We start from the raw sequence: 72089 nt of genomic DNA, 5'->3' as shown, positions 1-72089 counted from the left end.
GGACCTTGTAGGAGATTGGCATGCGTGATGTGAAAACAATTTCAAAACACGTGATACGGAATAAATCGCCTATATTACGTCCATGTATTTTACGGAACAAACAACAGTAGTTTAGTGTAATACACGTGTATCCAAGGTACCGATGCAAAACCAATCACAAGTCTTCACAATTTACTTCCCTCGAAATATGTATCTTTACTACTATTTCCATTATTAAACATTCAAAGTAAATTAATTAAGAACTATTATAAACTCTAAAAATTATATGTATATAAAATATGAACTAAAATAAACACTACCTACGCAAATAATTATGTACGGATTTACTCACAAATTAAATTCAAATCCTTGGATATTTCTGACAATCGATTCGCTAGGAACAGACAACACATATACTCTATATAAGTTTATTTTATTAGGTAATACATATAGTTTCGGTATAAAACACGTAGATACCTAAACTAACACGTGTAAAACCAGATTAACTTTGTAAATTTTGTGAAATGTCCTAGGTTCATGTATCTACGTACTTGAAATCGAGATTATTAAGATAACATTTGTTATGTCGAATAAAACTGAAAACATCATTTTATCGTAACATTTATATAACTATATAGTAATGTAAAGTCATGAAGATAAACTCATCACAGTCTGTGTAATGGTTGCCGACTGAAAATGCACACTTCAAGTCTTTCCTTAGTTAGTTATTTACGGTAAAGTTATAATATTACAGTATTACGTTATAATAATGGAAGGGGCTTACATATTCCCACTGAAAGAGGACCTATTGTCTATATTTATCCTACTGGTATTCTGCCACGCATGAAACGTTGTGAATAAATTTGTGTTATGTTATTACTAATAGTGATGTTGACTATTGCTAAATATATCTATTAATATTCACTGCAGAATCGCAGCAGAATACTGAAACCTATTTTTTTTTAAATCTAGATAGAATTTGCAGACTTGGCATTTAAAGCAATCAGTAGACTACTGCCTACGTTTCTGACAAACATTTGTACCTTTTTTTATAGAGAAAACATAATTTTCTTTGTTTGTAGATGTAAATATAATACTTTTAAATTTTTAAGTGTTTTATTTTCTCGATTTGAAAATATTTAACGATCTGTCTTAAAAAACTCAAAATGTTTGTATTTTATCAATTTATTATATAATAATTAAAACAAAGTCAACATCCCTATTACTGTAACATACAAAATAGTCACTATAAATTATAAAACAACAGTACCATCTCTATATATAAATGGTGAATAGCTACTATGACCATTTAATTTAAATATCACAAAAAGTACATAAAATACTTCGACATAATAAAAAATATTGATTATTTTTGAGATGAATTCTTGACATTAAGCTATCTGTATTACGTACTTTAAATTTACCGACGTAATTTTTTTAATCAAATTTATTTCTTTGCACTATCTTTCTTTCCAAATCGTTCACCTTCTTCTAATGTAGTCATTAATTCACAGCCTTTTGTTTCTGGCAGCAGGAATGTTATAAACCCTGCTGCTAGGGGGAAGATGGCAAATGCGAACGGTGGCATCCAATGTGCCACATCATCCATGGTTATCACAAAAGGAGCTATCATAGATCCAACGCGGGCAGCCATTGAACTAATACCGAGAGCTGCGTTTCTCACAACTGTTGGGAATAATTCTCCGCAATATAAATATACCACAACAAAAACAATAAAGCTAGACACTGTGCCAATACTAGCGCAAAGGACTGACCCTATGCCTTCGGGCATAAATATCAATATAATAAGGCAGCCGGCACAAACAAAATTGAAAATTATTACAATAGCTCTTCTACCCATTACTCTTAGTAACGGGATAGACACTAGGGTGCCCATCAATGTAAAACATGCGCTTGCGGCGACGTTCAGGAATATATTACCGCCTAACTGACCAACATATTGAGAGACACCATAAAAGCAATAACTGCAAGTCAACCAGTTGAAAGACATAGCCAAAATATTTTTTCTTAAATTTGGAGTTCGGAACAAATCCAATACGTTGCCTTTTTTTAACGCGCTCTTTTCTATAGATGCTTGGTACGCTTCCACGTCGGCTCGAACAGTATCGGTGGGTCGTTTATTTCTGTAAACAACAAACAGGTTTTTTAAAAAAATAAACTAAATAAACAATTTGTAGAATAAATGTACAAAAAACTTACATTTTCGCTACGCGTTCTAGAATCGCTATTGCCTCGTCACTTCTCTTCATAGCTATAAGCCATCTTGGCGTTTCTGGTAGTAAAAAGAAATAGGATAACAAAATTATTGTAGGTAAAGAAATTGACAGCTGGAAATGTACGTAATCTCGGAAGAAATAGGCAAAAACTGGCAGTAGTATATGGCCTAAATTAAAAGGCACTTGATAAACTGCCGATATGACATCTCTGTACTGGGTTCCGACGAATTCCATTATTACGACAAAACCGATAACCATCGTTCCGCCCACAGATAAGCCTATTATAAAACGTAGGATTGTAAAAGTCCAAAAATCGCCAACATAGGCTGCCCCTATGCCCAAACTAACTTGCATAACTACAGCGGCAATTAACGGGTTTCTTCTTCCAAATCTGCAAAATAAAAAGACAAATTATAAATATAAGTTTTAAAATTCTAATTACTGACATTTTAATGTCTCGCAAAAATAAGTTTTAGCCATAGGTACCTGTCGGAAGCCATTCCGAAGAGCACGCTGCCTATCAATGTACCCAACTGGAATAATGTTTGCGTAAAACTCGCAAGCCATTTTCTCTCACATATCAAATTCCACTCCATTACTATGGTGTCGGTAAATACCGATGTGTCATAAATTGGTTTGTCACACGGGCATGTCTCATTGCCTGTAGTTGCACAGGTATACGATACTTTAGGGGCCAAGAATATTATAGCCATTTGATGAAATGCCACGGGAAATTTTGTTAGAAATACAAGTAGACATAGGAACAGCTGATATTTCCCAAATGCTCCAGTAATCTTTTGGATAAAATCCACTGGCTGTGGTCGCGATGCCGACGCACCTGAACGGACAAAAAATATACATTTAATCAATTATTGTTGATAAAAATTAAGTCTCAGTACAATGAATATAATAGCAGAAAATAGATTTTTGATAGCACACTGACAGAAGCAATAATAATCTAGGTGGGATTGGAACCGAAGGCTGAGATAAAGGTCCGCAGATTAAAATCCACACACCTCTTAACTTTTCGAAGTTATCTGATTACATGTGCATTTTATATCACTTATATATAGCACCGCGGAAAAACCTTCATACCCAATAATTCTACATACAAAATTTCCAAATCATGTGAAGTTTGCCAATCTACACTAGGCCGACGCAGCGTTGTGCACTACGGTTAAATCCTCGCAGTAGAAGAAGAGGCCTCATCCCTAGCAGCGGGTTAATACATAAAACAAGGATCATATAAGTGGAAAATTATTGGCATATTGAGAGATAAATTCTAAAAGGTATCAATAAAATTATCTAAAGAAACCACGGAAACTTTAAATTTTCCACAACATTGCGTTCAATCATGGTGATGTTTAATAAATACTAATCGGAGGCGATGAAGCAGGAACCAACAGATCGAGTTAAAACCACATTTTATATAATATCTACTTAGTCTGGCCATAAATACTGTTACACTTAATTATAAAAAAATATTACATTTGAATTTCGAATCTGTCATTTTTATACGATTGTTCATTGTGTTTTCTCATTTTGGCGCCAATACATTGTAAAATATTTTGCGATATTAAAATGGTGTGGGGTGATAAAGAGAACCGAATCGCTGTGATAGCATTACACAAAGTAGGTATGGAGCCAAATGCAATTTTTAAAACTCTCCATACACTTGGTATTAGTAAAATGTTTGTGTACCGGGCTATTAATAGGTACAATGAGACCTCCTCTGTTTGTGACAGAAAAGATCTGGCCGTCCACGTAGTGTTCGTACGAAAAAGGTGGTCAAAGCAGTAAGGGAAAGAATTCGAAGAAATCCTGTCCGAAAGCAAAAGATTTTATCTCGGGAAATGAAGATAGCACCTAGAACCATGTCGCGTATTTTAAAAGATGACTTAGGACTTGCAGCCTATAAGAGACGCACTGGCCATTTCTTAACTGATAATTTAAAGAAGAATAGGGTGGTAAAATCGAAACAACTACTGAAGCGGTACGCAAAGGGAGGTCACAGAAAAATTTTGTTTACGGATGAGAAAATTTTTACAATTGAGCAACATTTTAACAAACAAAATGACCGTATTTATGCTCAAAGCTCTAAGGAAGCTTCCCAATTAGTCGACAGAGTGCAACGTGGACATTATCCGACTTCAGTGATGGTTTGGTGGGGTGTTAGCTATGAAGGAGTGACTGAGCCATATTTTTGTGAAAAAGGTATCAAAACATCGGCACAAGTGTATCAAGATACCATTCTTGAGAAGGTAGTTAAGCCCCTTAACATCACCATGTTCAATAACCAAGTATGGTCCTTCCAGCAAGACTCGGCGCCGGGTCATAAAGCTCGGTCCACGCAGTCTTGGTTGGAATCGAACGTTTCGGACTTCATCAGAGCTGAAGACTGGCCGTCGTCTAGTCCCGATCTTAATCCGCTGGATTATGATTTGTGGTCAGTTTTAGAGAGTACAGCTTGCTCTAAACGCCATGATAATTTGGAGTCCCTAAAACAATCTATACGATTGGCAGTGAAGAATTTTCCCATGGAAAGAGTGCGTGCTTCTATTGATAACTGGCCTCATCGTTTAAAGGACTGTATTGCAGCCAATGGAGACCACTTCGAATAAGCTTTTTATATTTTTAATTGTTTTATATTTATGTATTAAACTGACACACTGTAAAAGTAATAAATGTTATTTGCAGTTAACAATTTTCTTTTTTCTTTATTACAATATTTATGGCAAGACTAGGTATATACATTATAAACCCTTTGAGCCTCTTAAATAAGACGTTTATCATCTATTTTCATACTTTTTATAATATTTTAGAAGTTTGTTTAGGTATAATATTTCTTATAGCATAGTATGAAATCTATGATAATATGTAGGAACCCTTAATCTAAAATTAAGTACTGTACACAATACACATGTATTTTTTTTTATTAAACCGATTATATTACACTCCGAAATTTTTGATCCAATTTGATTTATATCAATGGGATCTGTATTATTATTTATATTGAATAAATATTACATTTCTAGCAAGACTAATTTAACACGATGATGGCCGTAAATAATATTTCCGTTTCAAAACATATCAAGGAATACTTTGCAATACGTAAACATAAAAGTTTATTCGAATGGAGTAAGCCAATGCACGTTTCTGTTTGTTTTTGTTAAAACCCTACGTAGTGGCCCACGTAAGTGAGTCGCGTTCTGGGATCAGCCTGTGTGTATCCAGTTCCAACAGGCCGGCATAATTGTGTCGACTGCCAAGGGGTACTCATCTCTCGTCAGTCGACATTCTATCAGACGCTATTCCACTTACCATCAGGTCAGTGGGGTCACTTTGCCGTGTACGGATAAAAAAAAATAGCACTGAATACAAAGTAGACCTTAATGCCAGTTAACTTGGTTTTTGATTTTACTATTTATTGCATATGGGGCATAGAACGTTTGGAGCGATGGGAAGGCCTTAGGTTAATGTCAATAGGGTTACGTATTGGGTGTAATATTCTGTTACAAATTCTCTTTCAGGGATAGGCCTAGCTCTGTCTTAGATATCAATAAAATTGTTTTCAATTATACTGAGTTAAAACGTATTTTAGTAATATATTGTGTAATAAATATTACATAAAAAAAAATTTGACAATATTACTTTGCCTATCATATCTATTAAATAAGTATGTTTTGCAATTTAAATTGCTCACGAATACTTTGAATGCTTAAGTATTGTCTAAATTAAAGTAATTTAAAAATTAATTTGTGTTGAAAACAACGTTTTTCGTATCATCTGGTTATAAGTGGTACTATTCCAGATAAGTTCGTTCATTAATGCTATTTATGTAACTGCTTACATCGAAAATAAATTATCAATTTTCCTCCGTATTTAAATATGGTAATGGATTATGCTAAAGAACCAGTCTACAAGTCAGATGATTTCATGAATAAATCGAGTGCCACAGAAAGTAACTGAATTATTGCCAAGGTAATTGAAGTATTCAATAACATTCCTTCCTATAGTCCCATGTCTATAGAATTTAGAAGATTGGGTAACTATAATACGAGCCCTGTTTACAGCGGTATTAAGCTGAATTTAAACTTTGTTTTTATATCAGCACGTCAAAGTGACCCCATTGGACTTGATGGTAAGTGGAGTGGGGGCCAATAGCATGTCGACTGACGAGAGATATTACCCCTCGACAGTCGACATAATTATGCCGGCCTGTTGGAACCGGATATGCACAGGCTGATCCCGGAATGCGACACACTTACGTGGGCCACTATGACGGGTTTTAACACCTTGCGTACATAGGTCGCTATCCAGACGGATATAAAATATATCCCACCACCAGCAAAGCTGTTATGAGCTGTACGCTACAATTAAATGGCCGGCAATTACTCAGGCTCTAAATAAGCTTAAAGGGTAATAACTCATTGGAACATTATCTGTTCTGATAATTGAAAATAACCGAGCCGTATAATATATCTAATAGCTACAATATTATATTTTATAAACGAATTATACGCAGTATTTTATAACCCTTGTATATTGACCTTATAAAATATTATTGTCTTTATTGTTAAACGTGACATTAATAAATGTGTTATTTTATGAATTGATAATATAATGTAGAAATGTTATTTTCGTGTTGCGGATAGGGCTGTGAATATTTAATAAAAGACACGAATGAAGGTTATCTGTGTAACTTCTGCTTGCGTCGCCGCTCGTAAATATCTCGATAAGTCGAAACTTTAGCATCACCCTAGAGGCAAATTACTGATTCCTGAGATGTTTTAAAAACCTGTATTACAAGTCAGTGAACTTCGAAGTTGATCGGGTGACAATACCCCGGCCCGTAAGTCAAAAACGGTACGTCGGTATTAAAGAATGGACCGCTCAAGATTTACAATAGTCGCTCTCAATATTGTATCTATAGTTTTGGTTTAATGGAGGAAGTAAATTGGACAAAGTTTACATTTTGCTGTGCCGAATTTTACTTAAATTGTTTAAATACTACTTAAGGAAGGGCTAGACTAGGTTACCAACCAATAAAAGACTTATCTAAAAAAGAAGTATTACCTCGATCGGACATCTAGGTGTCCTCAGTGATCTTTAAGTTAAATATTGGAAGTAAACTAAAGAGAACCACCCAGAACCTCAAATTATACCAATTATCCTCCAAACATTACGCTTAAACACCTGATTTCTATACATCCAAATACGTATATCAAATTTCACAAACAATAACCTTAAAAATCCATTGCAAGACAATGAAACAGAACAATTTGATGAACTAAGAGTATAATTGTTTTTAAACAGTTATTCATAATTCCGGAGTGCAAAGGGCACTCATTATCAGTTCCATTAACGATCTTAATTCAGAACAACATAACTCAAATTAGTATATTATTATGCGGGTGGCATATGACCTGCATAGCGTATTTCGCCGTCCATTGTTTGGACAATTGTCATTTGTCACCGGGATAATTTAAAGTAATTTGGTGAAGTCACCGCAACGGGCTAACGTTTGACGTAAATTTTCAATGTTGTTAATAGCTAACTGTATGGAGATTACGAGTATATAAAACAAACATATTATGTACTACGAGAGAATGTGTTATTATGTTTTCCACAATCACTTACTCCTAAGTATCTTTACTGTTATATTCCAAGTAAATGGCACAACAAAATAGTTAATAAATGAATATACTTAGGGAGCCCTATTCCGCCGATGGAGGCGAACCCGTCTTTATGGAATTGCGGGGCGTTGTAATCGAAGGATTGCTTAGATACAGGTCAATAGGCCATTTTTTATTCTTTAATATTGCTATCAAAGCTGACCTTCACTAAGTAACTGACTATATTAATTCTGGTCCGTAAACATTTTACATACAATCAGGATGAAACATATACCTGTGAAAAATTAAAAGTAGTGAGACCTGTAACGGTTATATTGTTTTATATGAAATAATTTTCACGCAATTTGTGAACATATAATGCACTTATTTTCTTATAATATGACCTCGATACTCGATTATTGCATCACAACTGTATGGCTTAATTGGTTACGCACTTGCAATTATCAAAAGACTATTATGCGTTTTATCCTTGCAGTCACTAGAATTGTTCTAAAAATCAATAGAGGAAGTTTTATTTATGAAGTACGACTAGAAACACTCTAATAAAAAAATGTTCGAAATTGTATAGTTTAGAATGACAGTCTATTTTATGCAGGGCTACGTGGAAAGAATATTTTTTATCCAAATACTCCCTATTTAATAAAGGTACCTATATTTTCAGCTATACATCATTTGCAAGATTCAGTAAACCATGATAATACCAACTGGCGTAAGCGGTCTTATATATAATAAACACTAAACACAGTTTTGTTAATACGCATCTAATGAAAAATCCGGTGTCATTGAAATTTACGTTGTGTCAAAACTTTGTTTTACTTATTTAATAAATATTTTAATTCTATGCAGTACGTAAGAAAGTCAAAACACCAACATAATTCATTAAAAATATATATCGTCGTTTTCTTTACGGGTTAACAAATTTCCTTTTCAAAGTTCATTTAGTAGACTGATAAAAAATTCGAGAACATATTTCTATATAGCCATATATGTACATAAGTATTCACTAGCACTATTCACCTAATTGGAGTCAGCTAAAACAATTAACATGATATTGCTTTAACCGGACGTTTTCAAGCTCTAATGAAATCGTAACACAAACCTACTTTATTTATATCGTCATTATTTTAATTCTATTAATAAAATTTATGTATATGAAAATATAAGTGGCGATAGCCTAGTTGGAAGTAGAACGGACTGAAGAGACGAACGTTTGCAATTTGAAAACCCGGGGGCGCGTACCTCTAACTTTTCTAAAGTTATGGTGTATGTATTATTGTTCGATTTAACAGTGAAGGAAAACATCGTGAGAAAAATTGAATACTTGAGAAGTTTTCCATAAAAATTATGCCAGCGTTAGGTCTGCATCGTAGACTTAAGGTGTAAACACTCTCAGTAGTAGAGGCGGTTCTTGCTGGCAGTAAGACAGTATATTATAATACGGAGCAGATATTATTATTACATGAAAATTGCTACAAGAAGCTATGTATTAATTATAATCAACATTAATCGCAAATCCTATATAAGTAGGTACTTTTTTAGTGTTTTGTGTTGTAAGAATTTAGATTATGAATTTGAGTTTAATAATGTGAACTGGTGCACGGATATTACTAATTTTGTATATACCAGTGGCGAAGGGTGACTTTTTTCGTAAGGGAACCCGACACTACTTATAGGTTACTAATAATATGCATAAATAAGGCCTGGAAATCGTTCTAACGACAATTAAATTTTATATACTTACTTAAATTAAGAAAGGGGAGCCGGCAGGAATCGGGTTATGTGGACCCTTCGCCACTGGTATATACACATTATAGAAAATATTATAATAGCATAGTATAATAGGGATTAAGAATATCACCTAACTTTAACAAGATGCACTTATGATTTGATTATTTCGTACACTAGAACCTACTCCATTGTATCCACTTTCGCAAAAGTATAAAGTAACACGGAAAATGCAATGTATGTATTAAACATAATTAAACAATAACTGAATCAACCTGAAGATTATCGTAATATTTAGACTGATTATATAACAGTTTTATTGTTAAGAACCAAACTGTCTAAATGAATTATAATGATGTTTATAATTATCTAAAACTGACGAAGACAGGCGTATCATAATATTAAAACACAAAGAACATATTTGTTCTGTCTGTGTCACGCGATATCTGTCACCAAAAAATGTCAGATTGATAACCCTGGACAGATTTTGGTATTTAAGACAACATCATCAAAAGTTGTTTAATATAACTCAGTGTAAACATATACTCCAATTATGATAATTATGATTAAGTAATTATTTGTTTACAGTGAAATAGTAAGAAACGAATTAAAGAAACGAGTAAAAGAAAATCCCGAATTTAATAGGTTTGACCTAATAAAAGTCGCAGAAGTAGTATTGTCACTGTTTGTGGATATTCGAAAGTTACAGGCCTCTCGGTCACCATTGCATCGGACGTCAGCGTAATTGATCTCTTCATTTGCGAAAGTGCGTAATACGTCTTTTATTAAGCGAAAGAACTTGACGCACACGCGGTCTAGTGACCGCAAAAACTATAATAGTATAATCTACTTATACTAAGTAAGTATATCTATACTAAAATTATAAATATTATTGAATATTTTAAAATAAAAACAATTATTTACGTAGTATTTTTCATCGGCTCTACATATATTACTACAAATATCTTGAGCAGTTTCTTATTATTTTTCCATCATATTAGTTAATATTAAAACGACAGTACCTATTATCTAGCGTGTTCGTGTCTTACAACATTATTGGAACTCCTCATTGCGGATTTCTACATGTAAAATAATATCTGAACCGATAGGTATTACACCTTGAGGCGGTCACGGACGCCCGTGGTTCCGGCCACCAAAAAAAAACGATGGTTTGTGGGTTAAGAGGGTGGCGTTCTATATTACAACTTATACTAGCCTATATGTGACATCTTATTTATAGTCTGATCGGGAAAAAAAAATGCTTTGGAAGCGCCACTTTTGCTAAAGCGCGGGCTACTTTAATAAGGCGAACATTTTTATTCCCCGGGTCAGAATATAAGAACAGCTACATTTTTAATTATTACTACTATTGTCTGATTCCAAATTGTATATTTTCTTACGTCATCCCAAGGGTGATAGTCTGACTTTAACTGTAGCATTGAAAGACACTCACGTGGACCATCATTACAATTATTAAAAAGATATGCATTACAATATATTCACCTGAATAAGTTATTAAGCGATAAAGCCACTTTATAGCAAATTTAATTTTTAAATTAACCGGTTCGAGGTCCTACGGGGATAGTGTGAATTTAACAAAGATACCAAGATTTTATGACTTCTCTACAGCATTGGCAATGATCGACGAATACAAGCAAGCACAAACGTGTGGATAGCCTAAAATCTGTAATAGTCCATGATAGGTGACAATCAAGCGGAATATCCATCGGCAGTTTTTCGGAGAAACATAAAAAAAATTCGACCATGACTGTGCCCATGCTCAGTGATCACACGATCGTCGAACTTTCAATTATAACTAGGTAATGGATAGGGTGGAAGCGTGATTTCTTCTGAAAAAATTATCAATAGAATTTTAGGACACCCCATTATTATTTACGCAGTAGTGCCTAAGGACTTATAATAAATAGAAATCATTATCTTTTCCAATCATCGTCAAAATACTCTTGATTCATCTTTCAATTACAAAAATCACGAAAAATAAACCGTTTTCGTGAGATAATATGGACAAAAATGTATATAAATTAAAAATCGTGTTCGAGTTTTAATAAACGAAATAATAAGCGGAGCACACTGAGTGTCCTGTTCTATAAAAAATAAGGCCTCTATATAAAGCAAATTACATTCACCTATTATAATAGATAGGTAGGTTTTTGAACATTTCGAACACTGCTTACCTATTAAGAATAAGGTAATAAAAGTGAACTAATACTTCTTATTTAATAACTAACTACAAAGTACCTGTTAAAAATTCAGGTGCTAACAACTAGTGGGCATATACTTTGGTGGTTACCTACCTACTTATTATTATAAAAGTAAGGACAAATATGGCTCTTATTTGCAACAACAAGTTACATTGTTAATTTGCCGAGAATGTTGTGTCAATGCTATCTGGATACAAAGCCCCAATACTTTTACATACATATTAGGGTCAATACTCTACGTAATAAAGTGAACACTTTCACCAATTGGGCTTACCCGGTTCGTCCTTTTGCATCTTTATAAATGATGAGTCTGTCGCGTTAATAACGAGCACGTATCACACGCGACCCAGCGGCATCAGCTGCCACTGACGCGATACCGTTTCACTTGAACGGCAACGGCTGACTGATGGCGCAGCTTCGTCCGTTTGCGTGCGCGCACCGTCACTTCGCAATATCGCTGCAGTTCAACAGATAGCAACATTTGAGACACCAGTGTAAATGCTCTATCAGACTTGCACGCCATGTTATGTTATAAAGGGGTGTTTTCGACAAACGATTGTTTATCAGTCATCACACATACGAGTGTTCCTACGTACGTAAAATACAAGGATTTGATAACTATTACATCACACTAACACTACAGTAACATGGAATTAATTGTTGTGATAAAACCAACTACGGCCGATTCCATATAACCTATCCCAACCGCTAACTGCGTGTTAATAGTAAGAATAAACTAATCAAAATAACTAATACGCACATCAATAAAACTTTATGAATGGTTCATTTTGCTACGTCATGGGCGGTGACAGTTAAGATCGTTTATAGAAATCAGCCATTAATAATGAGAAGAGAAATTATTTAAGAAAAGTAGAAGAAATTATAGATTGAGGCAAAAATTGAGGAAGGTATCGCTGCATATTGAAGTTATGACTAACAAAAGATGGATATATGACTCTATATAAATTTTAGTTTTACGTGTTACAGGAAAAACTATATTCAAAGGCAGAGAGAATAAAAAAATGAGTCAATTTAGGCGAAATACAACTTAGGTCCCTATAAATTTTAACGATACCTATGTTCGCAGGTTCAAAACTCAAGGACTTTTATTAAGTTCTGTGTGAATTCTATGTTAATTATCGCTTGTTTTAATGGCGAAGGAAAACATCGTGAGAGAAGCTGCATACCTGAAAAGTTTTCTATAACAATTTTGAGGGTACGACGAGTCTACCAATCCGAACTAGGGCACCCTGGTGGACTAAATCCTAATCCCTTCCAGTAGTAGAGAAGGCCCGTGCCCAGCAGTGGGATAAAAATACCGTATTTCTCGACAAAATTATAGAGAATCAGTAAAACCAACGTAACGCGGTGGCAGGAGCAAAAGAAGGTCCACTTTTTGAATTTGGGTTAATTTATTAGGGATTTCCGACAACCAAATGCAATGAATACGCTGTAATACAGCAATATAATAATATCTTATAATTTTATGTATGTAAAGTAATGATTGTTTTCATAGAGACACTGCTACGAACCGTAACTTCAAGACATGCAGCTCCTGAGTGGTGACGGAAGTTAATTGATTCATGTATCAGATCACAGAGCTAAAAACCGAGCAAATGAACAGAACTTTTATAGAATACCCCATAATTAACCTTTAGTATAAATACCATTGTCACTCAAATTAACTACTTATGTCCTTATACTACAAATTATATTAAGTAGATATAACGTGACTCTCCATTTGGATAGCGGCGTGTATGAATGTATGAATCCCTCCTAGCCGAATTTCCGTCACAGCGGCTAATCTCAACAGAGATTAGTCAGATTCGCAGATACATATATTATAGTGAACAAGTGAATGCGCAATACACAGTTGCACTCTCTGTTCCTTCACTCTCATAATCCGATGATAGGGCGGTGTGTATGATGTGGGTACGTTCGTGGTTTTTCCGATAGGTATTAGGAGGTTCTTCAAAAATATTTACCTACATTACGATATAAAATCAGTGACATTTAATTTCGAATAAGCTTAGAGAATTCTACATAGTACCCACACAGGCGAATTTGAATCTCCCTCTAAATGTAATCGCCACTGTTGAGTAGGTTTGTCAAAAATCTCCTCCTGTATAGTGTCTTTAATTTCCGATGGAACTAAGTGTGTAGTTTTTATGACTTATTTTGTTATTATGGAAACACATACAATAGCAGCCTTTGAGTATCGACATTTGATAACTATAAATGACGCCTCGATAAAATTGTCATGTATTTAGAGTACTTTATTTTTTAGAACAAAGTGATCGGGACGAATATTTTATTCATATTTTCCTTATAATAATAAGTCATTTACACGTGGTGGATATATATCTTAAAGCTTAAACGCATTTATGAAACATCAAACAATATAAATAAGTCACCTCTTCATTTAGTTGCAGCCCGGTAAAACGCAAGGATCCGGTTTCGATCCCTTATATATTGGATACTTAATATATTTTGAGGGACTTTCTTCGACCCATAATTTACCTACCCTTGAATAGATTGTCTGTGTGAAGGTGATAAAATTAACATGTATGACAAAATATGGATACATCGACTACACTATAACGTGTATTTATTAGAATTAAATTATAAAAACTACTTACCCAGGGACACAAATAATACAAAACACTAGAAGAATAGAAATCATCGTTGTCATTGGAAATGTCTAATAATTATGTCTAAATAATTTACTTCTTTTGCTTTCAAACTATAATTACTCCAAAGAGGAGTGCAAGATTGCAGAATTTTTAAAGAAAATACTTTTTAAAACTCGCGTGTTTTACATCCGTTTGCTATTCACGTATTTATAATTTACGTTCGATTTGGTGAACTCTGTGCGCAGACACCTCGTTTACTATTACATTATTGTATGGATATAAGGTCAGCGAAGTTTCGCTAGTTGTCCCTTAGGAGATGAAAGGCACGTATGTTATAGACATGAATCAATAAAAATGATTACATTAGGTCTGACATATCTTTACTATATAACAAAAATTTTGGTCTATTGCAGCACTGACCTCAGTGCACATATCGAGGAATAAAGCAGTCTAAAAGATATTTATAGCAATGTGGATATTAGGATCGATTTTCCGTAGGCTTTAGCATGTATGACCTATTAAACATTTTTTTTATATTCCCATATGTATACAACATGCAATGTCACTTCTCAATGCTCACTGGTCAGTGTCATGCGATATTCAAATTAGATCCTAATTATTCTGTTCGTGTCTCTAACACTCATAAAATAACCATTTTATCAGAATTACTTGCGTGATCCCCGTAACTACAGCTAGCAGACATACAACAATGGGCTGTCATGTCTGTGGAGATACCCATACTAGCGATTTTTGTTTTTTTGTTTTCGCGGAGAATGTGCCTTATGACTACCGCCCTGCCCGTCTCCTATTTCTCAGAAGACCCCGCGTAACCGAAGGACGCTCTCGGCGTCAACGGCAGCATGAGGCCTACCTTCCACGCCGCCGTCCAACCCGGGGGTCATCACAATGTACGAGATGTGCACAACGTACACTAAGGGCGGACGGCCCCCAGCCGCCCGCCGACGACCCCCCGGTACTAGCGATGCCGCCGTGCTGGCTAGATCGATTCAAGTACTAAAACCACTAACGTGTACCTATTGTCACTAGAAGAACGGATTTGCTCCGGGGGCGAGAAAACTGGAGAATCTCATAAATTTTGCGAAAAACTGTTGAGCCTTATTTATGGTGCTACAAATACGCATAGGGTCGGTATTAGTGGGTGCTATTGTGACCGTGTACATTATCACGGCAAGATAACATCTGAAAATGTTCAAGTATAGAAGTACTAAAAAAATGCCACTAATACGCAATACATACATCGAAGTACTGGTGGTAGGTTTCTCATATGTGAGAGTCCGCCTGGGAAGTTACCACCGCAATGTTTATTTCTGCTTATCTATCTACATCTTATCTTACTATATAACAATCTCCGAAGATTTTTGAAAATCGTACTAAAATTTTTGACGGTTAAAATCATCTCCGGTGCAAAACCCTAAATTCACTTCAGAATTAAAGAAATTAGACAAATTTGGGAATTGAAAAGCAAGATATTTAGTGGATACAGGCAAACACAGATTATATTTGCTATGCAGGTCTTTAGCGATAAAAGTGTCGGCCAAGGTCCACAAGATGCATTCATTGCCAACATACAACATAGTACGTTATCAATTCTTATCTAATTTCATCAAATGAAATAAAGAAGCCGTACAATTAAATAATTGAGCGCAAACGGTAATCTAAATTCCATACTGTTGAAGGTAATCTGTGCTGTTCACCAAACTTTAAAACATTAGACTATAAACATTAACAATCCCTTAAGTAGGTAGACCAAAAACTGCGTAGCACTTATCTTTCTTATTACCTACTCATAGACGACGGTATGTAAATTAAGTTAATAGGTAGATATTATTTAGCTACAGCACTAAATATTTATAAACTGAATTAACGATGATAACTATTGTTTGCCTAGTGCCTACTTATTTGGTGCGACCCATAGAAACATACTTTTAAAACTCGTAATCGTCATCCAAGTTATTTTAAAAATAAAATAGATACATCAACCTTAGTTTGAGAAAGTTATATAAGCATATTTATTAATGCCCTGAACAATTTTTTTTTTTTAACGGCTGGTCCCGCAGTCAACACCGAGAGGAACCTGCGAACGGTATACTGGTTCCTCCCGGCTTAACGACTGCGGGGGCCAAGGGAGTTTAGGAGGGGAAAGGAAGGGAATTGGGGAAGGAAGGAGGAATTGGGAAAGAAAGGATAAGGATGAGGACTGCACATCGGCGACCACTCAGAGCGGGTTATTGAGTTATCGCTCAGAGTGATCGCCAATGTGTCAGTGAATAAAGTGAATAGTGTGATTGATTGATTGATCAGTTCGGTTAATTATTGAATGAGTTCATGTTAAATTAATCATCATCTACAGATAATTAAAACGAAGCGTGGTCGCGTCGGGATTCTTGTCGAGAGCACGCTTCGTTTACCAATAGTTTCTTTATAAAGATATGGCATCTATGTACGTTATTAAAGTTCAAGATTTTTTTTTTTTTCCCCACTAGGTAATTAATTATTAGTTTAAGATATTAGTAAGATATTAATGTTACAGGGTTATAATGAGTTGCACAGTACTAAATTAACGTAGATCAAACAGTCATTGAATCATTGAATGAGTTCATGTTAAATGAATTTAGGTGAGACAATTAAAACGAAGCGTGGTCGCGTCGCGTCGGGATGCTTTCCGAGAGCACGCTTCGTTTACACTTAGAATCAGCTATAAATCTACAGAATACAGTGATTTCTTTATAAAGAGATGGCATCTATGTACATTATTAAAGGAGTACAATTTTTTTTTTTTTTTTTTGTGTGTGTACTACACAATAACATTTTCCCCCTATGATTAAAATAAAATGAAGATGGAAGGTAAATTAACTAGATTAAATTTAAAAATTAAAATTATGTGACAATATAATGTGCCAGCATTCGTTGTTCGTATTGTCTCGTGTTAATGGAATAATGATTGGTTTTAACGCTTTTGAGTTAGGAAATTAAAGTGATATAAAGTCATAGATAACGTTTACAAAATTAGCTCAAAATCTTAGTTTAAGGTGGAACGTGCACGCGAGGTGTAGTCGCAGGCACGTTCCATCCTATTATGCATTACACGATAACATTTTTATACATTTTTCCCTCAATAATAAATTATGCAGACAATTAAAAATGAAGTAACTAACTTAACTAGAAAGAGTCATAGATTACGCTTATGCTTGTCGGCGGGTGATAGTTTCCACTTTAATTTACAAGAAAATGTAACACTTTACTAATATAATGTAATATGCATTTTTTTTTTTTGAGTAATCTTTGGCGGTGTGTTATGTTTAATGTCGAGGTATTTAGCTATTTACAGTAATATAAAACATCGATATAAGAATATTAAGTTCTTTGGGAGCCCTGAACTATTTGCACGTGTTAATATCTAAGTTGCGGGTTGATATTTCCTACAAATCGAATTTGGGCCTGAATATCCGTTGCTAGTGACTGGTGATAATTAGTTTGACTTTAAAAATAAAATATTAATATGTTCACTAGATACATACTTAGCATCACGCCATGTCCCCTTTCCCGCGGTAGACAACTCTCATCATAGCCACATTTTGCCATATTATAAGGTACGTTAGATCCTAAAAAAATCCATAGCCCATCTAGTTGGGGGGATAATCCCAAAACCAGTTTACATAACCTGGGGGTCAAACCCTAGACCGCAGCGCGATAGTTGTACAGCTATACAACTACGTCACCGAGGCATTCACTATTAATTTTAAATCAGGTTAATTAATATTTTAAACTTGGTATTCTTATCTCAAATATTAATCGCAAGTTTATTAGTTTTTTTTTTCAATTTAGCTAGTCTTATTAGTAATAAATATCCATATAATTAAATTTACTCATTACCTACTAATTGAGTTTTAATTATTGGTATTCTCTTTTATTATTTAATGCATTTAGCGATACTAAAATAAAATATAATGCCACCATATAGCACTTCTGCTCTTGATTATGTTATTTATCAATCTGGATGTGATATTTTTCGAGCAATAAGGTCATCTATTGTCAATCAATGCAACTAATACTTAGACTTCGTTTGTATTGTATTCACACATTACACACATTCTCCAAACATTGTGCAAAAAGCTGTTACAAGCGACATTGTGATGTTTCTCCTAATAGGTGAGTTCATCTATTTCCGCGGCACCACAGGAACAAAATTATGAACGTAAAAATTGTTTCACTTTGCAGCGTGACCCTAAACTGAAATAGATTACAGTGATGAACAACTTTGTCGTTACTTTTATAATTTAAAAAATGGGTATTCACTGCATACTTCATACGATTGACTCGCGACTAGTTCGGTGCGTTGACTTTTATTTTGCATAACCTTTTGAACCAGTCACATTTGCAAAAATTTACTTACAGTCTTGACTCATTTATTGTTTTTTAAAATGTACGTCATCCAAAATCTGTATCAATACGCGCGAAAAAATAGGGTAGTGGGATATCTTCACTACGCCCTCACTCATACGCCTTGCAATATTTTATATGTGAATGGCTCATTTTAATTATGTTTTTATAATATCAATCATAGACAATTACCGTATGTCATCAAGGAAATAGAATAGAATAAATACGAACGATATATTTTTGTATTTTTATTGAATTTAATTTATACACATCTGTTTCAATTACTCAGCTATGTATATACATACAATTATTAAAATTCTATAATAATAATAAAATAGTTTTCATACCGCGAAACTGCCCCGCGAAAATAATTGTTTTCTAAATACTATATACAGAGTATCAGACGCTTCACTTGTACTCTGACCAGAAACAAATCCTACATAAAATAAAAATTATAAATTACCAACGGTTCGATTCATAAATTGACATAATACGCTATCAACGTAAAAGCTTGCACACGAATTAGTGCAATTTAAATACTCAAACAATAAAATCTAGTGTTTGCAGACGTTTAATAAAACATTTCATAGCTACACATGTCCACAATAACCGCCAAGTAAACCTAATATACTGGGTCTGTTTATCTAAAAATATAATTATCCAATTACAAATATTTACACCAAAAATAGGCTTTCGATAACTACCAAACTTATATTTATTTATGTCATGTGAGAACTTAAAATATACATCACGTAATTATTAAAACAACATATTAATAATAATTATTAATTATTTATCACTATAACAGATAACATTCAAATATCACATGATGAAACTTTTAACTTCATAACATTTGAAAATGGCAAATTAAATATCGTAAAACGTAGCTTTACAAATAAAATGTAATTTTACCAATCACTCTCAAGCAGTATAGGCGTCAGGAACAAATACTTGCTTTTAATATTTCATTACCTATTATATTCATTTAACAAAACCACAACACTCCACGTGTGCCCCCTAGTGAGTCTTAATAGCCGTTTTTAACGTTTACCATGTTAACGATCAAAATGAAGGATACATCGCAAAAATAAATTAACTCGAGAGCTTGAACAGTAGCTAGTATCGAAGTGGACTCTATTCAGAAACGAGAATAAGGGGAATATATAAACATTCATGTTCCACCCATCTCTTCCAATAAAGAATCCAGCTCGGAGGACCACGTAGTTATGAAATAATTCTGTAATACGAATTTATATTTAGTACGCAGCTTAAGTAAAATAATAATGATAAATAGGTGAGCGATAGGGTGCACGCAAAGGAATGGCTTATTATAACTAACATTTATTTTAACCAGTTTGAAGTAAGGTAATAAAAAGCCTCGAAAATCCTTAAAATTCCTGACTAAGATATGTGCATGAGCACCGTAAATCATGTATGTCAATTTTTTATCAAGAAATATATGAATAACATGCAGCGATGCCCGCAGACTAGGCACGACTTTATACTAGATACGTAAATATAATTTATCAGAATACTATAGTTAACCTTAAACACCACTGAAAACTCACATTCGAGCCAACGATGGGAATTTTGGCGCAGTACCAATACGACAACGACCAATGACTGATAATATAAGATAATCTGTCATCGGTCGCCATCGTTAAGCAGTAACAATAAATATAAATGTATGATGGAAGTGCTATTACCTCCCTTCAAAATATATAACTGCTCAGACTTTATGCAGGGAGTCAACAACTCGGTAATCACAGCTACTGTCATTGGTGTTTTCCGGATAAATCTATTTTTATTGCAGATATTAACTGGGATTTTAAGTACTCCTAATTGAAAGGCACTAAGACCCTAATCTACGATAAAATTTCTGTACACATGATTAATTTGGAAGTCAATAATAATAATGTACTTATTTTCTTTAATAGTTGACGAGCGACTAGCCTTTAATAGTATTTATGTACATTTACAAATATATATCGAAATACCTATATGGTACGGCAAGCTAGATTAATAACTTTTGAAATACTTGCAGGCTAAGATACCAAATGAGCACATATTACATTAAATGCAATTTCATGAATTTAAACACTTATATTTACAAAATATAATTACTAAAATATTACAGGAAATTTATTAAAATTTACAATTATTTTAATTTTATTGCGTATTGATTTTTCGGTGATTCGAAAACAAATTTGTTTGAGAATCAAACTGTTACAATGTAAAATTTATAACTTTAAAGAATGTGTCATAATAATATAAGCAATAGGTTACAAATTGTGATAAAAAACGTAAGCATTAATACAACAATTTTGCTATTGTCTTATAATACAAAGAAAGAATTTATTTGTGAGATTCGGAAATAAATAGACTTGCATTTGAGAAAGTAATGAATATGTTTTAAAATGCAATAAAATACTTAAAGTAACAAAAGAATGAGAAACTTGTAGTTTCAGACTCTAAGAGCAAATCCATAGCTAAACGTAATCGGCGTACCTAGGTACTATAATGTCTGCGATTTTTTATTTTTGATACAAGATTGCATATCTTCAGGGCAGGGCCTAGCTTCAAACCCATGTATTTCATCATCATGTCGGAGTTCAACAACAGAAGGGCTTTTCCGTCAATTTCCTGTAACATAAAATCATTATTGAAGATAGGGGATCGAAAGTACTCAGTAGTTAATACTACTTAAAAAAATTGATTGTATGGTTAAATATACTAATGAAATAGGCATAAGTTCCCTATGTTCTGGCAACAATCTGTGAAGGTATCATATTGTTTTGTTTCTTTCAAATTGTTCAGTAGCTATGCCACTACTCTGAGGTCTCACATTTAAATCCCAAATCAAAGTTTTCTGCGCAGTATCAGTCAGGCATTTGAAATTTGTACCTGAAATGACTTTAGCCTCACTCCTTGTAATGTCAGAGCATGGATCACATATGGTGAGAAATAGGTGTTCTGGTTGCACCTCTGCCTATTCCCGCGAAAATAAACACGTGTGTGCTTGTTTTGGTTTTAAGTGTTCCTTCAAACAGCAATTTGCAACATAATATATATTTATTAATTAAACATTTTTTTAGCTTTAATGTTTTCTAACAGACAAGTAGTCTTACGCATGCAAGTGCATGAGGTGAGAAAAATTGCTTGGCATGAGAAAACGTATGAACGTTACTGACGTGCTTGCGAAAGAGGTCGGCGTGCGCGGCGAGCGCGTGGTCGGCCGCGGCGATGAACCCGATGACGTCCTCCACCGACCAGTCGGCGGGCGGCGCGTGCGGCGCGGGCGGCGGCGGCGCGAGCGGCGCGCCCGCGGGCGTGGTGGACGACGCCGGCTCCGCGCGCTCCGGCGACACGCGCGCCACCTTGCCGCCCGCGCCGCCGCCCGCCGCGCCACCGCCTGCACCCGTAGCCCCACTCACGCCGCACACTACGCCGTTCGCGCTTGCTGTATCGCTCTCCTCCTATAACCAACATTTCATTATTGTTTTCTAATAACAAAACAATGTGGTATCATGATGATTGTGGTAGGTTGTCGGGTCGGGGGTTGTTTGGGGTCACCAATAGTAATCAGTTTATGTTGCTCGTAAGATTGCTCTCATGGTTACTCTTAAGGTTACGTAATGGTGGACACAAAAATGGATTGGGTTTGAGATTCAACTTGCAATAGAGAAAAAAAAAGTTTTTCTTAGTGCTTTCCTAATGCTTACTCTCCCAGAAGGAAAAAACTTCTACAGTGATTCGTTCAAGTGATCAGATTTCATACAGTGAAGTACATTGTGTACATTCAGTAAAGAAGGCCAGTACAATTTTGGCAATTGTCTGGAAATACAATGTTTCTCGGTGGTCAACAGTATGTTTGGAACACACAATGTTTACCATTATTTTGCCACACTATAATATAAATTACTACTTCACAAATAACAGTCATATTTAATTTCTAAAACACTTATATTCTGAAGTTTTCAATATACAACATACTGTCCTCAATGCTTCCTAAAAATAAGGTGAATAAAAAATTTCATATTCATCACATGCACATAAAGACCATAAATATGCCCATAAAAACATTAACTTTGATGCAATGTGACAATGTCATGTAAATAAATATTGTGTTTTGATAATAACTCACCACACTATTGGGCCTCTTGACAGCTGAAGTGACATTGTTGGAAGTGGATTCACCACACAGTGAGCAAGGCCGGCCTGCAGCCTCACCAGAATCTATCTCTATCATACCGACACAACAACCCACACAGGTGCACAATGATTTAAGCCAATTCTTGAGTTCATCATTAGTTAACTCTGATGGTATTTTCACTGAATAGGATTTGTTTGCTGCCATAACCTGTAAATAATAAAAGATAAGATACATTACCATTCATTATCAAAATTAGCTTGAAGCATACATTCTAAGGACTTTATAAAATAAGGTTGTCATAAGTGCATAATTTATAGAAAATTTCTTATATCTGCAAAGTAATTTTCACTATAAATACAAAACTAGATATCTAAAAAAAGGACATGAAATAGTTCCATTTTTGAATGCATTTTTTTTAAAGTATAGGATTAACCTAGCAAGTAGTAAAAAGATAAAACTATTAAGTCATATCATGAATGAGCCATAAATAATATGAGTCAAGAATATAATTTTACTAAGAACAGAAAGTTACCTGAATATTTGTTAATGCAGAATAGTTACTAGACGCAGTCAGGATTGCTCTGGTAAGCCTCTGTGGATCCGGGTGCACACTCAGTAATTCTCTGGCAAGATTTTCGGCCGCTCCAGAAGGTCCAGATCCTGTTACGCTACTAGGTAAGGAACTATTACCACCAAAACAACTGCTGCGGATACGTAGCTGTACTGTAGCAACAGGGGTGGTGGTGGGAGTACTATTCGAGTTTCCGGACCCAGTTGAACCTCCTTCCGGAAGAGCGGCATTTGGTATCCCACTGGGACGTAATTTAAATCTGATGAAAAATTATATAATTACAACACTCAAAATTACAGAATCATTCTATAATGGAAAAAAATAAGGGTCCATCTCCATCAAAGGCAAATAAATAACAAACACTATATGAAATAACTATAAGTGATTTATAATCCATTGAGAATTGTATGTTGGGACTACGATTCCTTGGGCTTGATATTCTTTTTAATATTAAAGTGGTTTGTTTTAACATATTTTCATTTTATTAAACATGCAGTTTTTTTTTTATTTTCAATTAGCTTTTCAAATATTTTACTTTCCAAATATTATAGTGTTAAATACAAAAAAAAAAAAAGAAATACCTTGATGGTGCCGTGGCACTTTTTTGACCAGGTGGTTGCAAAGGATGTCCAGCTCTAGCACACCATCCCACAGGAAAAATATCCCTAGAGTCATATCTACACCAGTAGTCAAAAGCACCCCGCCAGCCGTCAAATGTAACATGTATTTGGTCATTTTTAACAGCTCCAACAGTGGCACAACAAATTAACTGTGGATTTTTCTTGTCAACAGCCTCCAGCTTTTGACCGACAACAAACAAATTTGATTTGGGAGTAGGCGGTTCAGGTTGAAATACTTTAGCAGGTGCCATCTCAGCACCATTAAGGGTCTTCAGCAAGAACATGGGCCAACTGCTAGCGTTCATGCGAAATCCCAAGGGTGGCTGCAACATTCCATCGTTTTTTTCACAGTGACCTATAGGGTGAATGTCACCGGCATCTACCAGACGCCAGAAATCATTTTTATTGTCACTACCATCTAACCTAAGCCTTAGGCGCGGGCCTAACACACCCACGACCGTCGCAATGCATGTTGAGGTTAAATTACGTGGATCCAGAGCTTCCAGTTTCATTCCCACTTTAAAATCATTCACAGGTGGCATCGCTGCTTGTTTGAAACATTCTTGTGGTGCAGCTAAACTGTTTGTTTCCTTCATATATTCACTCCAATCAAAGGACTGATACAAATCATAATAGGAACCTGTAGAATTGTTGTTAGAATGATTTTCAACTCCGTTTGCGCCATTGCCAGACTGCGGTGATGTCGTTCTTTTTTCATTTTTCTTTTGATATTTGCTGAAACAATAGGTAGAACAGAAATTCTTGCTGCTTGAAGGTGCATTACCACGGATAACGTTGTCGCAATTGAGACACGCGCCTTTGCTGTAAGCTTGTCTGAATTCAGAGAGACACGTTTCGGAACAAAATTCTTTCTTTCCATTTTCAGTAGGTAAGACATATTTCAATGGAGTTTTACTCTCCGCACACCAAGTACAAGTACGTTTCGGTGGTCTTCCAGGTCCACGTATTTTGCCGGGAGCAGGTCCCGACGAACCGACAGTGTTGTTTGACATTGTTTTCGTAGGTAACTTTTAATTCATTATTGAGTACAGTTTAATGGTAAACTGAATATACAAATCACATTATATTTACGAATTATACTGATTGGTACTGTAATAAACACAATTTATATATTTTTGCGCAAATATAAACAACGTCAGAACGTATTTATGACGCGCAACCAACAGCCATATTAGTTTTTTATATACGTTCGGATACACAATTCACGACATAGATAGGTAATTTAAATTACTTAGTATAGAATATACTAAAGTGTAACGTAAAAAATACATTAATAATAGGTAATGTTCAAAAAAACAAGAAAATACACGAATAAACTAGTACATTAAAAAACGTTATATATAACTCATTGTATTGAAATTAATAATGAAAAAAAAAATGACTTTTTCCTTCTATAATTTACAAAACAAGTTAACACACTAAGTGCTGTGTAATAATGAAATACTAATAATTTTTTATTCATTATAATAAGAAAAAGATATAAACACGTAACATCAAACTACGTTTTGGTAGACTGAATACGTTATGACGCTTAGGCCTTAACTGAATTGTAATAAAAAAAACTTTGAAGTTTGCAGATTTTGAGGTTATAAATATAATACCGCTTTGGTTTCACTTTTCAGCATTCTGATACTGGAAAATCTATCGTACGGCTTGGATAGTATGTCTCAAATACTTACAAAGTTTATAAGTAATGCACAAGCGGCTGAAAAAAGACTAGCCGAGTTGCGGAGTATGGTTTGTAAACTATATAGAAAAAAAAATATTTACCACTTACCAGAATTAAGTTATATGCAAACTTTACAACACACACTACCTTTTTGCCATAATAAAGTATATTTATTCCATTTCAGTTTGAAGATGTTAAAAAAATAAAAGTAGAAGAAAAAATAAGAATTCTGACTGAAGAAAATAAGGTTCTTCGTTCTAAAATCGAAACAGCCAAAACTGAATTAATAAGACTAGAAGTGTCGCATGGAAAAAAACAATATCAAATACCCAATAAGGTTAGTGTCGTCCCTTCAGTAATAGCTGAAGTGCCGACACCGCCAAAGGTAGAAAACGAGCCTGTCGAAAAAAAAGAAAAAGATGGTGCGAAGAAGGCCAAACCAAAGGCTAGCGAATCAGCTGTTGAATCAATAGTGGACGTAAGAAAATTGGATTTACGAATTGGAAAGATTGTGGATGTAAACAAACATGCCGATGCAGATTCATTGTATGTTGAAAAAATTGATGTTGGTGAAACAAATCCTAGGACTATTGTGTCAGGACTTGTCAACCATGTACCTATTGAAGAAATGCAAGGCAGAATGGTTATGGTCCTATGTAACCTAAAACCAGTTAAGGTATGCATTCAAAAGTTTATATACATACTAGTGGCCTCTATAAACATTCTCCTACCACTGACTGCATATTATGTAAACTACTCATAAACTCATATCATTTTTCATTTAAATTAAGTGATTTCAGAATAGTGTATGAAAAAAAAATCATCCAAATAGTCAATGTTTCTAGTGTTTTCCCATTGATTTTTCAAAAACATCCTTTTATACAAACCTTGTTCTGAAAATTGGGATCACAGCTTGAGGGAATTTAGTCAAGCCAGTAAGCAGTTCTTTAGTGATACTCTTACATACATTTGGTGACTGATTTTTATTTGTATAGAAAATAAGCGTACCAGTTGTTTTATTATGTAGTTTATTTATATTTTAAACATATCTCCTGGCATTTTACCACAGCCATTGTTCCCAATAACATATTACACTTGAAATAGATGCAACACAATACAATATATTTTTTTAATGTGATAAAATGTATTATGGGTTTAAAAAAAGTTCCATACCAAGTTTAACTACAAAATATTTCAAATAATTTAGATGTTTTTTTTTTAAATCCTTATTTAAGGGTTCAATATTACTAGAAGTTATCAGAGTCCATATATTATATAAAGTGAATCTAATGACCTGCACCTAATGCTTGCTTGTCTTGCAACTGTACACATGATGGTTACCCTTTATGTGAAGTTTCTATTGTTGTGAGACCAACAAAACTTATCCAATCTGTTCACAGCACATAAAATTCACATTAATTAATTCATACCAGGAATTTGCAAGGTTCAAATACAATTACATTTTCCATATATCTACACATTCTTGTGTAAACCATAAATTTTATTATAACCAGCTTTTGCCTGTGGCTCCAACTGCATGCAATAGATTTTCCAGGATAAAAGTAGCCTATAACAGGAGTAATATAGCTTCCTATTAGTAAAAAAAAAAATGGTTTAGTAGTTCCCGAGATTAGCATATTCAAGCAAACAATCTGTTCAACTTTGTATATTAGCATAGATAACACTTTTTAAAATTGCCATGTTTATTCAATGAAAATGTTTTCAGATGAGAGGTGTAACATCAGAGGGGATGGTGATGTGTGCATCAACTCCTGATAAAGTAGAAGTGTTAATACCACCTGCAGGAGCTGTGCCAGGAGATCTTGTCTCCTGTGAGGGATACCCTCGCGAGCCAGAACCTATCATGAATCCTAAAAAGAAGATATTCGAGACATGTGCACCAGATCTCAAGACAAATGAGGAAAAAGTGGCATGCTACAAAAATAGTCCTTTAATTGTGCCGGATAAAGGACCTGTTGTTGCCTCCACTTTAAAAGGTGCCCCTGTTAAATAAACACTTTAGATGCATCAACTTATAAAATTATTTATTATTGTATAAATATTGATCTAAAACTTTCTGATACCTACATAAATATGTATTTAAATAGAAATGTGAAATAAAACTTCTTTTAAGCAATCTCAACAATTTTTATATTACATCTCTAATCAAATGGTTTTTATCTCTATACAACAACTTGTTGTTATCACCACTACATTATATAGAAAATGGATTCCTACTATTGATATAGAAAAATAGACAGATGTGAATATGTAACATTAACATTGAGAGCATAAAATGCAATTTATAACAATATAACTTTGTAACCTCTGCACAAACTTATACTTATGTCAATGAGTAAGTAGCTTTGTGATCTTAATATTTATGGTCCAGTTTGCATTGCTTATATAGTTCCGTGTGTATTGTGTATCTTGTACATTGTATCTTTTGGCTTTAGAATGAGTATGGGCTACATTAGAAGACTACAAAACACTGGATACTATTATGGAGCAATTCATTATAATTAATTAACAAGTGCATTGGCATATAGATTTTACTTAGTAACAGCTGTTTTCTTTAAGCACCTAGAGGGGGTACAATGTTTGATTTATTATTATAACAGGATTAATACATGCGAAAACATCCCTTCTCTATACATTATAAGACTTAAACTTTCAATCAATGTAGTGTTAGGTGCCTTAAAACATGCCCTAACAATATCTTCATTAGCTAAAATATTTTTACCCATGGACAGCAAAATGGACTTTGAAAAATTTGTATCATGAAGCTGACCAAACCGAGGGCAGGTCTTAATTAATAATATATTTTATGTTAAATTAAATCACCCATAAGCAATAATGTGGCCAGAGTATAGTTATTTTAGTTCAAAACTGTAAACCAGCAATGAAACCATAAATATTTCACTAAACATTCGGTTGCTCAAATCATTTTCAGACAACAGGTCATTACTAGTTGCTTTTTATAAATAAAATGAAGATAACATGAGTGATGAATGCTATCTTTACATACAATTATAAGCTTCTTAAAAGTATGGACGACCAGAAGTTGCAGAGAAAGACTTGAACAATATTATTTGAATGAATTCCATTAAAATGTCAATATTAATTATTGTTTGCAATCTAATTATATTATTGTGCCTCGATAGTGATCATGTTTGTACTTTTTAATCTCAATTTTTATATAATTTTTTCAACAAGAAGTATCAAGATTTAAATCTTTTGTCCATTTATTATTACTATTTAATTTCAACTGACGTATTATATACACCTCATGCATTACACTCAGATATGTCTATGTATTTGTAAAATGAATGACTAAAAATATATAATTATTGTTAATTACTACATCATTTCAAAATCTTAATATAGGTACAATTTTATTATATAATATGTCTATTCAGTTTTAAAATCAATTCCTTCAGTACATAAACTATAGTGAAGAAGTAGATTCACTGTTATAGAGGTAATTAAATATTATGCTAGATGGTTAGAAATATTATACTACAAGAGCTAAGTGAACTTACAATAATTTTCACAATTTTAATACCGTGAATATGGTCTCATTAAAACTGTTATCTTTGGTAAAGTACCAATGTAACAAAAAAAACTTAAGTTACTATAGTAACTGCCACAAGGCGTTTAAATGGATATAAGAATCCTTATACCCCATAAGGACATAATTTATCACTACAAGCTTATTAACTATAACTTTATTCTAATACTGAATAAAACAGTTAAAAAGAAATTAGAATGAATACTGAAAGTAGTTTAACAATCTCATTTTTAAGTCAAATAATCACATATTTATCATGTATGTCATATTACTATATATCGATTTTTATCGCAATATGTGGATAGTCGCGTCTTTCCAAAGGGATCAGAATAAACTAATAAATTTAGAAAAGTCATTGTGACATCCTGTAAAAGAATGGCACTAAAATATAAAGGAAAACAAAAAATAAACATAACTCAAGACTAATACATTTTTTCTAATCCTAACATAATGCATTTGCAAAGCAACATTTAAGTTTAAACAGCGGTTTAATGTTTATTTTAAGATTATTAAAAAATATATTAGTTTAGAAGTGGTAATCACCATAATTGAATTAATTTTGACGCTCTCCTTAGCGTTTTAGGCCTTATTGATATGGAAATAATAATACGACTTAGTAACAATCATTGTGACATATTATCACTGGATTCTCTACAATTACACTAATTTAATTTTAATTAAGCAGTGATTATGCTTAGGCGTTTGAAAATATATTAACGAGTCATCTAATCTTGTGCTTGATTACAATATCTCTCATTTTCTTAAGTAGCATTAACACTTATTAGAATAAAGCGATTTTTTTATGTTGGTCATCACTTCAACTGCCCCTTATCAGTTACCACGCAAATAGCCTGCAGCCTTGTTCGTGATACGTATGGTTAGATTTTGCGTACTGGCATGCTAGTAATGCTCCTAGCTTATTTTCGAATGGTGGCAGCTAAGTTAGATATTAATGAATAGTGCTGTTCTGACCAGCATTAACTTGCACTTAAGTTGGCATTCATTTGTTTAGAAATGTTAAGATGTGCTGTACGCTAGCGTGGTTACGTTTGGCCCACTTGTGCTTTAAATGACCTGTAAAATACAAGTCCTTTTAAATCACTCATGCCATCACAGACACATCTAAAGCGAACCTTAAACATACTGTAAATTAATTTTACATACCTAACATAAAATGGAGTGTATATTTGAAATATTCAATAGCGAAGTCATATATTTTATGTTTTGTCGCTTCATATATAGTCAAAAAAAGTTAACATAACGTTATGCAGTACTAGTGGTATAAAAAAAACTGAACCCGCTGCTGCTTTCAGAAAAAGATATGCACCGCATGTTGCACCTGAATCATTGCCGTTAATAATAAAAACAAATATTACCTATTGTGACAAGTTTAAGTCCATATTATGACTTAAAATGTCCTTTTCATTTTGTATTAGGTCTATATTATATTACTTAACAACAAGCTCAATAGATTTCTCAGGAAATTCAACATATCTCATTATTTCATTAGATGCTGCACCAAGCACCTTATTTCAAATCTTAATAGAAGCGTTATTAGTTATTTAACCGCGCATTTGTTACTAAAACCTTGTATACCTAATGTGGCCATTATACGTAAGTTTAACTTATAGTAAATGCGCTTTAAGTAAAACATAAATCATGATACATAAGTAATAATTAGTTTTAAAGGGAGTACCTTACATTTTCCTTATGATATATTTTAATTATTCTTAAGTATTATGTGTACCGTCTTATAAAAATATAAATAATATTTGATTAAGCGATAGACATAAAAGTAAAAGTATTTTAAGATGATATTAATATAAAGAGCATCTTAATGTTACAGATATTAAGGAGAGTGGGACATTGTATAAAAATAATATAATCTGTCGATAATATATACTTAGTACGTCTTACAATATAAAATAACTTATATTGCACATTCATAAACTGACAACATGGAAATAAGTAGATGTTATAGAAATCTAATGGCACAGACGTAAGAATGTAATAGGTGGGCAAGCAATAAATATTTAAAAAAATATAGTATTTGCTTAGAAATTTACATTTTTGTAGGAAGACTATTTTCACACATATAACTATGAGCCCTCATTTACATTATATAAAAATATTGGAATTAATATAATAACATAACTGAACACTAAATAAACAATATCAATTGTTTCAAATAAATAATAAATTGCATTTCAAAAATTAAAATATTGTGTTTTAATAGGCATGTTGATATTGTTGACTGCTTATTTATAAATGGTCGGAATAATAAATGCCTATCGATCACTTATAATCGATAACTCTCAGAACTCAAAACCTAATGAGGGCCTTTTAATTATTCATTCGACCGTAATACTCAAAAATATTGAACGTAAAGACGGAATGTCTTGATGATTCTGTTCTGACATTCTGTTTCTGACATCATCAACTACTACATAAAAGCACTTCCATCAAACACGACAGCATTACATCATCGTATTTAAAAGCATTCACTAAAAGCTTTAATGACGTTATACAAAATAGTTATGTCTAAAATAAAGACTTCATATTCTTTCGCAGTAGTAAAATACAATATGTCGATATTCTTATAATTGAAAAGGTTTGTTCGTATACCTGGCGGTTTAGAGTTGCGTCGGTGGGAATCGTCTTTGGGGCTTGTTGCGGCGCTGTGCCAATGTCGACTGCGACACCGGGCCCAACACTTGCGGGGTCAGCGGGGACGATGTTAAAGCCTTTAAAATATCATATTAATAACATATTTAGTATATGAGATACTATATATATCGCCATTTTCAATGCAAGATCCCAATCGCTTTGTTCAATCCGCCGCAGAAATGGACCAATCAGAACAACGTTTTTTTTTTACATGTTTACAAATTACATTTTGATTGGTTCATTCCCGGGATCGGATTGAAGATTAAGATTAGGATCGTAAACAGCCTTTAATGCTTTATATATACACTTTAAAAGGCAAAATATTTTATGTATGTCCGACTGTTGTATGTGTAGTAAAAATGACATTGATTAAACAATTTCATCATTCTTGTTTTTCTCGGGCTAGGATTGGAGTATGCGTTTGGCGTAGATATCGTTTTTTAGTCGTAGGTCCTCAAATTTATTTCGCTCACTTTGAGAATCAATTACTCTTTAGCATCTTTAAGTTAAAATAATCAATTTGCCTCAGTAATGAAAGTCCCCAGCGACCACAAGTGTGCGTTTGAGGAACCCAAATTGAATAGTACCTGGAAGGTGAGATCGACGGCGCGTCTCAGGTCGGCGGGAGGCGGCGGCGGGTCGGCGTCGTGTTGCGGGGCGGCGGCGGCGGCGGCGGGGGGGGGGGCTCGGGCGCCGTGAGCCAGGGCTCGGCCACCAGCTCGGCGGCGCGCGGGCGCAGCGCGGGCTCGAGCTGCAGCATGCGCCGCACGCAGGCGCGCGCGCCCGCCGACACGCCGCGCCACACGCCGCTCGACAGCTCCACCTGGCGCACGCTCATACATACTGACGCGCATCAACTCCCTACATTTACTGATAATAATAGCCCTGTGTTTTATACTGTCCCACTGTTAGGCATGGGCCTTCTCTACTAAGTAAGTTTCAGATCTTAGTCCTCCACACTGGCCTAGTACTGGTTAGCAGACCTCACACATCTTCGATTTTTTTTCTTACATGACTTTACTGCATTCAATAGTGGTTTTTTTTCACATCCCGAGAAATATTATCAAATTACTAAGAAGATTATAAAGATAAACTGCTTACATAGGATATCAAAGTATATATAAAATTTGAAACATCTTAATATGTCAGAATTTATGTGACGTAAAACCCAACAATAATATTCAAATGGCACAAACATTTTATATAAACCACATAATTTAGATTAGACACCTAATTCTATCTTATTTAAATTTATCATACGACGCCTGATTAAATTTAATAGCAAAGTTATAATTAATAAAAAAAATGGTGGTGGTCTGGCCTTGACACTATTAAACTAACCATTGCAATTCACTATTATATATATTGTTATATTATAGCAAGGATATTTTACAATAACAACCTACCTTTCCAGATTCAATTCTAGCTAAAATTGCTTCAGGCGTGTCGTCACCTGTGGACGCGAATGGAGTTCTACCAGATAGCATTATGTATGCTAATACACCTGCAAAAGGTAACGAATCTTTAAATAATGAATAGCCGGAAAATAACTTGAGCACACTACCGCATGGCGAGATTTTTGACACATAGTGTGCTCAAGTTGTTTGTCAGCTGTTATAGCAAATGAAATGTTATCATTGTAAGTGTCATAATTTATTGAAGGTCTTAATAATCAGTAATTTTAAAATTATATATATTCCACACCCTAAAAAAGAAAAAATATCTAGTAGTTCCAATATCTATTGTGTTATGTGGAATATATTTTTTTTGTCTATCCGTACCTAAACTCCATATATCACAGGCGGCGTCATATCCTGCCCGTTTCAGCACCTCGGGCGCCACAAAGTTGGCAGTGTAGCACGGAGTCATCAGCAACCCGTTTTCTGCGCGGAGTTGTTTCGCCAGACCAAAGTCTACTAAACGAATATCTTCGGGCCGCTTTTCAGCCGTGGCGAATAAAATGTTTGACGGCTTTATGTCCCTGTAATAAGGTTTAATTTGCTTAATTTGGAGAAATCATTAGTAATATGGGCTCTGATGGCTCTCTTGCTACATACTCAAAACATAAATAGGTCTATTATATTAGAAATACTACATCAATGTATATTATCTAAAACTGACGCGTACAACAGTCATATGTTGTGTGTGTCTATGAATAAACCTATGTCAGTACTGGTGGTAGGTCTCTCATATGTGAGAGTCTGCCTGGGTAGGTACCACCGCAATGTCTATTTCTGCCACCAAGCAGCAGTGTGTAGTCGCTGTTGTGTTCCGGTTTGATGGACATTGTAGCCAGTGTAACTACTGGACATAAGACTTAACACCTCACGTCTCAGTATGGCGAGCGCAGTGGAATACCAAACAATATTTTATAATTCAAGGTGTTGGATGGTGTTTCTATTGTTTATGGGCGGTCATATCGCTTACCATCGGGCGAACGGAAAGCTCGTCCCGTCATTCAAAGCAATAAAAAAGTTGCCATTTTTTTATCTTGGTTTTAATTTAGGGGTTTTTATCTTAAGAGTGATGACAACCCCTTCATAATTTGTTACAATGTAAAAACATAATTTAATAAAATAGCAGCCTTAACATTAGATTGGTACTAATAAATAAGTTGATTCACTGCTGAACAATTGTTAATGAATTACAAAATTTTCTAGCGATCTCTGATTTCGGCTTAGGTAAAATACTTTGAATCAGACCTCACAGTCGCCATGACAACGCAATCAACATAAAAAATACAGTACGATGTTTTGTTTTCATCTATACATCAGTTCCTTCAGATATAACAATATGAAAAAGAAATTAACATATCATATAAAATTGTATGGATGTGAGTACTGTGAATGTGTCAGTTTTATGTAACCGACCTAAATTCTGCGAGATCTACTATACAATAAATTATGAATAATTTGCTGACGTTATTTAAATGTTAATAAATACAGTTAATTTATATTTTATGTTTATGACTATTCGTCACTTTATTAAGGCGATACCTCAAGGTCCATTTTCATACATTTTGTTTCGGCTTTAATCTGGGTAACTAAACAAGTATTGGCAAGTAAAGAATTTAAATTCACGTCTAGTTAGTGATTAGTTCTCGCAGTTGAAAGAAAATGTTTATAATTATTAATCATATTTCGGCCCTTTAAAATTTAATGCGAGAACTAATCACTAACTAGACGTGAATTTAAATTCTTTACTTGCCAATACTTGTTTAGTTACCCAGATTAAAGCCGAAACAAAATGTATGAAAATGGACCTTGAGGTATCGCCTTAAACCCTTAATGACCATTGATAGGACTAAAAATAACGTGAACTATGTGAATTACTTTTTTTGTGTGACTAGTGGATGGGACATGCGAACTTAGCGAGGCGAAAGTCATCTTGGCATAGGCTAGCGGCTATTAGCACGCAAAATGTTACTCTAATACTACTGTAATAAAAGTAAATATAGTAAAAAAAAACTTTTATGCTGCATTTCTCCACAATAAGTGGTTAATGGCTGGTGCAGACTTTAAATCTAGCATTAAATAATTTACTAAATAAACGTCAACCTACTAATCAAGCAGCATTGATATCTAGTTGATTTACTCAGGAGATAGTGCGGACGAGTTATTTCTGAACTACAAACCTAGTAACAATTGAAGGGTAAAATTAAAACTGTAATTAAATATGTTGAACTATTTGCGACGCGATAGTAAAAGATACCTGTAGAGATCTATGGCTTCGCGAGCACAGTAATAAAATAACATGATTCTAATGCAACATGCGCCGGGCCTCCCTCGATTAAATTTAATTAAAAATAATCAGAGTAATCCGAATCAAATTATAGAGACCAAGCGTAAACGACACGTCGCATGCGAGGGAGCCATTAGCGGCGGACACGAACCTGTGCACGACGGTGTGCGTGTGCAGGTAGTGCACGGCGTGCAGGACGTTGCGCAGGATGGGCGCGGCCTCGTGCTCGGGCAGGCAGCGGCGCTGCGTGATGTGCTCCAGCAGCTCGCCGCCGCGGCACAGCTCCGTCACCGCCAGCATGCGCCCGCCCTCCGCGTACACGCCGCGCAGCGTGATGATGTGCGGGTGCTGACTGTACCTGACGGACCAACGTTTACCTTACTGCATATACATAATACCTACTTGACAAAACTTATATATGCGAAAGGTGAGAACTGTTTCTAACGCATTTATTTCCGTCCCATAATTGTCAACAAAACCGTAAACATATCACTCAATAATCAAAAATACTTCCTTGAGCCTAGAGCCTTTTTTGCGTTCATTCCGTATTGCATGCTAGATATATAACACATAACACGGTTGATATTATTCTATTCGAGTGCCTTTTATTGTTGAAGGTTGGCTGTCAGCTTCTTGTGATCTTCATTGGCCAGGCGGAACTGGTGTTTAACGTGCATATTACCACGGTTGAATATTATGATTCCATTTCACATAGTAAATATTATGTAAATGAAAAAGATATTTCTTACTTTTGGTAATGATAATCTGAGATACGTCGTCTATAGTGATATTAATATGTTTCATGAAATTGTTTTGAATTACCTGAGTAGAATTTCAATTTCTTCACGCGGATCATACTGCAACTTGTCCATGATTTTAACAGCATACTGTACTCTAGACGTCTTGTGTTCGCACAGACGAACTACTGAAAAGGATCCCGTCCCCAATTCCCCCATCAATCTGCAAAGATTTATAAAACTAGATAAATTCGAACTGAACCCCGTATTTTTATAACATAAGCGGCCGGCGAGTATGTGAGCCATTTATAACCATCCACAATATTAGAAAAATCAATTATGTGTTGCCGCCCTTATTCTGGTTAAAATAAAAAATACCACCCAGATTCCAACTAAAGATGATTTTAAACCTATATACAAAGGTAATTAAATCCAAAAGAATATAATTTGACCAAGCAATCCACTAACCTGTATTCGTCGAAGAAATTGTTTCTATTAACGAAGCCAGACCAAAAGTCTTCAGTGGACGTTTTGTTATTCTGCGCAACATGATTTTGATTTTGAGTTTGGTTTGTGACGGTTTTGTTATCATCTTCTTGGAGCAAACACGGTGCGACGAAACTGAAACCCCTGCAACAAAACGATGTACGAGTATAATTAAATTAATTCCAGTTAATGTATCATTTCGCTACCGGCGCTCCTCTCAAGAGAACATGAGCAAGGATATAATTCCAGTTCAAACAATATGGACTCTACCACGATAAACTTCTTATACGACGTATTGTTATACAATATTCTATAAAAATACGAAGTAAGTATACTTAGATAAATATGTAGTACCTTTTCTAAATATAAACCTGTTTGAATTTATTCATCTCTTCAAATATAATAAGCATTATTGAAAAGAGGGCAAAGCGTATTTATGTTTAGTTTTTTCCTTCGCCGAAACTAATATAATACTGTACGGGTTTTGGTGTCTGTACAAGGATTTACGTTTGGTTCGTAAATGTACAAGACTAAAGTCCGGGTAAAATATGGTTTATTTACTCTAAATAGGGTATTTTAGTGTATGTGAGAAAAAATCCAAAAATACGTAAATAAGATAGTTTAATCAAAAAGTCATCGGAAAATAGTAATATATAATAAATTGTAAATTCAATTCAAAGTTTTGACTTTTTTTTATCTGTTTTACAAATATGCGAAACAGGTGCCGCCATGATATGACGTCATCAAGGCAGTAAACTGCTTGAAGTGGCAATACGCGTTCACTATTTTTAAATTATCTATATATATAAAAATGAATTGCTGTTCGTTAGTCTCGCTAAAACTCGAGAACGGCTGAACGGATTTATCTTATCTTGGTCTTGAATTATTCGTGGAGGTCTAGGGAAGGTTTAAAAGGTGAGAAAAATTCGAATAATTGCCGGGAAAATCCTCAAAACAGCATTTTTCTATTTCCCATACAAACGTTTTCTAAATAAAATGGAGAGTCAATTTGTAATTTATTACCGCTGCATAAAGTTCAAATTCGCGTGCGCGTTGGAGGATCTAATATCGCGTTCTGAAACTCAACAAAAGTGAAAGTGAATCGCGAATGCGACAAAATTGCATAGTCTCAAAATACATAGTACATAAATAGTGGTCGGCTTCGAGAAACTCAATTTTAGCTAACTTCAGTTGTTAATATAATATATAACTCAAAGGTGACTGACAGTGATATATCAAGGAACAGCCCAAACCATTGGACGGATCGGGCTAAGACTTTACATGCATAAAGCTACTATGACGTAGGCATCCCCTAAGAAAGGATTTTGATAAATTCTACCCTTAAGGGGATAAAATAGGGGATGAAAGTTTGTATAAATGTTCTTAGATTTTCGACTGATTGAACTGAAATTATAGATTGGGGATAAAATTAGTTTGAACCTATAAGTACCGGGAAAATATGTAGCAAGACTTTTATCAAACAGTGGAATTTTATCCTGGAAAACACCTTCACGCGGGCGAAGCCGCGAGCAAAAGCTAGTCAAAATATACAAATTGTTCGGTTGTCACTTGATGTTTACTGTCGAGATGACGTCAGCAACGTAGCCTCTAGCGTTTTCGTTTGTTTACGCGGGAAAATTTAAAATGTAATATTTAAATGTATTTTAATGGTACTTATTCATTGACTATTTTTTTTTATAAAATTTCTAGTGGTATTTTATCACTTTAAGATTAATTTGAGACACTTTTCAAAAAAGAGTGTAATACCCTATTAGTCTAAATGGTAAAATGGTAACGGTTATGCTAATGACAATGAGAACAGATGTAGGTTGCTTCAACCGTACAAATATAGTACATGGACTTATTTTATTTCAAAAGGTATATTTACTATGTACTAATGCATAAAGTAGTGTTATATTAAAAATGTTGAAAACTTGTCGAAAGGTACATAACGTGTATTACTCATCCCATGAACAAGTGGAGCAGGAAAAATTATTCATAAAACTTGTTTATATACTTTTTTTCCAATAAGATAACTGTATAATTTTGTCCGATATTATCCTATAGGATACTATAGTATGCAATGCAAAATGCACCTGTGATTCCATCCTTATCCGGTCTTTATGTATATTTATAGAAGTCTCTGCACGATAAAATTCACTTTCGTTCTTATCACCGTTATCATAACAAAATTGTAGCGATATCTTACATAACGTAGCGGAAAAATGTACCGTTTCAGCGATTATGAAACATGCACGCGCCGTAGGAGTATTAGATAAAAACTGAGATTTGTTGTGTTTTTTTTACTTTTTAATTCGGTTTTATGAAAACGCCCTTAAATTCGAATTTCTAGCTGTAGAAACGAATTATTATTTCTATTTGGGTTTTTAACTTCTTTACCATTATATTCTTTTTACCGATTGTTTTGTTTACTTTAGTGTTGCGTTACACAACAGTGAAACCTGTATCGAAAACCGTACAACCATTTCAGCTTTATGCGCGACCAATTGAACAGACCGATACTTGATTGTAAATACGTTTAGTTCCGTACACATTGATAAATGATTTATCTGTAACGTAATAATCCACAATCTTACCTAAACAGCTCATGGGCGTTCGCCGATGCAGGCACTCCCGGCGAGTCCCTGGGCGTGCGACAGGTGAACTCCGAATCGAAATAAAACGCATCGTCCGCCCTCGACACCGCCGGCCTGAACGGCGGTATTACCTGCAACAATACGATCAATCTATACCCGTATTCAGAGCAAGTAGGGTTGGGCGCTGTTTGACGCATGTGAATTCAATTACCGCTGACCTTTCGTCAGTATGTGACGTTGTAGTAAAACTAACTTTAGCAGAGACGCAGTTAGATTCTTCTCAGATGACTCATCGACCCTTAGACGACCACACGTGGCGTTGGCATGTAAATTGTTTGAACAACTTGTTTAATATAAACACCTGTGACTTGGCCGTGAGGAGTCAAATCTCGCACAAATTGCAGTTTAATACTCATGGAATGAGTTCATGCCTTCTATCTATATATATTATATAAGAAGGGTTAGACAGAGGAGCAATTAGTGCACTCGCTCTACACCGACCTTATATCCTCGTGATATATGATAAGGGTCGAGCCCTATCGCCATATCGGGGCCACCAATTCCATTCCCGGACACTTCAACAGGGTTTTCAAAACGAAAAATTAACACAAACTTTATTTGTTAAATATGTAAATCGAGGCCTAGCAGATCACAAGAAAAGTACGCTGCCTTTAGAACATGATGAATTCAATGGAAACACTTACTAAACTTACCACAATTTGGAAAAATTTAAATACATTGGATAACTTATTACATTCATAAGTTATAATAGCCTTTAAAAAACCGTTCGAGACAAGATAGCGAAAAAATCCAGTGACACACCATCAACTAATTGGAAAAATAAATTCGCCCATATGGCGTGAATCTGGTATTGGTCAAGGCCATTCCTGTATTAACCGCGGAAGTATCATGGTATTGATTGATGATGATTGATTTTGATTTTTAAATATGTATGTTTAAAGATTTGTTAAAGCCATTCGGTTTGAGTAAAAAATTGTTTGATGCTAGAATAATTGCTTTAACCATTTGTGATGTTTTCGGAAACAGCTGAAATAGAATTACTAACCTTAGAGTCTTCTATAGTAGTCCAAGATCCGCAATCGAATATATATAGTGAGTAGTGACTTAACCCATCATTCAAAACAATGAAAATACATACCTCTTTCTTATAAAGTCCTTCCCAGTCTATACTTGCGAAGAATTCGTGATTTTTTATATCTTCAATGCCATTGGGACCGGCGCCCAATCTGCAACAAGTGGACCAATTAACATTATCGTCATAACGTATTTGTACATAACTCGGTATCAATGAACCGTAAAATCGGGCTAAAATTTCTACTGATTGCCGGTTATAATGAAACTTTTTAACTGAAGTAATAAAACCATTTTAATTGCTCTATTAATTGGCAACGTTTTCATTATAATTTTAATATGGATTTTATGTAAATGAACTTCATTTTATTTAAAACACGTTATCATAACAACTCACCTATTTTGTGGGTTTCTTTTAAATAAAGCTCGTAATAACGATTGCGCCTCTTCACTGAGATTGGATGGCATACCTAATTTAGCCTTCAATATTTGCGTCATCGTCTCGTGTCTGGTCGCTCCGTGAAAAGGCAAATTGCCCGTTAGCATTTCAAACTAAAAATATTTTAGTCATAAGTAAAAATCACACTTTATAATTTTTATTATCATTTTTTAACGCAGGCTATGAACTACAAAAATAGATATATATCGAGAATTAATGGTATGCAAGCTAGCATTTATTCCAAATAATCGTGGAATATTACAATGTCAGAATATCTACTGAATATGCATCGATGGGTTCCCCAACTTAATAACCACAGTATTAATTTTTTATCGCTCTATAGCCAATAATCATTCTAGCAGCATCCTCTGAAATGGGTGTAGAGTACTATCACCCATGTTGCGGAAAGTATTTCTTAGTTTCTACGACTGGATGGTATAAAAAAAAAGAAGTTACGTTCATCCATTTAAAGTAATATATCTGGAAATGCTTCGTGCTCAATTCATTGTACAACACGGATGTACATTATTTTGTTTCATTGCATCTGTGCATGATAAAGATTTAAATTCGTGCAAATAATCGGTTTTCTCTTTATAACGGTATTATTCGCGAGTGCAGTAACACGTACAGAATACTAAGAATTGCAGATTGGATTAGATGGTCGCATAAAAAACGATATCGAGAGAAAATTTTGCGCCACATTTACGTCTCTATTGCGCCGTTCGCTGTGATTTATCACCAAAATGCGAACCGAATACTCGTGATTATTTATACACCTATGCTGAACAAGCACCGCGTACTACTGTGTTCATAACAAAGTATTTCTGGAGGCATACATAAAATATTGTAATACTTGATACTAATTTAGACCGTGGCCGCAGGATATGCAGCAGTAGGACCTTTCTTACTAATGCTGGTGTGATGTAAATACGACTAACTGTGTGTCGTCTTTTAATGTTGATAACCCAATTCTAGTTAGGACTTGCAAATGCACTTGTATCTCAAATGTCGTCCTTGTCTATGTATTCCTTGGTCAAGAAAGTGGCTTCTACGTCCATTGACGCTGTTCTAGCAGCCTTCTTGCAAAAGGCATCTATCTAATTCGAAACATTTTGTTGAACCATACAGCTATAAATCGATATAATTTATCTAATAGTTTTTGGACGTCACATATAAAGGCAGTGTTTCAAACAAAGAGACAATAAAAAATTAATATGACGTGCCTTTGTGAATTCATTGCACATACACATCATGTATTGTTAAAATGCATCATAATATATTACCCACTTAATTTATTTTCTTACCATCAGCACTCCAAAAGACCACCAGTCTGCTGCGAAAGTATGACCTCTTCTGTTCACAACTTCAGGCGCCATGTATTCTACTGTTCCACAAAAACTGTAAGCTTTGTCACTACTGGGAGGCAGTTTAGACAAACCGAAATCTGTGAGCGCAATATGACCGTCCGCGTCTAATAAAATATTTTCGGGTTTTAGATCCCTGTATATAATTCCCAATTTGTGTACATGTTCTAAAGCTAATGCTAGCTCAGCTAGATAAAATTTGACATCTTCTTCAGTGAACATCACCTATGAAAGAAATATTATATTATCAAGTATCATATTAGCTACATGAAGCAGTAAACATGCTATCCAACTATAATTAATATATTCTATGTGTTTACAAATTTGTTCTTATATCTTTCACTTATCAGTTATTACTATTTACCTCTTTACTCAGACGTGAAAATAAATCACCGCCTCGCAGGAAATCCAGTATAAGATACAGTTTACCAGCAGTTTGAAATGCATAATGTAATTTTACAATAAATGGATGGCCCATTTCTACTAAAATATTCCTTTCCATTTTAGTACGCTCTCTGTCTCTCACTTTTAATGTTGCTTTTTTAAGTACCTAAAATAAAAAGAAAATTCTAATAATATGTAATTACATAATAAATAAATATATTAACAAAACTTTCTTTTTATATGATTAGAAGTTTTATGTTTTATTTTATATAGTAACATACTGATTATTTACCATAGAACTAAAAAAATACCATTAAAATATAATATTATGGATTGAAATTGTTTATACTTTATTGTATGTTTTTTCATTTCGGTATAAATCTGCATTGTTTTAATGAATCTAGGAATTTTCATTATAAACGATTTGAACTGAACTTAAAAATAATATTTAATTGTCATAATATATTAAGCCAAGTCATTTATAGCTAATGAATATTTATAATATCATTATACTTAAAACATTCATTTATTATTCCATAAATCAAAAGCAAACAGTTGGGTAATCATACTTTACCTTACCCTAAGGTATCCTAAGGTAAAGTAGTAATAGTAGTATAGTGTGTAAAAAATGTAATATTACAGTTACCTTCATTGCATAAAGAGTTCCCGCATCAGCACCAACTACTTTACGAACTAAGAAAACTTTTCCAAAGGAACCTTCACCAAGGACTTTGAGCAATTCAAATTGTGACGGATCTGCTTTTTCATGGCCTTCTTTAACAACATCTTGGATTTCCACTTCTCTTTCATAGTTGATTTCTAGATGAGTGTCCAAACTCTCTGTGGTGGAAGCTTGACGAGACTCTGCTGAGTTTTCAACCACAATTGGAAGACTGTTTGTAGCCACAGTAGATGTACCATGCTATAAACAAATTACTAGTGTGTTATAGAGTAAAACTACTAATTATTATGTACAATAGTGTGTTGTGAGTTCATATCTATACTATTATATAAAGCTGAAGAGTTTGTTTGTTTGAACGCGCTAATCTCAGGAACTACCAGTCTAAACTGAAAAATTCTTTTTGCGTTAGATAGCCCTTTGTTCGTTGAGTGCTATAGGCTATATATCATAACGCTATACCCAATAGGAGCGGAGCAGTAATGGCTAATCTCAGGAACTACCGGTCCAAACGGAAAATTTTTTTTTGCGTTGGATAGTCCTTTGTTCGTGGAGTACTATAGGCTATATATCATCACGCTATACCCAATAGGAGCGGAGCAGTAATGGCTAATCTCAGGAACTACCGGTCCAAACTGAAAAATTCTTTTTGCGTTGGATAGCCCTTTATTCGTGGATTGCTATAGGCGATAGCCTAGTTGGGTGTGGAACGGACTGCCGAGACGAATGTCCGCAGGTTCAAATCCCCAAGGGCACAAACCTCTGACTTTTCTAAAAAAAGCATGTGTGTATTCTTTGTGAATTTATCGTTCGCTTTAACGGTGAAGGAAAACATCGTGAGGAAACCTGCACATCTGAGAAGTTCTCTATTCGAATTTCGAAGGTGTGTGAAGTCTACCAATCCGCACTAGGTCAGCGTGGTGGACTAAGGCCTAATCCCTCTCAGTAGTAGAGGAGGCCCGTGCTCAGCAGTGGGCAAGTATATAATACAGGGCTGATATTATTATAGGCTATATATCATCACGCTATGGCCAATTGGAGCGGAGCAGTAATGAAACATGTTGCAAAAACAGAGAAAAATATTAGTTTTGAGAGCTTCCGTTGCGTGCGCTGTGTAAACGGTTAAAGTTATGCAACAATGATGTATGACGGGATTGTTCCTCTTAAAAAGTTCTAAAAGATATATTATAAAACAAAGTCCCCCGCTGCATCTGTCTGCCTGAACGTGTTAAACTCAAAAACTACCCAACGTATTAAGATGAAATTTGGTATGGAGACAGTTTGAGACCCTGGGAAGAACATAGGCACCCGGGAAACTACTACTTTTATAACGGAAAACTTTTGCCTGAAAAACTTTATAACGCGGGCGGAGCCGCGGGCATTATTTATATAAAGGGTGTTGCAAAAAACCGGAATCCATTATAATACTTAACGCTAACATAAAATAAGGATGAATTGAAACAAATTGGTAAAATCAATATCAGCCCTGTATTATATACTGTCCCACTGCTGGGCACGGGCCTCCTCTACTACTGAGAGGGATGAGGCCTTAGTCCACCACGCTTTCCTAGTGCGGATTGGTAGACTTCACACACCTTCGAAATTCCTTTAGAGAATTTCTCAGATGTGCAGGTTTCCTCACAATGTTTTCCTTCACCGTTAAAGCGAACGATAATTCACAAAGAATACACATATGATTTTAGAAAAGTCAGAGGTGTGTGCCCTTGGGATTTGAACCTGCGGAAATTCGTCTTTGCAGTCCTTTCCACCCCCAACTAGGCTATTGCCATATATAAATTGGTAAAATTAGAAAAGGAAAATGATATTTTTTATTGATAACTAGCTAACTCGACAGATGTTATTCTACCTTAGCTATGAATATTTAATACAAACTGCAGCTTTTCTTATACTTTCCACTACAAACCATTTTGCGAACTAAAATAATATTTCACAATTCACTTTCATCAAGTGCAAAGTTAATATTTTCCAAATTTTTCTTTCCATTAGAACATTCCACAAAGTGTTAGAAAACTAACAAAAAAAGTATGAAATTGTTATTCTCAAATTATGGTGTGGAAATGTGAATTCATTTATATCATATGTTTCAAATGATGACTGTAAAATACTAATAATATTTGTAAGAATACCATGTCAACATATTATACCATTAAATGTAAAGACAATAGTGAATATTTAACAGTAAATAACAAAATATTTATATTTTATACAATTCAGAAATTCAATTCATCAGACATTACAGAGCTAATGCATTTGTCAGGTTTAGTGATAAGTAAACAATAAAACACTGTAATGCATTACTGTTGATAAACTCATTTTGCAACAACCTGTATATTATGTATATAAATAATTAAACAATTAATATATAATATTATGAATTAAAAATATTGCATGTTTATATAAAACATATTTACCTGAAGCATAATATTATCAAATACACCCGTAGTTTTCAATATGAATATACCATAAATACCTAAGTATGATAAAACAAAGTCTGGTCAACAAAACCTATCATATATCATGATAGCAACAGAAGTGTAACATAAGCACTGACAATAATTATTACACATAAATTAATTTCTGCTCATTGAGTCATATGCATATCAAAGTTCAATAGTTATTTACAAATTGGGATTGTAGATATTGTATTACAGAATAACAACAAATTAATAATTAAAGGAGAAAATATAAAGTTAAAATTTGTGAACTCGAAAATGGATATATTAAATATAATATGCACAAAATTGGGTATAAAAAAAAGAGCGAGGCAAAGAGATGTAATCATTACTATGTTTAGAGTGAGGAAACAGATGAAGTATGAACCAATGAGCGCATAATAATTAATACAAGGAAAAACCCTTGGACATCAACGCAAACAAATCCTAAACATACCGTGTTATCTCCAACATTCTGCATTCGCCAGGGATCCGGGGTGTTCGCCAAAGGCATTGTGATCACTTTTTACACTTGCACTTCCAACATGAAATCTAATTAAATAAATTCAATTATATTTCTAAAATTAAATCGCCTTATTTTTCATTTCTCATTCATAAAACACGATACGTGGGTACAAGTAGGTACAAACTACGAGTATATAGATACTTACTTGATTTTTTTTTTTTTTTTTATTTATTTCTGTCCATGGATAATACTTAACTTGACAGATAACAGTGTTGCCAGGTGCCGGATATGTAATATCCCCGCGGCAGTGGCGCAGTGTGGGTTCTTGTCGTTCAAAGGCACCGGGCAAAAATAAAAACAAGCTATTACAAAAAATGAGTTCGCATGTGCCTTTCTAGTTGAATAGACCCGCCGATGACCCCTATTAGTCGCCTTTTACGACAGACAGAAGATACCATGGTGGAATTCTCAAAATGCCTCCAATCCACAGGGCGGCGCCCCACTGCCCCAACTATCCTACGCCACTGCCCTCCAGACAAAGGCAAGTATTCACAAACATTTTACAGTTACGGAGCAATGTTGAGATAAGAAGACAGTTTCGCAGTGCTTTCGGCATGACAGACTTCGCAATGCCTAACAACCACTTTACTTCAGTTGGCTGTCAGATTACAAACTTAATAGAAAGTGACTAGGTTTCGTAAGGCTCAATGGACACAAGTCCAGAGCCGTAATAAATAAAAAAAAAAAAAAAGTTTCATTTTTCATTGTGGAAAAACAAAGATCGAAGCTATTCAGCCTATTTGACAGACTGTAGACGACAGCCAATGTTGATGCAAAGAGTAGAACGCGTATACTAGAATTGCAACGAAAATATTTTTCTTTTTTTTTTGTACTATTTTTCAATTTCTTAACACATAATAAAAACGCAATAGTTTGTTTTTTTATGTACTGTCACTAAGCCGGATATACCCACACAGACCGGCCCCAGAACGCAAATAAATTGTTATTGGTGACTATAATTTTATAATATGCTTTATATAAATACGGTTTATGAACTCTTTGTATTCTTATGTTATTAATCACTGTCAATTATAGTTAAAAACCCTCAGAACATGCTTGTTCTTGTCTTGTTCTGAGTAAAAACCTTACCGTCTATTATGACAAGCCGGAACGGTGATGCGCACGCAGACTCATTCGGCGCAGTGCGATGTACTACAAATAGACTTTCAACATATTATTTATGTACAGGAGATGGATTTTTGCCTTAGAAACGGCTGGTGGACGCTGTCCATTACGCAGTGATCATATTATTATTATTTTTTAAATAATGCTCGTTGGTCACTTGAGTCCACTTGAGTGAGATCCGGTAATAATAAACCTAATCATTTACTTGTCAGTTGTCAAATAAATATTGATAAAGAACAAATAGTAAGTAATCATATTTGGACAAGTAAATAATCAAAGCTCTACGAGATTATATTATCTATCTATCTAAGAAAACATAATTTTAAATATTGCAGCCTTGTTTGCTACTTAGCCGCCATATCATTTTTAATACTATAACAGTTATTGCAACCTAAACCTAATGAGTAAATATGGAACGGATGAAAGTAGTTATAGAGGTAAATAAATAATATAGCTAATTAAAATATATAAGTATAATATCTAGTTACAATACCTACTTACAGCAATTTGCTTGACACGTCCCTTTAGTTCATAATAGATGTTGATGAGGCATTAGGCCATTAAATGCTAGAATTATTATATACCTAGTAACCGTTGGTAGGTTATTGTAACAGAAAATGGATGTCTATAACAGGCCATTGTCGGATTTATAATTAGAGAAATAATTCGGAAAGTCAGCCTCGCTTTTGCTGCCCCTACTTTAAAATATCGCGCGCTTAGGCCGCTTCCGCGTCTAGACCGCGGACTATAAGGCTTGTTAGCAAAGATTACACTGCAACGGCATTCAAACATGCTCCATTTTATTTTACTTCGTTTTATTTTTTAGAGCCTTATTCCACCTTTGATAAAGTCAACACAGACGACGTAACATCGAAAATAATAGGAGATTTCGGCAGGTGGCAATTTTGGATAAGTTTTATAATGACGTTGTTGAAGCTGCCAATCGCTTGGTATCAGTTGAATATAATATTTCTAGCGCCACCACAAAATTTTTGGTGCGCTAAACCAGCAATATTTGCGAAGTATTCTGAGGAAGAATGGAGAAAAATATGTTCACCAGTGCGTAAAATGCTAACATTATTTTTTTTAAATTCTTTTAAATGCCTTACTTTATCAGCTTAGCAACGGTCGACTTATACAAATACATCGGAATTTTGGGTGAGTACTAAGCGCTCAGAACCTTTGCAAATTAATGACCATGCTGAGGGCAACCCACTAACGGGTTACGAACCTCGGCTTAGGACGGCCACTGGGAGATGATGAGACATCAGCGATTAGGGATGAAACGTACTACACAAGCTGTCCATTACCGCATAATATCTATAAAATGAAACGGAACCCTCGTGTCGTGAGTGGAACTCGCACATGCACGCATAATTGGGTTTTTTAGGTTTCTAAAATATTTTTATTATTAAAATCTATAATATATACTTAATATGATACCATTAAGAACGATATGTACACTCTCCCTAGGATCTGATGCCCAAGAATGCTTCTAGGTTCGCTGACAATTGATTTTATTATTATTTTAAAACAATGAACCTTTATTTCATTTATTGCTAAATACCATTATAAAAAACATATCACTTCTCCGTACTTAAATAACACAAAATATATTTTATTAGTTCTATGAAGGCCTATGAAGGCATTACTTACCTACTTTGATTTAAATACTTAGGTAACATTTATATTTACTACCCTGAATATCACGGTACATGCATGAATAAATCCCTCCTAGACGAATTTCAGCCACGACGGCCAATGTTAACAAAAAATCAGCCAGGTACGCAATATATATTATTATAGTGTACACATGTGTGCCGCAATACAGATGTACTGTCTGTTCCTTCTCTCTCATAGTCCGGTGAGAAGGCAATCCGACATGACCAGTTAGATATCAGGACCAACGGCTTTACGTGCTTTCTGAGGCGGGGGAGTAACATAGATACAACTTCCTAACTGCGAGCTACGACTGAGTAATTTTTAAGATAGAAAAACCCAATCACAATTATTTTATTATAGTTAATGTATCTGTCTCCTGTATTCAGTATTTACAAATATATTTAATTATGAATTTAAGTATACCTGTTTCGGTGGCGTAGGTAGGTAGGTAGTATCTACATATGTTAATATGATTGTATTGCGTGCGCAGTGCGACATCGCCCTGAGGTTCCGGGTTCGAATCCCGGTTCGGCTGGAGTGATATTATATTTTCTGCTCATTATCAGCCCAGAATTTGGTATTTGTATCCGCTGTTCACATCCATAATGTTGTAATTTAAATTAAACATGATTAGTCTATTAACTGTTGGTGTGTCATTAAATAAATAAATGTGGCTGTAGGCGATCCCTATCACATCATGGAACCGATCACGTAGCACACTTGGCGAAATGTGAGTGTCCTTTACGTACCCCTTTCGGGGATAAAGGCGTGATGTCTGGGGCCTTATTCTCTAACCCGCACGTTATTTTGACACTGTGTAACAAGCACGTAACACAACCCATCATGTTTAGGACTATAGAAATTTGGCTTACAGAATACCATTCCACGCACATTTCTCGAAGATAACATGACACGGCCGCGTTACGCGTTTACACTATCATACAGAATAAGGGCCTTGTTGTATTTATAATTTCCAGAACATTGAAGAGCATCCATGTTTGATCTACGATCCCGATTTACTTTATGTGTCTACAGCAATGGACAGATCATTGATACCTCTGGTGGCTTGCCCTATGTTTGTATTTAATAAAACAACCTTTAGTCGCACCATTACATCGGACTGGGATTTGGTTTGCTCCAAACATTGGCTAACCCATGTGGGTAAAAACTCTTTTTCTTTTCAAACGAGCTGATATTGTGATTAAAACGCAATTATAAAAAAAACGCGTGTTGCATTAGCTCTCATGGTGTGTATAATATACATATATCTGGGTTTACATGATAGTTACATGGAAGTAGAGGTATAAGTTCAAGACTTCCAGGTCAGGCAAGGTATTTGTGTGAGTTTCGAGACTCAAAAGGCAATGGAGTTGCCAGGAATTGGAAGTTGTGTTTAATGTGACGGTAGCATATAATGGTAGCATCATCTAGCTAACTGAATTTCGTTGTAGACAAAACCTTTAGTAGGTAGGTACCCACCGTGCGGCCCTACCACACATAGAGATGTAAAACAACTTATATTTGACAGCAAATATATAAATATGTAGGTAATATTTGAAGCCCCATTGAGGTGAAATATTGTAGTAATAGCTAATTATATAATTTGCAGTTAAAGAGAATGGAACCATTATGTTAATTTACAGCTAACTCAATGCGTTATGATGTGGGGTATAGTAATCGGAGGAATAATATTCGGTGTCTTGGCAGACAAATATGGGCGAAGAACACCCCTGATGATTTCAGTATTGATTCAAGGTGTTGCCAGTTACGTTGCTAGTTTTATGCCCGACTATTGGTCGTTTTTAGCTGTGTGGTTCATTTTGGCTCTAGGGTCGGGTGGTGTTGGAATAATATCTTTCGTCATATGTATGGAAGTAAGTACTTATTCAGTGAATATTTAAATACCTACCTACTATAATCCCAGTTATCGACAGTGGTAAAGTGTAGTAAGGGTGGAAGGGATGACCCGCCCAGCAGCACTTTTAGGGGGGCGCCCAAATGACTAAAATATTTTTAAAAGTTTGGAACTTTAGACTTTAAAGTTAGCTGTTATTGAAAAGATCTACACAAACAGCGGCGTGATCGCAAAGTTCGTAAAGCAAGGAAGCGACACGTGTATAATATCAAAACATGTCGAACTAAAATATTTATAATAAAGAAGTCTGGGGCAGCTTTAAAACCTAAAGTAAAACATAATATACCAACTAATGAGTTAAGTGGCGGTCGTTACCGACGTAGGCACCTATCTCGTAGACCTTTTAGTGTAAATCGATACATTTTCTAGTTGAATTTTTCAAATGAAATTATCGTTGAAACGAAAAAAAAATAACCGCTTTATATATAATTTGAATAAAATGTACACTTGCCAAATTTTTCTTTTAGGTGGTCAGTGGTAAATATCGTACCACAGTTCCAGTTCTTTATCAGTTACCTTTTGGTCTTGGCAACGCTATTATGGCCGGTTTAGCGTATTGGCTCAGAGATTGGAGGAAACTAGAATTCACTTTGGCTACATTATCCTCGTTATTTATATTTTATTGGTTTTGGATACCAGAGTCACCTAGATGGCTTTTAGCAACAGGACAAATAGAAAAAGCAATGGGTAATTCTTTATTGATTAGTTATAATTCTTAACATGTATTATTTGGTTTGAAATAGTTTAGTTATGATATTATATTATACTATTATATGCACTTATTTAAATACAGCTAATGTTATTTTGATTCAGTTGCCCTGAAAGAAGCTGCACAGCAAAATGGAAAATGCTACACGATGAGACAGTTAAAGCAATTAATGCCAAAAGTTAAGTCCCAAAAACGTCGAGAACCTGGTTTTTTATCATTCTTCCGATCCAGAAATATGAGACTAAAAACTTTTCTTTTATCTATAAATTGGTTGGTAACTAAAAGTACCGAAAATTTACCTCAAATCGATTACAATTATATACAATTAAAACGACTTGTCGATTTTAGGTTTTTCACCGGTTTAGCCTTCTATACGTTTTCACAATACTTGGGTTCTATAGGAGGGGATATATTCGTCGCCGTATCATGGACCGGTATAATATCTACTTTAGGTGCAATAACATGCGTTTTCATCGTCACAAAGATGGGAAGAAAAACGACTGTTGGAATATATCAGTTAATTACAGCTATTTGTTTTATTATGTTGCTGGTGGTGCCCAAAGATTTATTTGCGAATAACTGGCCGAGGCTATTGTTTGCTGGAATTGGTTTTGCAGGAATGGCGGTAAGTCGATCGCGTGTTAAATTGAATAGTAGCGAGTGTTCTTTATACTGTTAAATAGATATTATTGATTTTACCTCTTGTATGAAAAGCGAAGTATATTTTATACTAGGTAGAATTGAAAGTTAGTTGTACTTCATATTTGTACGCAACCAAATAACATGACGAGCAATAAGCGAGTGACTGTGAACAGTAGGCACACCACCGAAACATCGAATTACATAGCACTCCATGCCATAAGAACCTGAACACAGTGGTGCTTCACAAAGTTATTTGGTGGCAGAATTATATTCAATTCTACACATGCTACTTTATCAAGTAGTGGGTACATTTACGTACTTCTCAATCTTTTTATATCTATATTTTGTTACCTGCCTAGACGCCTAGGATATGTGTATTAGCTATTGAAAATTGTTAAAATAATAAATCAAATTAAGCAATACTATTTCCTTTTCAGGGCTCTATACCCGCCCTGTACTTGTTTTCTGGAGAATTATTCCCAACATTAGGTAGAAATGTAGGAATCAGTGGTGTGACTACTTTTGCTCGAATTGCCTCAATGATTGCGCCTGCCGTTGTAAGTTTGGATAATGTTATTATAACAGATTTTCCTCTGATTTTATTAGCATTTACTTCTTTTGCCCAAATATTATTATTGTTACCCTTGCCGGAAACAAAAGATATGCCAATACCTGATACATTAGAACAAGCAGAACTGTTTTGATTAAAGTTACCAATATTTATCTCAAAATGCTTTGTTTATTGATACCCTAGTCACTTCTATAAGTGTTGGGTGTAGTATTAGTATTAAACACAAACTAAGATATTGTATTAACACGATGACTGCGGCAGCAAAACAACACATTTTTTACAAAATGAAATACCGCATTCGTATAGCCAACGACAGTAAAGCTCCTAAGACCCTGGCCAAACGGCCTTGAGCATTCGTTCCATACATTTTCAGAGCATGCCTTAAGGCTGGAATGTGCAGATTTACGTATATTTAAAAAAAAAACTGTTTTGGGTCTTTTTTTTATTTTAAACTAACAAAGTATTCCTTATACATTTTCTAGTTAATAGTATTTGATTGAAATTAAAATAATGTGTACTTTGGGAGATACACGAATTCAACAATTTCAGTGCCATTTTATTGTGAAATTAACATGGCACAGTATAGACATAAAAAGAAACTGAAACTACCAAAGTTATAACATATTGTAGAAATGTGATGTTTTTTTTGCTTCTAAAAATACGGTTAGGGCGCCGTTTTCCTGGGGGGAGCACCTTAAGTCTAAGAGTGTAAAAGTAAGCGCTACTTCAGTGTAGATCATACATATTGTGTGTGTATGCATCGGCTTCGCAAAACACACCGTACCTTTGTTATGGTGCTCATTGAAACACTGTAGATGTGTCGTGTGTGCGGTGTGGTCTCGCACCCTTGTAGTTTTCTTTTTAACACTGGGGTGTAATGTGGCTCTGGCGTCGCGCTCTTAGAAACTATAACAGGTGTTGGCCGCAATCAATGCATTGGGTGAACATACAGATATGATGTAATAATATACATATAACTACAGTATTCCTTGCTTGCGGCTATAAGGCCCACCGGTACAAAGTTAATTCAACTCAATATAGGTAGATATATATGACCAAAACTCGGTTATCGCTTCACATGCCGTACTAATAAGTATCCAAGTTTGCATATTAAGTTTATCTTCAATATTTAATCTTTCACCGTCAGTTATCGGTATACATGTTGCAAAAGGCATATTTATGCCGTATTATAATAAAAGTTAACATCTTACTCAGACATTAAAGAAAAAAATAGTTGTACGACGCATACAAAAATCTTTATTAAAACAACTTGAAATTCTATTCTTACATAATCTTTTCTTTTGAAAAGTATTAAGGTCTAGGTTCACTGACGCTTTTCTCTCAACTCATGCATATGATACTACTATGTACCTATAATACATATAGTTTCGATAGATATGCAGCCTCTGTAATCGATAACAACTAACATTGTGCATGAATTGAGACACCTCAAGACTTTAGAATGGTAACGTCCGTTTCTACATTCTAAGCTAAGTGACACAAATAATGTGACCAATGTAATGAAAAAGAAGACTCAAAAATATATTAAAAAAATGCATAAATGTTCCCGACATGTAATAGTATATTATTGCCTACAACTTACAAGCAAAAAGACAGCACGCACTCTATACATATAATATCAGTATATTGGTTTATTATAAAACTTGAGTGCAAAATTTTATGAATATGTATGCATATTTGTTTGTTGTGCTCGTGCATGCGAGATGCACACATTTCGTTAGCGTGCAAAGTAAAAAAAGTGCGCGATAAGTTGCAGACTGCAGTTGGTTGCAAAAACATACAACAAAATATATCCATTACATACTAAGGGTCTGTTTCACAACTTCCGAGTAAATGCTACTCGACACATAATTGTATAAGCCGATCAAACGCATTAGTCATTCGTAATCTATTTTCCCTAATAAATTGTAAAATAATTAGTGCAATCTACATTAGCCGTATTAATGTGAACAGTCAAATAAAATTTACTTGAAATTTGTGAAACAGGCTCAGAGTGATTTAATTTTATATCGTGTACATATTGTGAATAAATTAAGATATTATATTTTGTTTTTATTTGAAATATAAATAGAAATTGACCTTACATTTATTATTGGAGGTTACTACTACGCAAAACACGAAACTTATTGCTTATGCATAACAAAATAATATTTTATAGACATATTTAAAAGATTTTATAAATAGGTATCCAATTAAAATATGCAGGACTAGCAATCTAAAATTTGTGTCTTCTTTTAAAAAAAATATCATATCCTATTGTACTTTATAAAATGCATTGACATTAAATTGTACATTCAAAATATACTTATTTGGTGAAATTAATCAGATTTTTTATCAGATATATGTTTGTTAATATTTTCAATTCTGTGCAATAGGGTAGGATGAGAATGGTACCAAGCCGAATACAGCTTGTCATATATTGGGTAATCCAAGTTATCTTTACCTAGCTTCATTAAGGCTGATTTCAATTCATTTGCGTAAGACAGAGATACAGCAAAGTTATCAGCTTCAAATTCAAATTTCCTGGAGAGTGCTGTAGCGAAATAAGATAATATTGCATTGTAAGGTGCAAGAATCATTTGCAAGACAACTATCAAACCAATTATGATTGGTTCCTGGTTATCTGGGAAGCCAATAGAAGTGTAAAGCAGTGGGTATTTGAAAAGCAATCCAAACGCTGTAAACAGGAGCAATAAATTCAATTCTGTCAATGATATAGATTTATAAATGTGGCTCAGACTCCAATGTCCCAGTTCATGGGCTAATATTCCCAATATCTCATCTTCAGTACAGCCTGTAGTGAGCTTTTTATCTTCATCATATTTTTCAACTAGAGTGTCAAACAAGACAATCCTTTTAGCACCAAAAAGGCCACTAAAGTATGCATTGCTGTGAGCTGATCTTTTGGAGCCTTCTACAATAAAAACTTGGGAGAGGGGAAATTTCAATTTTGAAGCCAAGTTTTCAATACCTGTTCTAAGTGAACCCTCAGGCAGTGGCACAAATTTATCAAAGAGAGGGGCAATCACAGAAGGATAAATCATAAGAAGAATTAATGTAGCAACAGTGGTAAAGAGCCACAGCCAGACCACAAACATATTTCCACCTAGCATTATAATGTAGATAGATGCAGATATAATAGGCAGAGTGATTATCAGGCTCAAGAGCAAAGATTTTAGTTGATCTTTGATAAAGAACCAAACAGTCTGTTTGTTAAAGCCATGTTTTTCTTCCAGTACAAATACCCCATATATTGTGAAGGGCATATTAATGACAAAGTTGAACAATGTGACAAAAGTCATAAAAATGCAGCTAATTAGTATTTCTTGAGAGAGATCTATATTAAATGATTCAGCAATATCTTCACTTGTTTGCCAGGCAGTATAGATCCATCTCTTATAAAGGATTACTGATGTTAATGTGATACTCCAGAATTCCTTGATCATCCTAAACTTTGACTTGTCAATACCATACAAACGAGCTTTTCTGAATGTTTCTTCATTAAGCATTTCTTTGAGTTCCTCTGGAATTTCATTGTTTGTCTTGTAGATCTTCAACTGAAAATAAAATAAACACCAATCACTATAGTAAATATCATAACCTATTTCAAATAAATATCACAACTGAATGTTTTGATTATTAATTAATTAATTTCAAGGTAATAATCATGTTTCATTTCTAATTCTATTCTTCATACAGGCAATTAATATGTCCAGGCCAGATTAGAAAGTGCATATTATTGTAAGAACTGATTTGAGTTGCACAATAGCAGGTTAAGGTTACTTTTTTTATAAAACTACTTAGAAACCTCAGTCCTGTTTCTGGTAGTTGCAATTAGGACATTTCTCCGCCCCCACGTACCAATTAACGAATTTACTTTAAGGGTTTCCACTTTAATTTAAATTTTAAATTAAAAAAAAATCGGCGTGTGTGAAGGTGGGGGGACTCCCCTACCCTGCTCCCAATTCAGTCGGTTTGATTTAAGATATTTACCGCAAATTATTCAATCTCAATGAAGAACCTAATGTTTTAGTTAGCCGGCAAATATCTTGAACACTCCATCTATCCTTATACTAAGATGGATATGGATAAGTTTTTTTTCCAATAGGAAAGAATTGTTATTAACCGGTACATAGTTGTACACAAGGGATTTACTATAGTAACTATTACACGCATAAATACAATAAAAAAGGTAATATTACCTGTCGTAAAGATAGATATAGTTCCCATGAATATTCCAACCACGAGAATATAAGAATCAAAAATACAATTAGATCTGGATTTAGTTCTATCATGATGGTGCGTGCTGACAACTTTTACAGGCTGAAAATTATTATCTTTATCGCATCAAAAGCAGAAAATTATGCTGATGATTACTAAGTTATTATCGACGTTCGACACGTTAAATCACAGCGTTACACATTGACAATGACAGCTGACAGTCCAATATTTTTTTAAATGGTTTACAAAGAACCGGCTAAGGTCAGAGACCATACTGCCATATCATAAGTAAGTTATGTAAAATTTGCAAATCTTGGTTATTATGTTATTAGGGCCAATACAAACATTACTCGACGATTTTTATCACAAATTAGTAAAAATAATGTATAATAATAATAATTTGATTCGACACAAAGCCACCTTAGAAAATACGGACTCAAGACACTAGACGAATGTGTTCCCTTTTATAGTGGCAAATAATCAAATTAATTAAATTTTATTCACGTTTGAAAAACTCTTTGTATAAAGTACATTTAAATAGGTTTGAACTTTTTTCTACGTACTATAATGATATTTTAAAGCTTTGGATCTATTATAATGGGCGAGGTAGAGCCGGCAGCACGTTGCTGCACAGTGCTCGCGCAGAAACTCTTTCCGCCGTGCCACACTGCACTCTACTGCAATCCATCTCTAAGAGATGCATTTTTATAGAAAATGTATAGGAAGTGAATTTTTGTGGTGTGAACCGAGTACCGACTGTGACCGACTCCGGCGAAGGGTGAAAAATTTCAAAAGGGAACCCGGCGAAATATTTTTTTCTATAATTAACATAATATAATACGCTGTTCACAATAAATTAAAATCAGTAAATTTATCTTAATCCTTAATAATTTCCGTCTAACATAAAAATTATGTCTAGTCTCTAAATTTACAAAATAATCATATGTTTTGAACATGGTACCTAAAAGAGTCCAACAAGAATTAATAACGCACAAACACTAATTATACATTCTAAATTATTAAAAATATTTCGCGCCAATAGCTCAACATGAAGCCGCAAATTCTCGGGTTACCCTGAAGTACACACACACGCACGCACACATGTATCTTTACGTCACTTCCAAAAGATTAGACAAAGACACCGCGCTACGTATGAAAGAGACAACAATATCGCGAGGGAAGCTATGCGCGGCCGGGTTCACTTCGAACACTATAAGGCGCGAGCACTGCGCGCGAGTTACGATTTAACGAATTAATATGAACAACAGATATCATTGAAGTATTGATTTAATTTAATAAATATAAGATGACTTGTTTGAATATACTATTTTTATTCTAGTTATATTGTTATGTTTGTCTTTTATTATTTTTAATTAATTTACAAAAGGTAACCCGGTAGGAATCGGCTTGTATGGACGCTTCGCCACTGCAATCCATTATTATGTACCTGATATTAAAATTTTGGCAATTACAATTAATTTGCCTAAGTTTAGGATGGGGTTAAAATCAATTTGGGCTATTTTGATTTGATTTACTTTACGAAGTAGGAATTTAGTTACTATTTTTTAAAGTCGATATTTTGCATTAGACTCGTGAATCGTGATTCGTTTCCGTGCAGAAAGCTGTTACCTCTACAATATAGTTAATAAAAACCCTGAGAATATTTAGCATATCCAACTAAACACTTACAACTAAAATTCTTATTATAAATAGAGAACACGAAAAACGTCTTAAATATGCAAAATCAATTTATGAATACAATTAATTAATAAATTACATTTGCAATTAGATAGGTAATAATTATGTTTGATTTTTTTTATTGAGTAAAAGAAAAGTCCCCAGTTACATATAAAGATGCTTTTTTGGTCAACAAAATGGCCCGCATTCCAATATTTTACTTATTTTATTTAAGTATATTTCATTTATTGCTCATTATCCTTATGATGAGAAATTATATTATAATATCGCATCATGAAGCGAAAATAGGCATCATCACATGATTTTAGCCAATAAATGCAACAATCGGCGAAAATTGCCAAAATATGTAATTTTATGCATGTAGTCCGGACCCATGGTTAATTACCCACGATATTGTCATTGGATTTCAGTTTTGAGTCCTTATCTTACTAGTATTCACACCCAGGACCGCACTCATGTGCCTGAAGATCAAAATAATCTATCGAACGTTCTTAAAACAAATTTCTATCGATGATAAAATATATTAATAATTATACGTAAAATTCAAATGAAGGTATTACCACCAGTCGCCTATGAATATCCTTTCAGAAATGTCTGTGGTAGCTTTAGTACACCTACAGTAGGTGCTGTTTTTGATAACATTTAAAAAGTATGGCAAAGAGCTTAATTTTTTAAATTTAAAAACATAAGTATAGTTTATTAAGCTAAAATCCTCATTTCTTTATTATTAAAATACTTGATTGATTTTTAGGTACGTTAGTTGTGGCGAATACATACTGTGCCCTCTTACATGCTATTTCAATTATCGGACACCCTGCTGATCTTACTGAGGTTTCTTCTCTATCCCATATTATTATAACTACATAAGTAATCGTATAGTATCGACTAGTATAAAAGAGCGATCTACGGCTTCAGCGACACATTCAGCCTCTGATCGCAATACAATTACTTACTTTCCAAGTTTTAAAAATAATTGAAAATGGGATTTTTATCTGGCAAGATTGTGTTCGTGTTTTCACTGCATTTACTATTTATTATTATAAATTCTGTAGCAGAAGAAATGTGCGAGACAGTTGCTAGTGAAATTCATGTGACCAAAGGTATAATATTTTTATTGAATGTATAACCCTTTTTTTCTGAAATTACTCAAAAAACAAGAGATCAGTAATTTATTGAAAAAGAGACATAATAACGATTTAGAGTAAAATACCGACTTAGGTGTTAAATATTAATCTACAGTTATGTAATGAATGTTATGTTTTACAGAGGAATTTGACGATATGGGCCGATTAATAAGATCGTGCAGTGGAGACGTAAGTGTTAACAAATGCGAAGGAATGTGCAATAGCCAAGTTCATCCTTCAATTTCTACGTCTACAGGGTTCCAAAAGGTAAACGCAAGTTGCATTTGCACATCAGAAACTTTTAGTTACGTGTAAACTTAAGATGTTGCTAACGACGGATATTAAAAATGTAATATAATTTCTAGGAGTGTTTTTGCTGCCGGGAAAACTTCTTGCGTGAACGATTGGTTACTCTTACTCACTGTTATGACCCTGACGGTATGCGATTAGAAGATGAAGACAACGCGATCATGGAGGTGAGGCTCCGTGAACCTGAAGAATGCAAATGCTCTAAATGTGGAGAATTTAGTAGATAAATAAATTATTGCACTTATATAATGACGTTGAATACAAGTATGATCATGAATTGCGAGAAAACGTTATTGATGTCTCAGGTGAAATTGAATATATAACAAATGGTCAAGAGCTTTTTAAATTGGTTAATAATATACATTAGTGGATATAACAAACGTTCAAATATAATACTATGGATTAGTACATTAAATCTAGCCTGTAAGTGAACAAAGGTGCATGTATTGTTTATAATTATTCTAGTTGTTGAAAATAAAGCAAATTTTATGAATCCAACTTTCAATTATTTTACCATAGATTAGCATACGTTCACACTAACCTATAATATATTTAAGATGTAAGTAGAGGGTGTAAATAATATTAAACCACCTTCCGCCTTCTAGTTATACCTAAGCTTACCCTGATGATGGATGATCATTTTGCTATTATATCCAGCACAAATTATTCTTACTCCAAATTGCTGGTGGCAGATAAACAAGCAAAATGTTTTGTATTGTAATTAATCGAGAACTTGTTGTGGTGGCAGTTCTCGTTACCCATAGATTTTAAATTCGAACGTGGATTCGCTTCCTACATGGGATAAAATTTTGTGATTCTTCTTACATTCTATATAAAGAAGTATCTACATACTTCCTACAAGTAGTTGTTTTTTATTTTGCATAGTAAAACAACATGCATTCTGTACCACATGATAAATTGTAGGTACTTAGGTCCAAAGATAATAAATATTATATAAATATATATTATACTGCTTTTGTTGATTTTCGCCAGAATCATAATATTATTAGTCTCACTTACCAGCTGAAACGTGAAGAGTATTTGTCCAAAAGAAACATTGTGGGGTTTATCATTATATGAGTACCTATTCATGTCGCTGTTTAGTCGGGCGATTGGTTTGTGACACTAGCTACTTACTTTATGAAATGGACCTGGAATGACGAGCCAAAGGAGACTGGTCATTACCTTACATTGCTTTGGTAGGTATATACTTTCGAACTTTCATAGCGTCCATCAGAATAAAGTAGCAAATAGAGAGATTAAAGTCTTATGATAAGATTTAGGTAGTTAGCGCCATTGGTTAGCGCGACAATAAAACATAATGAATTTAACATATTAACTTTAAATAAAGTACTCTGCTTACCATAAGGGATAGGTGCTACAATTTGCCATGCCCAAAATATAAAAAGATGATTTCACCTCACCTTTGAACAGAATCTCTAGCAGATGAATAAAGTCTTAAAGAAAAATGGAGCTCCTGTTGTCAATTAATCTGGCACTTTTTATTATACAAAACTTATATGTCATAAGTTGCGTTCGGGTAAGATCGGATGCGGGGTAAGATCGTATAACGAAAAAATACCACGAATCTATTGTTAGTTTTTAGTTTAAGCTATGTAGGCGTCTACACTGTCTCTTTTTGCCCCATCCTATATACCACAGTTGATGCTACGACCAAGAACAGGTGCGCTATGTGCATTGAAAAAAAAAGTGGATTTCGCTCTTAACATTTTGGAGATTTCTGTTTGATTTCGTGCTCCTTATCATACTAGCATTAGAAGCGTTATAAGAACGGAGTCCGAACTTACCCCGCGAAGGTCCGATCTTTTCTAAGGTCTTTAAATTTCTATACAGATATTATGATCTATTTTTAAGCTTACACAGAGAGAATTGGAAGATGATTAAATTATCACATAAAGTAGCATTAATAATTACCAGTTTCATGTATAAAATGTTGGTATCGCTTAAATATTTTATGAGAAAAAAAATATTTTCGAGACTCCTCGCAACACACCGAAAAACCGTCTGAAACTAGCCGAACGCACTCTATGAGGTGCTGTTGATTTTATTAAATAGCGGTAATCTTAAGTAAGATACAGACTTTTATTTCAATTGCGGTAGGTCTAAGACGCTGTTAATTTAACGCCAGCATTTGAAGATAATCGCTATTTAATAAATCCATATTAACATCTACTTAAAAGATATTTTAAGTCACTATCAATCTTACTTACAAAAATTTCGTAATACTATGCTTAGTTAAAAACAAATTTACTCGATTACATGTAAGTCAAAATCCGCCATCTTAGCTTTTAAGGTTTAAACTAGGAAATCGGTGATGTTTTTGACAACTATTTAAGCAATTCTTAACCACCTCTTAACGTTAAAATTAGTTTATAAATAAGACTGATTATGATGCATATTTTGACAGTCGACTTTTGTTTCTTAAACAAGGCCGGCTCAGCTGAGGGAAAACTCTTAAATAATGATTTGTTTATTAAAGTATGTACTTGAGATCCTACACAATGGCGCGATTTTCTTAATATTGTCCTAAGGTCTGGACACAAATAAGGAAAAAAAATATTGCCTCGTTGGCGTAGTTGTATTACGTTACGACTGTCATGCTGAAGTCTTAGATTTGATATTAGGTTGTAAAGTGATATGGGATTTTTCTACTCAGTATCAGCTCGGAGTAGGGAATTTATGCCTGATATGGCCATGGTCTCGTCTACAAGTCTACGCGTCTGTCTAACTCTTAGTGAATAAAAGAATACGTGTGTATATGTGTTTATGTTTAATAAGCTACTAAGGAAAGGATCGTGTTTAAAAAAGAAATAGCCGAAGCGTAAGAAATACAGCGTAAAAAATGAAACAAGTAATGAAATCCCACTAACGGTTTCAAAGTAGGTAAAGGGGATTGCCTAACTCTAAGGGCCGTATTAATAAATCAATCTCATTCTTATGTAAGATCCTAACTAGACATATATCTATTGAATTATTCAATAAACAAAGTTTTAGTTGCCATTTAAAAACTTCTTCTCAGCTGTAAAAATCCGTCTTATGTTGTGATTTAAGCCGGCGCCACACACAGACAAATATTTAAATAAAGACTTTGCCACACATTTGAACACAGTTAAGTACTATTATAATCGGTTCTTCTTCAAGCAACTCGATAACTTTGAACGCTTTGATGTGTGGTCGAAAAACCGATACCGAATGGCAAATACGCAAACATTTAAACAAACTTTGCACAAATACGCAAATACCCGTGCCACGCATGAGTTCAAACAAGTGTTCAAATATTTTTGCTATGTGTGGCGCCGGCATTAGGATATACTATGAAATATTTGTGTTATGTGTTTTTTAAGTAGCGAAGACCTTAAGATTCTGATTTTGCTTTAACAGCATCTCAAATTATATCACACTTCAGAGCGAAACTGAGTTGCATTTATTGATACGGCCCACAAAACAGAATACTTTCACTATTAAAGTTATTAAATTTATTAGGAATAGGGTCTAAACCTAAAATCATGGTAAAAAAATGTCTAACATGGTCTAATGTTCTTAAACGTTCGTGGAACTATTGCATTACATTAAATTCAAATAACAAGCAGTATCTTAGGTATTACCTACCTTACGAAAATTTCATTTGTACAATGGCCGCGAAAATGCTAAACCATATTAATACTAACTTGTTATTTTACCAAGATGTAGAACTCATAATGTTATGGCTTATAGATGAAAATAGGGGATAACCGTGCAGCAAAGCCATGAATGAAAACTGTATGGAATATGATCTTACAGGTTACAACACTAATACATATTTTTTTCTATTTGCCCTTTGTTGACTAAATAGATACATTACAGCAAATAAGAGATAAATTTATTTTCCAAAAAATTACTCTTCTTATAACAATTAGCAATGATGTCCACACTAGGCTATGCCTGTATCGTGGATGGATGGTTACGCTAAGCATAAATACAAATCGCAATCTTTTCATATTTATAATGTCTTCATAATATTATCTGGAATAACGATGCTCTGAACTTGGTCCTTCACTCAAAAACGGTGTCTTTAAGTAAAAATGAACTGCTAAAGGGTTATAGAATGTAGTACTTTAGATTGTCAATGAAAAAATGTTGTTCGACAAACCTGGATGTATTCCATGTCTCAATATCCACATATCTTATAAGCATGTTATAAGCAAATAAAATTCAGTTAAGAATATACGAGAGGCTTTAAGCCTAAATTACAATTTAACATCTTGTAACCACAGTACTAAACTACAATTACTGAATTCTCCTCAGCTTTTCTTTCCCTACTCATGGTGCTTGTAATTATCGCCCCGGGTTGTACTGTGTCCATTCATAGTTGAGTAGTAAGTACAGACACGACGCATTTTTTTTTATTAGACCGTCATAATGAAAGGATTTTACTGATTTCGGTTTTTACCTTCCGGGACACTACAAAAAATAATATCGTTTTTTGGTCTAAGTGACTGCCTCGGTGGCTTAGTTGTACTGCGTGTGCGGCATGGCAGCGCTCTGAGGTCCTGGGTTCGAGTCCCGGGTCAGGCAAAGTGATAACTGTTTTTTTCTGCTAAGTATCAGCCCGGAGTCTGGAATTTGTGCCCTATATGGCGATCGGCTCGTCCCTTATAACATCTTGAGAAGGAACACACTTGGTGGAAAGTGTGTGCCCTGGTTGCGCTTCTACATACCCCTTCGGGATAAATACATAATGTGTGTGTGTGTGTGGTCTAAGTCACATAAAGATAGTATAACCACTACGTTAAAGTGACACCGAGTATAGGCCACGGCCGTTGAGGGCTTGGGTTCGATTTCCAGGTCGTCCAATATTTTATAGCGGTATTCCCACACCGTAAAAAAGCCGATTTCACAGTTTTATTTATTATATTTATACTTTACCGATTTTACCTACGTCACGGTGGGCTAGGGCTGTGTGGGCCCATACCACACTTAGGCATTGTATAAAATGCTCAGGTAAGTAGGTATGGTGTGGAGTTAAATTAAATGCGCATTGAATTGAATATAGGATGATGATGAAGGCGAATATATTTTTTACATAGCCATTTTTACATAACCTAAGAAATGGGTAATTTACGAAGGTAAGTTATTTGAAAATCGACACTGCAGTCTTGTCGGTTATTTTTAGAGATCACTTGGATATCACCAAGTCGAAAATTATGTATTATGTTAATCAATAAATCAAAAATTTGACTTAATTGTAAATTGAATTTATTAATATTTGTGATTATTTTACCAGCAATATCGTATCGATTCAATGAACCATTAATCTTGTTGCACTGCGGGAAACTGTTGTCATCCCCTAGGAGACAAGTTTGCTAAATGATTTTTCATGTTCGATAACGGAGTTTCACTTTGGATACCTACCAAAAGGTTCCTTTATAAGACCGACGTTATTCCGAACTTTCATACAACAGCTTTACTCTTCACAGAGTGAAGAACTAAAAATATTATTGTGTTTTATTTAAAAGCAAAATGTACGCTTTAGATTTTCTCTTTATTGCCTTTGTGTATTTTGCTGCATGTCATATTCAAGAGAAACCAGTTAGAGCGCAAGAAGTGCAACTGCCACCAGGTAATTGCCAATACCTACAACTTAAGTGGTATAGAAGAAAGGGAGTTGCATACTGTGTAGATTCCGTACAAATCAATAAATGTAGACATTTGTTTAGGAGTTTCATTACCATATTAACTATCATGCAATTCGTCAAGGATTTGAGAACTAATGATTTTACATTTCTGACTTGTGGCACAACAACATCCATTAAGAACAAAAATACATATTGAAGCTCACCAGATTTCCAAATGTTTGTTGTTAAGATTGAATTTTATCTTGTATAGGTCTAGTGCCAATTTTTTTATTGTTACCAATGTCTACAGATCTTTCTTGATTAAGTTGTAACTTTTAATTGGTTTACCTGGTTATTCATTTTATTGTAATTCTTTTGGCAGGCCAAGAATGTCAGATGACCCCTGTAATACACATTTTGAAACATCGCGGATGTAAGCCGAAAGCCATTCCATCTTTTGCCTGTATTGGAAAATGTACCAGCTACGTACAGGTATTTTAATTTAAAAAATATTCAATTTCAATTGGAATAATTGATAGACTAATATATTTCTGAGGGTACCTATAATTGTCGCTTACCTAAATAATTCTGATAATATTAGTTAAATAAAATAATCCTTTTTTCAGTCACTCTTGATTAGACTGGAACAAGTTTTATGGATTTTAACACCGGTTTTAGGTACCTACATTCCAACGCGCATTAAGAATTCGTATAATTTTTATAAGTGAAAATTAAGTACATAAAAGTTATTTTCATTACAGGTCTCAGGTAGCAAAATTTGGCAAATGGAACGTACTTGCAACTGCTGCCAAGAAGCAGGTGAAAGAGAAGCCACAGTAGTGTTATACTGTCCTGATGCAAAAAATGAAGAAAGGAGATTTAGGAAGGTAGGAAACTTTTCAAGTCTAAGTACAATCATATGCATTCTATTGGTCAAGGTTGATGATATTGTCATATTAAACGAAACATAGCTACCTACATTATGGTAGTTAAAAAAAATAACGTTCTGCCAAAGAAAGTCGCGGGTAGACAAGTACGTAGGTAGAGTAGTTGGCAGATGGACATATTTGAAAAGAGAAGTTATAACATAACTTTCGATTTGATGTCTTTAGGACCCTTTACTAAAATATATAAAATAAAATGCTTTATTTATAACGGAGGCGAATATAGTTAGACTTATGATAAGTCAAGATACACATGAGAATATCTAATTATTACTCAAATTAAGTCGATTATACATATAACTTCAGACATTTTATATTGGACACTAGCTTTTGCCCGCGGCTCCGCCCGCGTTATAAAGTTTTTCAGGCTAAAGTTTTCCGTTATAAAAGTCACGCTATATATTTTCCCGGGAGCCTATGTTCTTCCCAGGGTCTCAAGCTGTCTCCATACCAAATTTTATCCTAATACGTTGGGTAGTTTTTGAGTTTAACACGTTCGGGCAGACCGATGCAGCGGGGGACTTTGTTTTATGATATATTTTTGTAGAACTTTTTAAGAGGAACAATCCCGTCATACTTTATTGTTGCATAACTTTAACCGTTTACGCAGCGCACGCAACAGAAGCTCTCAAAACTAATAAATTGTCCCCGTTTTTGCATCATGTTTCATTACTGCTCCGCTCCTATTGGTCATAGCGTGACGATATATAACCTATAGCACTCCAGGAACAAAGGGCTATCTAACACAAAAATATTTTTTCAGTTCGAACCGGTAGTTCCTGAGATTAGCGATTACTGCTCCGCTCCTATTGGGCATAGCGTGTTGATATATATAGCCTATAGCGTTCCAGGAACAAAGGGCTATCCAACACAAAAAGAATTATTCAGTTCAAACTCCTAGTTTCTGAGATTAGCCGTTACTGCTCTGCTCCTATTGGTCATAGCGTGATGATATATAGCCTATAGCACTTCACGAACAAAGGGCTATCCAATACAAAATGATTTTTTTAGTTCGAACCGGTAGTTCCTGAGATTAGGCATTACTGCTCTGCTCCTATTGGGTATAGCGTGATGATATATAGCCTATAGCACTCCACGAACAAAAGGCTATCCAACGCAAAAAGAATTTTTCAGTTTAGACCGGTAGTTCCTGAGATTAGCCATTACTGCTCCGCTCCTATTGGGTATAGCGTGATGATATATAGCCTATAGCACTCCACAAATAAAGGGCTATCCAACGCAAAAAGAATTTTTCAGTTCGGACCGATAGTTCCTGAGATTAGGCATTACTGCTCCGCTCTTATTGGGTATAGCGTGATGATATATAGCCTATAGCACTACACGAACATAGGGCTATCCAACGCAAAAAGAATTTTTCAGTTTGGACCAGTAGTTCCTGAGATTAGCGCGTTCAAACAAACAAACAGACAAACAAACAAACTCTTCAGCTTTATATAATAGTATAGATAAAAAAGATGAAAGAGTACGAAGTAAACGGAGAAAGAAGCCAGCTCGCCTAATTAGAAAAAAAGAAATAAAAGAGATATAAACAATCTTAAAGATAAGGGGAAGAACGCGTCGCGATCCCCACCGGTAGGACGATAAAAGTCCTAACCTAGCTAGCCTACCAGCCTTGCGCTAACTACCTAAGCAATGACTATCCGAAGACGAAAGGCAGAAAGAAACTCCGGGCTTTCTTTTTTGTTATCAATTGTCTATTGAATCTTTTGTTTATTTTTCTAGTCTTTTATACAAAGCCAGATTACTTAGTTATATAAATTAATGAAGGCATATCACCGTTACAGTGGTAAGAAAATACAATTAAAAGGATTTAACAAATACCTACTAAACAATGAACAAAAAAAGAAAAACAATAATAAAAGAAGAATAAATAACTATGAAACGGTGTACAGCGTACATACGCCTACATTTACAAACATAATTTTGATGTTTTATTCTTACACATTTTTGTCATAGTTCTCGGTCATTGTAATAATTATAATACTTACTTTTCTCGTTACCAAATAATTATGTAACAACGTTTAATTTCAGGTCTCCACCAAAGCTCCATTAGAATGTATGTGCCGTCCATGCGGCAGTATTGAAGAAAGTGCAATTATTCCCCAAGAAGTTGCGGGCTACGCTGAAGAAGGGCCGTTGTATAATCATTTTAGAAAATCATTTTAAAATTTAGGAATCATGAAGTTTTATTGTAGTTAATATTATTTTGTTATTAATAACTCATAATATTTATAATTGTTTAAATAAATGCTCTTGACCTATACACTAGTATTTATGTTTTTGTTGTGTGTAACCTAGTAAGTAATATTTACATATGAACTTTACTTAACTACTGCCATTAGAAATTGATGAACATTACTCGCGACACAGCCTGTGTGAATGACCTTAATCTTGAATAAAGGTTCTACTGTGTATTTTTCCGAGACATATTAAAGTGCCATGTGTGAGAACATGGTGAATAGAATGTGATGAGTTTTGGCACACATAGGTGTTTGACGAGTGAAGAAAGCAGGTTAGATTTAATAAACTTACTTATTTATTTTCTTTTTTTAGAATAACACAAACTCTTTATAGTTTATTTTTATGATTTGGATATATTCAATAACTTTTGTGGCTGACTGTACACATGTATATTGTCTGCCTGTAGTTTTATTGGCCATTCTCTGCGCAGTAAATGTAAAAAAAACGTGTAGGCTACGCAATCTCTAAGGCTCTATCACACTGACGAAGTCCCCGTGAATTTGCAGAAGACACGTAGCGAATACGCCGCAAGTGCGTAAATTCGCTGTAAATTCGCTTGCAATCTGCTAATGTCTGATGGGTCTCTTAGGAGTAACATTACCTCACTACCTGTAAAGATTCAGGTTTTTTTTATATCAAACCAGTTGTTAAGTATCCATCCCGTTTAAATGGTCACTAGACCATTTAATATAATAATAATTATGAGCACTAGTTCATAATTATTATTATAATTAAATAATATCCGGTTAAGGGTAATTCATAAAAAAACCTGAATAAAAAAATCTATGAGAATCTTATTCAAATTAAACATAACCCATCAATTAAATATCTGAACCAGGTTTTTTTTGGAGAACCGGTTTAGCAAACACGGCAATACCAGTAAGGATTTGGTGGGCCCTACCGTTATCACCGAGGATGCCAGCGGACGGTACGCTGGCGACCCACGGCTATCCGGTCACAGGGCCCGGGAGGAAGAAGGGGGGAGGACGGAAGGTAGGAATAGAAAAGGAAGGAGAAGGAGCTTTCTTAGGATGGTTGGAAGGGAGAGGGAGGGGAAATGTTCGCGAACCCTTATAAGCCTCAATGTGTATTTAGCAACCATGAAGTATATACACTGAACTGTGTGCCTAGCGTCGTGGCAAATGTGCCCCCATGCATGGGCGTGCATTTGGTGTGGAGACCAAGCGCACAAGAATTGGCTCGGGGGGGGGGACCTGAACCAGGTTAGACTGATGATATATTTGAGACCAACACTTGAGACTCTCTTCTTCTTCTTATCAAGTTTTCTCACGTTTATCTATCGCTGATTTCGCTAATGTCGAGTGATAGCGTATACAAAATTAAAAGCAAAGATCATTACATTACATATAGAATAGTTGAACTATCCGTATCTGTTTTAACCGTTCATGGCAAATAACGCGCGTTATTCATGCTCCATGTTGCTGTAGACATCGCTGTACGTAATGCTGCTGTCGAAGCATATACACCATTGTGTGCGAATCCTGCATGTTAGACAGGTCTGCCAGGTATACAGATTTTAATTCGTTAATAAGTTATACCGATTTGCCCAATTTTTTTGTAACTTTTAATGGCATATTTAGCTACATAGTGGTCGTACCAATTGGCAACACTGGTCGTGGGGGCAATCTTGCAAATCCAGCAGGAAAATAATAATATTCATTAACGTAAGTTGAGACTGGAGACTATTCACTATCGTTTTACATCGAGCATCATGCCTTAACTGTAGTTGGCTGTATGTCAAGATGAAGCGTGAATGAAGTGCATTGTTGCCCACTTAAAAAATAAACTGTTTTTGAACGAATCAGATAATATGTTTATGTACTACGCACTCTTGTCAAAGTTGTCAATTATCAACGTTTTTGAACGATAACTAGTTTATTTTGTTTTTGCACTGTTTGTTGGTTTTGTGTTCAGTTTTCTCCTTGAATTTCTGTATTTACTTGTTTTGAAAATGAGCCGGAGGAAGCGTGCGAAGGTAAAACTAATACTTAGTTTACGAGTATAATCAAAGTGGCTGTTTGTTAATTTTCACGAATAATGGTTATGTGTATCGATCGCAGGTAGAAAACCGCGAATTGGATGAAAAATTGAAACAAGATGACTCTGAATCAGATCAGTCTGAGAGAAGTAAGGTCACTTCATCAAGTCCTACGTCGGTCCAAGGTAGGAGAGAGTCGTCCTCGAGTCGTACAACTGATGCAAAGGAATCGAAGAAGGAAGAAAAACCCATAATCATTGAAGAAGTTAAAAGTGATGATATTGAAGAGATTAATTATAAAGAAATGCTGAATAGGTAATAGATTAAATATAATCAATATTTATTATGATAAAAAGTTGAACCAATTTTTTATTAAAAGTTTTTAATGAGAGCTAGCTGCTGGTCAGTTTATTGTTTATTGAAATAAAAACATTTGCCTTGTATTTGCAGTTTGGAAGGGGCAGCATTTCAATCTCGATTACCATTTGATAAAATGTCATCCTTGGAGGCAGAGTGTTTTTCTGATCTCCAAGGTGCTTCCAGTCATACCTTCGTACAGATTAGAAATCGCATACTGAAAATGTGGTTTGAAAATCCAAAAAAGCAGTTGACACAAGAGTATGTTGTCCAAAAAATGGAAGTGAGTTGACTTTGTTTTATCGTAATATG

The 72089-nt window shown here is 34.5% G+C and overlaps 9 protein-coding genes across 9 annotated transcripts in view; 5 read left to right on the top strand and 4 right to left on the bottom strand.

Moving 5' to 3' along the window:
• LOC115445622 (organic cation transporter protein) overlaps positions 1-12256 on the bottom strand; it is a 12367-nt gene extending 111 nt beyond the window's left edge. Inside the window, exons 1-4 of the mRNA XM_030171961.2 lie at positions 12074-12256; positions 2703-3054; positions 2200-2607; positions 1-2123 (exon numbers count right to left, since the gene is read on the bottom strand). The exon at positions 1-2123 is cut by the window's left edge and continues 111 nt beyond it. Coding sequence (XP_030027821.1) covers positions 1427-2123; positions 2200-2607; positions 2703-3054; positions 12074-12092 — 1476 coding nt within the window. The 5' untranslated portion in view covers positions 12093-12256 and the 3' untranslated portion in view covers positions 1-1426. The remainder of the gene's footprint in view (positions 2124-2199; positions 2608-2702; positions 3055-12073) is intronic.
• A 6812-nt stretch (positions 12257-19068) lies between these two features.
• On the bottom strand, positions 19069-25385 carry LOC115445617 (polycomb protein Scm). The gene is made up of 5 exons (XM_037440381.1): positions 24139-25385; positions 23519-23816; positions 22978-23193; positions 22025-22309; positions 19069-21476 (listed from the first exon to the last, which is right to left on the bottom strand). Exons 1-5 carry the CDS (start codon positions 25188-25190, stop codon positions 21342-21344), a joined length of 1986 nt encoding a protein of 661 aa, XP_037296278.1. The 5' UTR covers positions 25191-25385; the 3' UTR covers positions 19069-21341.
• A 340-nt stretch (positions 25386-25725) lies between these two features.
• LOC115445649 (aminoacyl tRNA synthase complex-interacting multifunctional protein 1) lies at positions 25726-28006 on the top strand. The gene is made up of 3 exons (XM_030172003.2): positions 25726-25935; positions 26052-26543; positions 27594-28006. The coding sequence occupies exons 1-3, from the start codon at positions 25861-25863 to the stop codon at positions 27879-27881; spliced, it is 855 nt and encodes a 284-aa protein (XP_030027863.2). The 5' UTR covers positions 25726-25860; the 3' UTR covers positions 27882-28006.
• Positions 28002-46755, bottom strand: LOC115445645 (ribosomal protein S6 kinase 2 beta). Its single transcript, XM_037440312.1, is given in 15 exon segments — positions 28002-32182; positions 32693-32764; positions 32767-32928; positions 33512-33609; positions 33887-34086; positions 35998-36204; positions 36669-36806; positions 37052-37213; positions 39667-39797; positions 40826-40913; positions 41156-41310; positions 42502-42786; positions 42926-43111; positions 43592-43867; positions 46535-46755. Coding segments are annotated over 15 exon segments (2328 nt in total). The 5' UTR covers positions 46592-46755; the 3' UTR covers positions 28002-32071.
• Positions 46756-47908: 1153 nt separating this feature from the next.
• Positions 47909-54242, top strand: LOC115445637 (organic cation transporter protein). The gene is made up of 8 exons (XM_030171989.2): positions 47909-48165; positions 48555-48787; positions 50368-50547; positions 51034-51264; positions 51773-51992; positions 52119-52284; positions 52363-52639; positions 53094-54242. Exons 1-8 carry the CDS (start codon positions 48129-48131, stop codon positions 53358-53360), a joined length of 1611 nt encoding a protein of 536 aa, XP_030027849.2. The 5' UTR covers positions 47909-48128; the 3' UTR covers positions 53361-54242.
• Positions 54243-54464: 222 nt separating this feature from the next.
• LOC115445638 (CAAX prenyl protease 1 homolog) lies at positions 54465-57670 on the bottom strand. Its single transcript, XM_030171991.2, has 2 exons — positions 57451-57670; positions 54465-56805 (listed from the first exon to the last, which is right to left on the bottom strand). The coding sequence occupies exons 1-2, from the start codon at positions 57541-57543 to the stop codon at positions 55567-55569; spliced, it is 1332 nt and encodes a 443-aa protein (XP_030027851.2). The 5' UTR covers positions 57544-57670; the 3' UTR covers positions 54465-55566.
• A 2287-nt stretch (positions 57671-59957) lies between these two features.
• Positions 59958-61093, top strand: LOC115445642 (partner of bursicon). Its single transcript, XM_030171996.2, has 3 exons — positions 59958-60267; positions 60434-60558; positions 60657-61093. Exons 1-3 carry the CDS (start codon positions 60147-60149, stop codon positions 60825-60827), a joined length of 417 nt encoding a protein of 138 aa, XP_030027856.2. The 5' UTR covers positions 59958-60146; the 3' UTR covers positions 60828-61093.
• A 4992-nt stretch (positions 61094-66085) lies between these two features.
• Positions 66086-69355, top strand: LOC115445641 (bursicon-like). The gene is made up of 4 exons (XM_030171994.2): positions 66086-66220; positions 66598-66707; positions 66977-67102; positions 69212-69355. Exons 1-4 carry the CDS (start codon positions 66121-66123, stop codon positions 69344-69346), a joined length of 471 nt encoding a protein of 156 aa, XP_030027854.2. The 5' UTR covers positions 66086-66120; the 3' UTR covers positions 69347-69355.
• Positions 69356-71281: 1926 nt separating this feature from the next.
• LOC115445640 (lysine-specific histone demethylase 1A) overlaps positions 71282-72089 on the top strand; it is a 268821-nt gene continuing 268013 nt past the window's right edge. Inside the window, exons 1-3 of the mRNA XM_030171993.2 lie at positions 71282-71417; positions 71503-71735; positions 71871-72060. Of these exons, the coding sequence (XP_030027853.2) occupies positions 71394-71417; positions 71503-71735; positions 71871-72060 (447 nt within the window). The 5' untranslated portion in view covers positions 71282-71393. The remainder of the gene's footprint in view (positions 71418-71502; positions 71736-71870; positions 72061-72089) is intronic.

The sequence above is a fragment of the Manduca sexta genome, chromosome 19, assembly GCF_014839805.1.
Source record: "Manduca sexta isolate Smith_Timp_Sample1 chromosome 19, JHU_Msex_v1.0, whole genome shotgun sequence".
In the NCBI taxonomy this organism is placed as follows: Eukaryota; Metazoa; Arthropoda; class Insecta; order Lepidoptera; family Sphingidae; genus Manduca; species Manduca sexta.
This window is presented reverse-complemented; position numbering and strand designations above follow the sequence as displayed.

Excerpts from the sequence above, each read along its gene's own strand:
- LOC115445617 (XM_037440381.1), bottom strand. The coding sequence starts at position 25,190 with ATGTCAAACAACACTGTCGGTTCGTCGGGACCTGCTCCCGGCAAAATA. Across the intron at positions 23,817-24,138 it reads AGTGCCACGGCACCATCAAG|ATTTAAATTACGTCCCAGTG; the intron begins GTATTTCTTTTT and ends ATTTTTCATCAG. Across the intron at positions 21,477-22,024 it reads CCGACCTCTTTCGCAAGCAC|GAAATTGACGGAAAAGCCCT; the intron begins GTCAGTAACGTT and ends TTTATGTTACAG.
- LOC115445649 (XM_030172003.2), top strand. The coding sequence starts at position 25,861 with ATGTCTCAAATACTTACAAAGTTTATAAGTAATGCACAAGCGGCTGAA. Across the intron at positions 25,936-26,051 it reads TAGCCGAGTTGCGGAGTATG|TTTGAAGATGTTAAAAAAAT; the intron begins GTTTGTAAACTA and ends ATTCCATTTCAG. Across the intron at positions 26,544-27,593 it reads GTAACCTAAAACCAGTTAAG|ATGAGAGGTGTAACATCAGA; the intron begins GTATGCATTCAA and ends AAATGTTTTCAG.
- LOC115445637 (XM_030171989.2), top strand. The coding sequence starts at position 48,129 with ATGAGTAAATATGGAACGGATGAAAGTAGTTATAGAG. Across the intron at positions 48,166-48,554 it reads GGATGAAAGTAGTTATAGAG|AGCCTTATTCCACCTTTGAT; the intron begins GTAAATAAATAA and ends TTTATTTTTTAG. Across the intron at positions 48,788-50,367 it reads GGAGAAAAATATGTTCACCA|AACATTGAAGAGCATCCATG; the intron begins GTGCGTAAAATG and ends TATAATTTCCAG.
- LOC115445638 (XM_030171991.2), bottom strand. The coding sequence starts at position 57,543 with ATGATAGAACTAAATCCAGATCTAATTGTATTTTTGATTCTTATATTC. Across the intron at positions 56,806-57,450 it reads TATATCTATCTTTACGACAG|TTGAAGATCTACAAGACAAA; the intron begins GTAATATTACCT and ends TTTTATTTTCAG.
- LOC115445642 (XM_030171996.2), top strand. The coding sequence starts at position 60,147 with ATGGGATTTTTATCTGGCAAGATTGTGTTCGTGTTTTCACTGCATTTA. Across the intron at positions 60,268-60,433 it reads TGAAATTCATGTGACCAAAG|AGGAATTTGACGATATGGGC; the intron begins GTATAATATTTT and ends TATGTTTTACAG. Across the intron at positions 60,559-60,656 it reads CGTCTACAGGGTTCCAAAAG|GAGTGTTTTTGCTGCCGGGA; the intron begins GTAAACGCAAGT and ends TATAATTTCTAG.
- LOC115445641 (XM_030171994.2), top strand. The coding sequence starts at position 66,121 with ATGTACGCTTTAGATTTTCTCTTTATTGCCTTTGTGTATTTTGCTGCA. Across the intron at positions 66,221-66,597 it reads AGAAGTGCAACTGCCACCAG|GCCAAGAATGTCAGATGACC; the intron begins GTAATTGCCAAT and ends TTCTTTTGGCAG. Across the intron at positions 67,103-69,211 it reads AAGAAAGGAGATTTAGGAAG|GTCTCCACCAAAGCTCCATT; the intron begins GTAGGAAACTTT and ends GTTTAATTTCAG.